This window comes from Lathyrus oleraceus, chromosome 2 (assembly GCF_024323335.1).
Source record: "Lathyrus oleraceus cultivar Zhongwan6 chromosome 2, CAAS_Psat_ZW6_1.0, whole genome shotgun sequence".
Classification (NCBI taxonomy): Eukaryota; Viridiplantae; Streptophyta; class Magnoliopsida; order Fabales; family Fabaceae; genus Lathyrus; species Lathyrus oleraceus.
Window position 1 is genome coordinate 396,966,322 of NC_066580.1, and position 72,089 is coordinate 397,038,410.

The 72,089-nt window shown below is 38.0% G+C and overlaps 2 protein-coding genes and 1 non-coding gene across 3 annotated transcripts; 2 read left to right on the plus strand and 1 right to left on the minus strand.

Moving 5' to 3' along the window:
* Positions 1 to 32,364: 32,364 nt before the first annotated feature.
* On the plus strand, positions 32,365 to 32,471 carry LOC127124241 (small nucleolar RNA R71). Its single transcript, XR_007803860.1, has one exon. It is a non-coding gene; the product is annotated as a small nucleolar RNA R71 (small nucleolar RNA).
* Positions 32,472 to 37,081: 4,610 nt separating this feature from the next.
* LOC127119708 (protein BRICK 1) lies at positions 37,082 to 37,819 on the plus strand. The gene is made up of 2 exons (NM_001427392.1): positions 37,082 to 37,336; positions 37,445 to 37,819. Exons 1-2 carry the CDS (start codon positions 37,204 to 37,206, stop codon positions 37,567 to 37,569), a joined length of 258 nt encoding a protein of 85 aa, NP_001414321.1. The 5' UTR covers positions 37,082 to 37,203; the 3' UTR covers positions 37,570 to 37,819.
* A 2,264-nt stretch (positions 37,820 to 40,083) lies between these two features.
* On the minus strand, positions 40,084 to 46,704 carry LOC127119709 (nodulation receptor kinase). Its single transcript, NM_001427394.1, has 15 exons — positions 46,043 to 46,704; positions 45,450 to 45,960; positions 44,759 to 45,228; positions 44,464 to 44,614; positions 44,010 to 44,081; positions 43,827 to 43,895; positions 43,047 to 43,118; positions 42,858 to 42,929; positions 42,603 to 42,778; positions 42,162 to 42,388; positions 41,898 to 42,024; positions 41,754 to 41,822; positions 41,241 to 41,430; positions 40,683 to 40,815; positions 40,084 to 40,589 (listed from the first exon to the last, which is right to left on the minus strand). The coding sequence occupies exons 1-15, from the start codon at positions 46,137 to 46,139 to the stop codon at positions 40,251 to 40,253; spliced, it is 2,775 nt and encodes a 924-aa protein (NP_001414323.1). The 5' UTR covers positions 46,140 to 46,704; the 3' UTR covers positions 40,084 to 40,250.
* Positions 46,705 to 72,089: the final 25,385 nt, after the last annotated feature.

Below are 72,089 nucleotides of genomic sequence, written 5' to 3' on the forward strand. Positions count from 1 at the left end.
CGACTTGCCCACTGGTTTGCGGGTGATAAGGTGTTGCCACACGGTGTCGGACTCCATACTTCAGAAGAAGTTTTCCAAAGATATTCGTTATGAAATGGGAGCCACCATCACTAACAACTAGTTTTGGCACACCGAATCTAGGAAAGATGATGTTCTTGAACAACTTAATCACTACTCGTGTGTCATTTGTTGGAGAAGCTACGACCTCGATCCATTTTGAAACATAATCGACAACAACGAGTATGTACTTATTACCAAAAGAAGATGAGAGTGGTCCCATGAAGTCAATCCTCCATACATCAAAGATTTCCACTTCTAAGATGCCAGTTTGTGTCATTTCGTCGCGTCTTGAAACGTTACCAGTGCGTTGGCACCGGTCGCAATTTATAACTGCATTATAGACATCTTTCCATAGAGTATGCCAAAAGAGGCCCAATTGCAAGATCTTAGCGCAAGTTTTTGATGTGCTTGCGTGCCCACCATAGGAAGCGGAATGGCAATGAGAGATTATGTCGTCTGTTTCATCCTCAGGAACACATCGACGGAAAATACCGTAAGTACCTCTTTTGAAAAGCAGAGGTTCATCCCAGTAGTATTGTTTTAGATCATGAAAGAATTTCTTCTTTTGTTGGTAAGATAGGTCCGGTGGAAGTACTCCAACAGCTAGGTAGTTGACAAAATCAACATACCATGGCAGAGTTGCATTCGCATGAATTTCTTCCACGGATTCTTCTATTTCGGTATCATTTATTGTTAGTTCAGACATGTCGCTTTCCATTTGGGCTATAAGTCGTTCGTAAGGGAAATCATCATTGATTGGAATTTGTTCAGGTTTATTCCCTTCGATTCGTGATAAGTGGTCTGCTACTATGTTTTCAGTACCCTTCTTATCTTTTATCTCTAAGTCAAATTCTTGTAAGAGTAGGATCCATCTTAAGAGTCTTGGTTTGGCATCCTTCTTACTTAGCAGATATCTAGTAGCGGCGTGGTCAGTATAGATAATGATTTTCGTCCCTACTAAGTAGGAACAAAATTTGTCTAAGGCGAACACAACGGCGAGAAGTTCCTTTTCAGTGGTGGTGTAGTTCATTTGGGCTGGATCTAGTGTTCTACTTGCGTAGTAGATAGCATGAAGTTTTTTATCCTTTCTTTGTCCTAGTACCGCGCCTACAGCATAATCACTCGCATCACACATGATTTCGAAAGGTAATCTCCAGTCAGGTGGTTGCATGATAGGTGCGGTGATTAAAAATGTTTTTAATTGCTTAAACGTTGTTAAACATATTTCATCAAAGATAAAGTCAGCGTCTTTCATTAATAAACCCGTAAGTGGCTTGGTAATTTTCGAGAAATCTTTGATAAAGCGTCGGTAGAAACCAGCGTGTCCTAAAAAGCTTCGTATTTCTCGTACGGTTTTCGGAGGTTGAAGATTCTCTATGATTTCGATCTTAGCTTTGTCTACTTCAATTCCCTTATCAGATACTACGTGTCCTAACACGATTCCTTGTTGGACCATGAAATGGCATTTCTCCCAGTTCAAAACGAGATTCACCTTTACGCATCTTTCAAGTACCATTTCAAGGTTTGATAGACACCCTTCGAAGCTCTGCCCACAAACAGAAAAGTCGTCCGTAAAGACTTCCATAATGTCGTCTATAAAATCAGCGAAGATTGACATCATGCATCTTTGGAATGTTGTGGGAGAGTTGCATAATCCAAATGGCATTCGTCGGTAAGCGAATGTACCATAAGGACACGTGAAGGTTGTCTTCTCTTGGTCGTCAGGATGGATTGGAATTTGAAAAATCTTGAATAACCATCTAGATAGCAGAAGTGGGAATACTTAGCCAATCGTTCAAGCATTTGGTCAATGAAAGGCAGAGGAAAATGATCCTTCCGAGTGGCTTTGTTTAGTTTTCTATAATCGATGCACATTCTATTTCAGGTCACAACTCTCTGCGTTATAGATTCGCCCTTCTCATTCTTAACAACTGTAACACCCTCTTTCTTGGGTACTACATGAACGGGGCTAACCCATTGACTATCGGAGATCGGGTATATGATTCTAGCATCTAGTAACTTGTTTACTTCATCCTTGACTATAGTACTTAAGATTGGGTTGATCCTTCTCTGGTGTTCTCTAGAGTTTTTATAATCTTCCTCCAGCATAATGCGATGCATACAGATAGAAGGACTTATTCCTTTTAGGTCGGCGATGTTGTAGCCTAACACAGTTGGATATTTTCTTAAGACATCTATTAACTTTTCAGTTTCCATCTGTCCAAAGTCAGCGTTGACTATTACTGGTCTTTTGAGTTTAGTGTCTAGGAATTCGTATCTTAGGTTCTTTGGTAGTGTTTTTAATTCTAAGTCTGGTTTCTTCGGGCATGGCATGTGGTTGGGTGTAAGTGTTAAGCATTCGCTTAGACTGTCATTTTGGTATGGTTCACGTCAATTATCATCTTCAAAGATTGGAGGGATTTGGATTTTCATTATATCGGAATATGTGGTTTCTTGCATCTCCATCTCTCTTACGCACTCGTCTATGACATCAAGTAGATAACAGGTATCGTCTATAGATGGCGCTTATAAGAATTGTGTCAAGATGAATTCAACCTTTTCTTCTCCAACTTCGAATGTTAGCTTACCTCTTTTCACGTCTATTATGGCACCAGCGGTGGCTAGGAATGGCCTTCCTAATATAATAGGTGTACTGGCATCTTCTTTGATGTTCATGATTATGAAGTCTGTAGGAATGTAGAATTGTCCTACACGTACTGGGACATTCTCTAGTATACCGACAAGATATTTGATTGAGCGGTCAACTAATTGAACAAACATCTTGGTTGGTCTTAGTTCTCCCATGTTGAGCCTTTTACAGATGGTTAAGGGCATTACACTAATGCTGGATCCTAGGTCGCATAGAGCTTTGTCTATGACGAATTTTCCAATGACACAGGGTATGGAGAAACTACCTGGGTCTGTCAGTTTGAGAGGCATGTTATTTTGGATTATTGCGCTACACTCAGCAGTAAGTGTAACTGTTTCATTATCCTCGATCTTTTTCTTATTGGATAGGATCTCCTTAAGAAATTTGGCATATGAGGGCATTTGTGTGATGGCTTCTGTAAAGGGAATTGTAATGTTTAGTTGCTTCAGAAGTTCAACAAATTTCCTAAATTGCCCTGAAGTTTTAGAATTTGCGAGTCTTTGAGGATACGGAATGGGTGGTTTATAAGGTGGTGGAGGCACATAAGGTTTTTCTTTTTCTTCGGCCTCTCGGGTATTATCTTCCTTCTCCTTCGGTTCACTTACCTCCTCAGTTGTGGTTTTGTCTGGTTTTTGGTACATGGCAGGATTTTGGAGTCTTGGATCTACGGGTCCGTCTATTTCTTTTCCACTCCTTAGTATAACGGAATTTGCATATCCACTTGGATTAGGTTGCGGCTGTCCAGGAAACGTGCCAGCGGGAGCGACAGTAGATGCTTGTTGTTGAGCCACTTGTGAAATCTGTGTTTCAAGCATTTTGTTGTAGGTGTGTAGCGGGGTATTCGTTACCTTTAGATTTATTGACTAAATCAAAAGTAAGCATACAATTCGAGTCGCCACCGCACTTTTATTTGTCCAAAGGAAAGGCTAAAAAGCGAACAAAAGCCAAGTAAGAAGTTTTATCAAATCAAAAACTAATAAAAATGTCAGAGATCTAGGTAAGGGGGTTGGTTATGAAATTGGAAGGTTTTAAGCACCCAAAACATCCTTAGTACTCTAAGGGAACCTCTTTTTGCAAATGTGTATTGTAGGTTGGTATTTGTGAAAATATGTGCAAAAGATTGGGGATATGGGAAAAGAATAGATTATATTTACAAATTTGTTGTTTGAATGGATGAACCCATTGCCTACGTACCATCACAAAGGTAGGATCAAAACCTCGTAGTTCGGGGTAAAAATCTCAAAGATTGGTGAATTGATTTGATCAAAAGCCTTAAGGTCTTTTGTTATCAAAGGGAGAAAACTCAACCTAAACCAACAATCCACCATGCGAGGAGGGCTTCAACATACTAGTGAGGGGTTAACCCTATAATAAGTATGGAAGACTTATAATCCAATCACTAAGGATAAAGTGAGGTTTACATCAACCACTATGATAACTCAAACCTATGGCTAATGTTTATGAAAAGTTTTAACAAAGGTGGCCATTGGAACCACAAAATCAACTTGAAGTGGGTTATATTTACAAGTTAGACTTATTTAATAAATGAAATCAAGGTTGAATTAATGTTTATTCACAATGAGTATTGATGAAAAGAGTTTGAAAAAATCAAAGGCATAAGGCCTAGGTTTCTAGTTTGAAAATAATGTCAAAGTTTGCACAAAATTAGTTTGGCTTGGGTTAGAGTGGAGAGAAGAAGAGAAGGGCTAGTCCTAAAGCAAACAAAGATGAGAGAAGAGCTAAAACCCTTGGAGTTCCTTTTTCTTGAAATCATAGAGATGATTCAAGATGCTCCTTTCCTTTGGACTTAGCAAGCATGAAGCAATCAAAACAAATATACATTCAAGCTCCTAGGATCTCCATTTGGCTTGTCTCTCATAACTTGGCTACTCATGACAATGGTCCTTCTTACTATCTCAAGATGGAATCCCTATCACACAAGAGCAAACATCAAAAAGTTCACAACACCATAAGAGGAATGGACAAAGAATAAGTTTTGCAAAGGAAGTCCTTTGAAGTCAACTCTTAGATTTTAGCATTCTAAAGGCATGAAGCCTAGTTGCTCTTCAACCAATTTAGCATTCTAAAGGCATGAGGCCTAGTTGCCCTTGAACTCCTTTAAGCATAGGTAAGGTCCTAATTCTAAGTCCTTTCTCCTTTTGCATTGGATTCACACAAATAAACACAAAGCAAACACAAGGCAACAATATATTTATATACAATAATGAGCTCAAATGAGCAAAAGAAAAATGGCATAAACATAAAGTATATGCTCAAGTGAGCAAAGTGAAAAGGCAATATGAATAAATGAGCAAGAAAATAAATTGCATTAAAGTAAATTGCAAGAAATTAAATACTCAAATTAAAGTTAGTAATTAGTAGTTAATGTTAGTGTGTCATAAGACAATTTAGCGCTATGTTAAGCAATCGTAAGTGGACTAATGTAGTAGTCACACTTATCTGAGACCGGTCAATAAAACTATAGGCAAATAAACACAAGTTAGAGATCATGACTAGTAAGCCAAACTCCTACAACTTGCCATGCCAAAAGAAAAGAGGAAGGCCTTGTATGGACTTTAGGTTTTTTACTTGACCAAGAAGCAACCTATCTTGGACACAAAGCAACTCACTTGATCATTGATCAAGTTGAGTTTGATTTGGATCAAAGAAGGTTAAGCCTCTCATATGTCAAGACTAACCATAAGACATTAACTCATTGGCCAAAATAAAAAGAAATAAGGTGAAGATGAAATGAAATGGAAAGAACATTCAAATGTCAAACACAATTGGTCAAAAGTGAATCAAATCAACACCAACCAATGTAAAACAGAAGAGAAATGAAGATTAGAAGTCAACAAGTCAAACATATTTTTTTGGTATTTTTGGAATTAAAATGGACAAAATATGGTCAAACCTCAAATTCAATTCAAATCAACTTAAACAAGTCCAATTAAATTCTCATAGGTCTAACATGGTCAAACAAAGTTTGACAAATTTTCTCAACAATTTTTGAAAACAGAAACTATTAAAAATCAATTAAAAACAATGAAAAAATAACACAAATGAATTAAAATCTCAAATAAATCTCAAATCAATTGAGAAATTGATGAGACCATTTTTCATAGACTTATCATGATCCATATGTGTTAAGAAAATATTTTTGGATTTTTCAGATATCAAAAAGTATTTAAAATGAATTAAAAAATATTAAATGAAGTCACAAAAATAATTAAAAATCAGAATATGAAACTAGATTTTTCAAGAAATTTTTTGGTGTTGGTCTCATATTTTTGTGACTTCAAATAAAATAGTTATGAATTTTTGAAATTAAAAGGAATTAAAAGAATTAAAAATAGAAAAACAGAAAATAGGAAAATCAGGAGCGCTTGGATCTGATTCATTAATTGATGTGGCGTTATCAAGCGGTCCAGAAGCGATGGTGCACGAAAGGCCTTGGTCAAGCGCGCTACATGAGGATTTAAAATAAGTAAACATAACACATGACCAGGATTAAAACGTTTCCACAAGATCTGATGGACATGATGCTCCCACGTGGGGATGGTGGTGGAAACCACCATCTTCTCTGGCGAGAGAACAAACTTCGGCCACCACGCGCAGGGTGTTCAACCTTAATGAAAATGCAAAACAATGGTACCAAAATGAAGTTGGGGTGATGTACATCACCCCTGTAACCTTGGATATTCCTCAAAGTCTCTATTGGATGAGAAATCTGAGTTTGAAAATCAAGGTGTACAAACTGAAATGTCTCAATTCGTGAAATTAAGACCATCACTGGCCTGCCTCTTGCTCGAGGACTTCAGAAAACAGTTCAAATGCAAGTAATTCACATTGTAGAACAAGATCTAGATCAAAACAGTTGAGTGATATACCTTTGAAGTGCAGCTTTAAAAACACGATCTCTTCAAGCTTTTGATTCCAATGTGATCTTGAGGTAATGAGGATGCAAGGCTAAGGAATTAAGAATTGAAGATCAACTAAGGATGTTGAAATTCAAGCTTGAAATTGAGAAATTGAAAACTGAAATTCCTTTGAGATAGGTTGGGTTTCTAATTCAGCAGGGTTTCAGATCACCTTGAGGTTAATTTTTGAATGAGCAAGCACATGTATTTATAGTTGAGCTTGAGGCAAGGTAATGAAATGCTCGTGTGCATGAACTTTGGGTCCTCCATGCATGGGCATGTACAGGCGCATGTGAGGCCCAAAAGTGAATGGAAATGCAAGCTGAGATCATTCTGAAGTGAAATGGACGTGCACAAGGCCTGGCATTTGCTTGCATTTCAAGTTTCAATGTGAATTGCATAATTGATCATAAACATTAAGCCCTTCAAAAATCACACATGGAAAATAGAAACATGGTCATGTGAGTAATGGTTGGAAAGCTCTTGACATAAGGAACAAAAGCTATGTTGGACAAAAATCCATTTGGAGTTTGGAAAATTATGAAAACTGGATTTGAAGTTTGAGGTACAAAACATGTCTAGGTTTCCTTTGAATTTTTTTGCCAATAGTGATCAACTTCAAGCCCTTTTGTTTCAATTATGCAAGTCTCAAATGGAAAAATCTCCAACATCAAAGTTGTAGATATTTTAAAGATGATCAATTTAGACTTAAATTTTGCATCATTTGGATTTTTAATGAGAAATCTATGGGCACTTGAAGTTGGACATTTTCAAAATTCAATGGTTTTGGTTCAAAGTGACCTATAATGTTTTGTATTATCACATGTGTTTCTTTTAGGATTATGAAATTTTGTCAAACATAACATTTGATCTATACATCTTAAGATTTCCAATGCAATTGGTCTCACATCAAAATCATAAAAAATAAGGAAGTTAGGTCCTTGGGAAGTTGACCCAAAATTAGGGTTTTGGTCAAAATGACCTATAATGTTTTGAAATGAATGATGAACTTCCAAGTTTCAAATGTATTTTTTATGAACATTAAAGTTGTTCATATGGTTCTTATAAATATTTTTTCTCTTGGGGTCATCTTCATTTGACAAACATATCAAAAGTTATGTCTTAGTGGATCTCAGTTTGGTCAGATGACTTGACTGGTCAACTTCTCAAGGCCAAACTTCAAATCTTGATGAATGAGTGAATGGGGACACTCACATAGGCTCATATATGCATAAAATAATGAATGAAATAACTTCCCTTGATTGAATTTGATCATAGGTTGAGGTTACTTCATGAGCAAGGCACAGCCAATGCATAGTTGAATTAGGGTTTCCTTGGGAAACAATCCTCAAGCCTTTTGGGTTATCTTGATCAAATTTGCAAATTGAAATACTTGGGAGACATATATGATGATTAGGAACTTTTTGGACCATTTTCATGCTTGTTCTCATCTTCATCTGGCCAATTCATTGAGCATAGGAGCCTCTTAGGAGCAGGGGATCACATGATCACTTGAGCTTCAAAAAAAAGAGGTTAGTGACATATTTTTGTGCTTTTGGTTAGTAAACAAAATAAGAAAATAAATAATATACAATGCAAGTATGCTTGGTGGTCTCAAACCAACTCACACAAGTCCCAACCCAAGGGTTAAGGAGCCACACATGCTATGATCCTTGAGGCAATGCAATGAGAAAATGATATGATGCCATGAGGGATCTTAGGGTCAAAATTAGGGTCTTACAGATGCCCCTATTTAAGGTCTCGAGGAGGTAGAATGGGCTTAAATAATAACAAAGAGATGAATTTTGGTCCCTAAGAGACCTCATGATGCAGATGTATGCATGCAAAAGTTAATACTCTGTGGGGAAATATAGCCACAAAGGAAAAAGAAATTAGAGAGAGACCGGAAGTCCATAGGAGTAGTACACTCACTAAGGAGACAGACACTCTGGAAAAAAATAGGGTAAAAATGCGTGAGCAGGTCACGACTTGAAAACTTGCTGGGAGACACGAAGGGATTCCACGAAAATAAATCGGTGGAAAGACTCGAGCTGACACAAATATGCATGTATTGGGGAATATGCCAATACAGCAAAACTATCCACAAAGGATACCTCGGATGAAAATCCGTACTTAGATGGGGATGTCCACAAAGGAACCAGCTGAGGAAGAAACAACTAGATATCACCGGTTATTGGGTGATAAACTCAAAGAGAGACATGTTATCGAAACACCGGTATAAGGGTGAGAGAACAACATGCTCAGGGAGAAAGAATATCTAAGACCGGTATAAGGGTGAGAGATATCAATCATCCGAAGCATCTGAGGAGGACCCAAAAGGCATATCTTAACTTAGGAAATCTGACTCCACAAGGGGACAAAAAGTCATAATAAGGAGCAGAAAGAAGGAACACCAGGGATACCGGTTACTGGGCATACAACAGGTGACCAACTAGGCGTGAATTGGGAACATATCCAAGACACTCATCATTCGAAAAGGAGGGCTTAAAAAGCAAACTCGTCCTACAGGATGGGCATTCGATTCCATAAGGAAATACGGATCTTACTCAATTGGGGAAGAACAAAACTTCGACTGAAGAGCGCATGAGATATATTATCTATTATCGTCAGAACGTAGATAACATACTCGCATGGAAGATTATCCATAACCGGTTACTGGATTAATAAAGGATAAATCGACCGAAAAGAAAGGACATCGGGATACCGGTTACTGGGTATAAAATGATGACCAATCAAAGGGAGAAACATTCATTATCAAACAAGGGTAAATGAAAGATGACTCGCGGGGGATAAGTTGCTTGACAAAAAGCAATTATCCAAGAGATATATCACCGATTACTGGGTGAAATACTCAAAACGAAGGAATATCAATACCGAATATTGGATAAAGATAACCAACAAAAAGGGGATTACATCTACCGGTTACTGGGTAGAAAACCATAGAAAAAGGACTTACAACTACCGGTTACTGGGTAGAAGGCCACAAAATCCACTGGGGAAAGATGGACAATTACTGGTTACTGAGCAATTGAGCAACTAAACCATAGGAAACTGCAGGGGAATAACAAGAAGGAGTCAATCTAGGAATAAGCCAGAAAGACACAATTAACAAGACTCAACCCAATGAGGATATAACTCAGGGGAGTAATTCCATCCCTATATATAATTGGGGAGGAAACTGAAACAATAATCATCCACGAGGACATAACTCAATGGGGAATGAAGAAAGAAAGATAGACACTTTCTGCCTATGGGGCTGACTCTATATGGAGAGATCAGACACAGACATCTGCTTGGGGAAAAATGTTTCACCAATAGCAGGAGATAACAGGCAAAGATAGATGGCAAAGAATGCAACATGAATATCTGAATGCTATGATTATGCATGTATATGCGTGGTTTATGTATGATTAATGCTGACAAACAGACATATCTAACACAAACATCCAGTATAACATCTCAAAAGAGAAAGGTCGGGCCCATAGGAGAAATCAATTCTGGTGGGGATGCATCAAATACCAAGAGATATGGACCACCGTTGGGGAACAGGCACAGTCTCAGCTGCCAACTGCCGGGGATCTTCCAACAAGATCTGCCAAAGAAGAACTCTACTGGGGATCTTATTAGGGGATGATGTGAAATTCTATGGGGAACAACCACCAAACAGACTCATTAATCAAGAATTCTCTTCTAACTGCTGGAGGGACATCTCTGCTAGGGGAGAGGGAGAACAATTGCTCCGCTGGGGAAGGAAATAACATATCTTCCTCATCACCGTCCAATACTGGAAGAAATCTTCAACCACGAAGGGGATACAACCGTCAAGCTAGGATCAGGCAACTCCACTGGGAAGGGACTATGGGCGACCAAACTGGGGATAGTCTGCTGACAAGCGACCCTACTGGGGATGAGCTGTAAGCCAACCTGCTGGGGAGAACTATAAGTACCTCCGGAGGAACTCTCTTGGCTAAGGGAATCGGAAATGAATCCTACATCGATGCGTGTCATGCTGGGGATGAAAAGGGGAACAAACCCTTCACCAACTGCTCTAGGAAACTACTGCTGAGGAGATATTTGAAAGATAGCTTTGCAGGGAACACGTGCTTACTCCGCCGAGGACTTCTACTCATGCTGGGAATTTCTGCTCACTGGGGAAAGACAAACTTCCTCATGAATAGATAGCATATTGTCGCATTACGCGAAAAACCGGCGGGAAAACAAGAAACAACAGAGCCGCCACCGTGCGTTATTTATCCCAAAAGAGGGAAAGGAAACGCTCAAAGTAAACCTGGAAAGAACATGGTCTCGCGACCAAAGAGAATGGGTTCGGGAGTCGGTTATGCGAAGGGAAGGTATTAGCACCCCTACGCATCCGTCGTACTCGACGGGATCCACGCACAAAAGGAAAGAATATTGGTTGCTAAACACTGCTCAAACTCACACACACTGGCTGAAAGAGACAAAAGAAACTGACTGAAACTGACTCGGCAGGATGTCGCATCCTGGGCCTACTTAGTCTATCAGGCATAGACATCAGAGTCGAAGTAGTTCGGACTGGGGAAACGACACATGCTCTCTAGGATATCGTATCCTATGCATACGTATCTTCTCGGACGAGAGAAGAATCAGAGCATTCGTAGCTCGGCTGACACGCACACAAACAAACACAGGCAAAGGCAAACGTGGAGCTTGAATGCCAATCACTGGACTTACATCAGCATCCGAACCAAAACACACACACACTGAAACCCGAATGCCACTCGATGGTCTTACATCAGCTTCCAAGCACACAACAACACAACAAGTTAATAGGGAGTCGGGGACTCGAGCCTATAACTGTCAAGCACACACTCAAACAAACAGACAACGAATTGCTAAGGAGTCAGGCACTCGAGCCTAGCAACTGTCAAACAACACATACAAAAAGGAAAAAAAAGGGCGCCCGGAGAGATCAGCTCAATCTCCTGCCTACATACTTCATCTGGTATGAAGATCAGGGCGATGTAGTTCCCCTACGCAGGGACAAAGGACTAGCCTAACCAGATAACAGAGGGAGACACAACTCTAGGGAGACTACGACTCGAGCCTAGATGTTGTCATGCAAAGTCGTCCATAAGTTAAGGTTTCTAGCTAACTTGCACAGGAAGCAAGCCTATCCTAAACATGACTTGCACAGGAGCAAGCCACACCTAACTTAACTTGCACAGGAAGCAAGGGTCTCGATTGCAACTAGGGCAAGAGAAAAGGGAGGTCTCAATCGCAACGAGGGCGAGAGAAAAGAATTAGTGTTAGTTGTTAGTCAAACTCGACAAGACATCGCATCTCGTGCCTACGTATCTCATCTGGACATGAGAATCAGAGTTGCCGTAGTTCGGCTAAACTATTCTTGTTGGTTTGTGTTTTTTAAGTGGACAACGTCACTGCGCAATATACCTGATGCTCGACCTTTGGAGACTTACTCACCTGTAGTAGAAGGAGTTGACGTATCCTTAAGAGGGGATAATGTTTGTTTGTGTTTTAGGAAAGCCAAGCAAGAAAGGAAGTCCTATACGAAGGAACCGTGCTACCTTAATTGACATGCAAACGAGACTACGCGGAGTCTAACAAACCTAGGGGATACAATCACACCACACAAACACATGCAGCATAAAATAAACACACCAACAAGGGGGCTCAAACATGGGTTAGGTTTTAGTCGAGGGGTCATATCAACCTCAACAAACAAACCTCTGGAATGGGGTAGATGTTGCTCTTAACCTTGCCATTGAGGGGCCAAGGTGAAGCAGATGAAAGGAGATGAGGGGTGTGCCTCATTGCTCTTATCCCTGGCCAGGGAGAGCATTTGACAAGAATGTGTGGGTTCAGAAAGCGGGAACCCTTCTACACATTTAAAACTGACTCAACTGTACAATTGTACAAGATCTTGGGTTTGTATCTGCAATGCATCAACACAGTGGTGTGAGCAAAACAGATGACACACAGAATAGCAGGGGATAGGTTGCATATCCCTTGGGTTCTGCCAATTGCCTCTTCACTTAGGAGGTCTTTGACTATGTACAAGGACAAATTAAACATACACAAGCATTGCCTCTTAAGGAGGACTTCAGACAGTTGCCTGGCCAAGTAACAGGCCAGGTCTTCCAGACTACATGAAGATTAAGGGATATACCTCAATGCAAATTGCTTATACAAGCAAAGCAAAGCAAAAAGTTCACAAGGAACTAAGCAACTAAAAGCACCTGAAATAGTCAAGCAGATGTTAGTATGCAACTCAAATCAAAGCAAAAGGAAACAGACATTAACAGTTAGTCAGAAGCAAATGAATGTGCAAGGCACAAGGCTTAAGGCTTGAGAGCCAAGCCACCTACAAAACAACAAGTTAAATAATGATATTCAAGCAAACTTAATCAAAAGAATTGGCCTCATTGGTCATTTGTTGGTCAACCTGAAAACACAAGCTCAAAAGTGAGTAACAAGACCACTAGGGCAAGCCTAGGGTCAAAAGAGAATGAAAAAGTCAAAACAGCAAAGGGCAAGCATTCAAAATCATGTTTAATCAATCAAGAAACAATTCCAATTGGGTTCACATTCATATCAATCACTATCATCATTTCATGAACAGTTTAAGTCAAAGCATTGCAAACAGAAGCTCATAGGAGTCAACAGAAAGACTTGCATCAAACGTCAACTCAAACATTTCCAAAAATCACCAAATAAATCATGAACAATCCTAACACATAGCATGGTAAGCATGTCAAATTTCATCACATTTGGACAAGTGGAAGGCAGTCAATGAAAATCAGAAAGTCAAAGCAATTTTGAACATGCTCAAAGAAGTCAACCAAACATGCATCAACTTAGAAAAATCATAAATCAGATAAGGTGTATGATAAATGAATGGGACTAAAGCCATGGCAAAGATGAGGATGTCTAGTTATCTCATGTAAAATTTCATGTCCATCTAGTAAAGTATGAGAATTTCACAAATGAAATGGCAACATGTATCACACAAAGTCAACATTTGAATAGGCCGGGGAGAAAAATCTCAAACAATTAGGAAAATGGCACAAACAATTCCATAAAAAATCACATACAAACTAGACATATAAGAGAAGGTTCATGCAAAAATTGAGGTCAATTGGAAGTCAAGAAGCATGGATACAAAAATCAGGGAATTGCACATCCATGGTGTGACACAAGTTGTCACACCCTACTTCAAAAATTCACAACTCTCAAACCACATAAGATAAAATCATGATCTTTACACCAAAATAAACATGGATGAGTGTAGATTAAGCATAAAAAATTTCAGATCAAATGGTCAATGCATCACAATTTCACAAAAGATTTGGCAAGATGTACAAAATTTGGTCACATTCTACAAACCCTAATGCCATTAAAAATTCAATGATCAAAAAATTCTGGAAAAATAATGATAAAAAACTAGGGATCATGATGAAGATGATGCAAAAAATTCCACTAGATTTGGATTTGAAATGAATGAAGTATGAATTTTCAAAGTTGAGTAACCAAAGTGAAATAAAATATGAAATTAAAATGAATTAATTGGATTTATTAATAAACCGGATGGCAATCTTGTAACTTTGGGAACCACTAAACAAAACGACGCCGTTTAGGCGCGGCCAGGGAAATAATTTGATTGGCCCATGCTGAACAGGGCCATGCAATACGTTCAAATCCTAAATTCTGGGCAAGGCATTCATGAGATTAGGGCTTCTGGGCAAACAGCAACAACCTTCATCTTCCCCAAATCGTGTTTCATAAAAATTTCCAGAAATCCAAATTGAGCATACATAAATGATCAGCACAGCATGGCAAACACAAATCCATCATCAATTTCCATTATAACACAGCATAGCTCATGAATCGAACAAAAGAAAATTCAACATCAAACTTGCTTAAGAACAAAAACTCCCAGAAATGAATAATGAGCACACCAATAGAATCAGCAAACCACATACATGACAAATCCCAACATCATTTTCATGGAAACAAGTTATTAAGAGAGAATCGAGCAAAAATTCATATGAACATCAATCTTCATTTCCAAATATCTCAAACATTACTTAACTATTTCATGTGATACAAAGTTCATTGGAATCAGCATACTAAGATTTACACTAAGCATGGCAAAGTTTGGTGAAACAAGGGATTCGAAAACTAACCAATGTTGAAGCTCAGTGGAGATTTAGATGCTATTTGGCCAGTATGAGCTCGAACAGATGAAGATTTAGCCTCCACAAGTTGAATGGTGAAGTAATTTTGGCTCAATGAAGCTTGGGAATACCTCAATCCAGATCTGCCATGGAAGTTGCTTTGCAAAACCAATTGAACCAAGGATGCTTACAGATGGAGAAAGATGGTTGTAATGAGCCTGAAATGATGCTTGGATGATGCAGCAACAATGGTATGGTCGTGGCCTTTGGAGTATTTTGTAGTTTTTGAAAAATGATCAAAATGAGGTTTGAGAGAATGAATGGATTTCTGAGTGTTTGATGGCTGCAGCTAGGGTTCACAATGACATAAAATATGTTATATATGGTCTGTTTAACATTGGCTAAGTGAATGCTAATCAAGTTTTGCTCAATTGAAACTATTTGCTAATTTGCCAAGTTTGGTCCAAATGGAGGTATGATGGTAGTATGAGCACGAAATGGGCCTTTGGCAAGTCAGAAAGAATGTCCTAAACCAATCCCAATTGGCCATTTGGATGGAAAATGTTTAATTCAAAAAGTCAAAATTGCACCTCACTTGAAATTAAACATGATAGTTCAAAAAGGGCCATTTTGATTGGCAATGTTTTGGCACATGAAATTTACATTTTTGGAAAGAGGAGGTAAAATGTGGTTTGTTGGAAAAAACCTCACCAATTTTGGCCAAATGGTTTGAGAGATATGGCCTTTTGAAGTTCAAGATTTTGTGAAAATGAATTGATCATATCTTGTCAACCATACATGGGAATTGAGAGTTCTTGGACTTTTTGGAAATGGGAGAACAAGATCTTCAACTTTCATGTTGGGAAAAAATTCATTTGAAGCTTGTATCATGATGTAGGTTTGGGATCAAGAAGTTTCCATTTTTGGCAGTTAAAATTACAGGTCCAGTTTCTATTTTTGGAAATTTTCTGATTGGTTTCAAATTCTTCAATGATGATGTTTGCCATGATATATGAGGCCTATTTGGACATGAATAAGCTCTCTCAAATCAAATCCATCCATCAAAACCATAAAATCAATCACAGTTGACCAAGTTTGACTTTTTAGGGTTTCTGACTGACTGTGCATTGAATGATGACCTCTGAACCTTCAATCTTTGACCTAATCACTTCAAATGGATCCCCAAGTCATGTGAACATGTTGGACCAAACCTAGGGCCTTGGCTCCTTGAGAAACACACTTGCTTGCTTGGTTGACTGATCTCCTGATCAGTTTGACCTAATTTCTTGATTGGCTTGCACTTGAGGCAAATGGGGCAATGCAATGCTATGCAGTGGACCATGATATGCTATGACCTAATATGAAAATGTATGTACAATGATAGGTGCAAATTTGAGGTGCTACACATATCAACTTTTATCAATCTATAAGGGATTTTAGGTCAGTCCATATAAAAGATGAAACCTATATAATTCATAAAACACAAATGCTAATGCCTGATATAGAAGTATACACATCTCTAAAAGATCAAGGCCAAAACTCCAGATTCTCTGGGGAGTTGAGAATGCATCACTCTTCTTTGCGCTCGCTAGGGAGACAACCTGAAAGATGATGAAGAGGATACCAATATGCCAGAGTATGAACAAATGTCTTACCTTTTGGAAATCGTACTATCCTTGGGAGAGCACTGAAGACATCCCAACTATCCTTTTTAGTCCTTTGTGAATGTTCACTTTGTTTAAAAACAGTTTATGAAAACTTCGTTTGCTTAAAACAATGATATTTATCAATTAAAACATGCAAACATTTGTTGAACAGACACAAATAAGAGTGTAAAGAATTGGATAAAGGCTCAAATTTATTTGATAGAATGGTAGTCTGCAAACGGCGAGACTCCATGGATCTTTACAAATTTGAAATTGGTGATATATATTGGAAAAAGGCTACATTGAACATAATGACCATTTCTTCACCAACTCTGAATCCAATGTATTTGAAGCTTCAGTTGACGATGACTGATCGAGAATCTTTGACAGAAGACAGTTATAGAACAAAGTCTTGTCAGGATGCAGTTACTTGCCAAATCCCTAATTTTTGCCTAGATTGCCCCAGGGTGAGGTACTCAATCTAGCGGGATATATATATATATATATATATATATATATATATATATATATATATATATATATATATTCATTTTTCATGTCTCTAACTTTTGCCTGGACCGCCCTTTCGGGGTTTCAATCCACCGAGACGCTCATTTTTGCCTAAGTCGCCCTTTCGGGGTTTCAACTTAGCGAGCTATTCTGTTTTTATTTTAGGCGAAGTATTTCTTGACTGCATCTGAATTCACAGGACGAGTGAAATCCTCTGCATCCATAGTTGTGAGCATCAAAGCACCGCCTGAAAAGGCTCTCTTAACAACATATGGACCTTCATAGTTTGGAGTCCACTTGCCCCTAGAATCGGGCGCGAAAGACAAGACTTTCTTGAGCACAAGGTCACCTTCTCGGAACACACGAGGCTTGGCCTTCTTATCAAAGGTTTTCTTCATCCTTTGCTGATATAACTGACCATGGCACATGGCAATTAATCTCTTCTCTTCAATCAAATTCAACTGGTCATAATGACTCTGGACCCATTCAGCCTCAGTCAACTTGGCTTCCATCAAGACTCTCATTGATGGGATCTCAACCTCCACGGGGAGCACAACCTCCATGCCATATACAAGAGAGAAAGGGGTTGCCCCTGTTAAAGTGCGGACAGATGTACGATAACCATGCAAGGCAAATGGCAGCATCTCATGCCAATCTTTGTACGTAACAACCATCTTCTTAATGTTCTTGTTAGCAACTTCAATAACCCCATTCATCTTGGATGTATAAGGAGAAGAATTATGATGTGCAATCTTGAACTCGCTACACAGCTCTTTCATCATCTTGTTGTTCAAGTTAGACCCATTATCAGTAATGATCTTGTCTGGCACACCATAACGACATATAAGCTGGTTCTTGATAAACTTCACAACCATCTGCCCGGTCACATTCGCATATGATGCCGCTTCAACCCACTTGGTGAAGTAATCAATGGCTACAAGAATAAAACGGTGACCGTTTGATGCCTTTGGCTCAATCATGCCAATCATCTCAATTCCCCACATGGAGAAAGGCCATGGTGAGGAGATAACATTCAGAAGTGTTGGGGGAATATGAATCTTATCCGCATAAATCTGACACTTGTGGCATTTCTTCACATATTTGCAGCAGTCAGACTCCATTGTCAGCCAGTAGTAGTCTGCTCTCAACATCTTCTTTGCCATAGCATGTCCATTGGAATGAGTACCAAATGAATCCTCATAGACTTTAGTCATCAACAGGTCTGCTTCGTGTCTATCCACGCAACTGAGCAGAACCATGTCAAAGTTCCTCTTATAAAGCACATCGCCATTAAGGTAGAAACTACCAGATAATCTCCTCAAAGTCTTCTTGTCTTTAACAGATGCCCCAGGCGGGTAAATCTGACTCTGGAGAAAGCACTTGATATCATAATACCATGGCTTATCATCTTTCACTTCTTCAACTGCAAACACGTGAGCTGGTCTATCCAAGCGCATTACAGTGATATTGGGAACTTCATTCCAATAGTTCACCACAATCATCGAAGCAAGCGTAGCAAAAGTATCTACCATCCGATTCTCATCTCGAGGAATATGATGGAAATCAACCTTAGTAAAGAAAGTTGAAATCCTCCTCGCATAATCTCTGTGTGGGATGAGGCAAGGCTGATTCGTCTCCCATTCACCCTTAATCTGATTAACAACAAGGGCTGAATCACCATAAACGTCAAGATGTTTGATCCTAAGATCAATACATTCTTCTAAACCCATAATACAGGCCTCATACTCCGCCATATTATTCGTGCATTTGAAAGTTAGCCTTGTTGTAAAAGGAAAATGTGTGCCCTGAGGAGTAATAATCACTGCCCCAATACCATTTCCATATTGATTAACAGCACCATCGAACACCATACCCCATCTGGAACTAGACTCTGGCCCTTCATCGAGCGTAGGCTCATCACAATCTTGCATCTTCAAATACAGAATCTCCTCATCAGGGAAGTCGTACTGAAGAGACTGGTAATCTTCAATTGGTTGATGTGCCAAGTGGTCAGCCAAGATACTACCTTTAATAGCTTTTTGAGCTCGATACTCAATATCATACTCAGATAACAACATTTGCCAACGGGCAATCCTCCCAGTTAAAGCAGGCTTCTCAAAGATATACTTGATTGGATCCATTTTGGATATCAACCAAGTTGTATGATTCAACATATATTGGGGTAAACGCTTAGCGGCCCAAGCCAAAGCACAACATGTCTTCTCAAGCATTGAGTACCGAGACTCACAATTAGTGAACTTCTTACTCAAGTAGTATATCATATACTCTTTCTTCCCTGACTCATCCTGCTGACCCAATACACAACCCATGGAATCATCAAGCACAGTTAAGTACATAATAAATGGTCTCCCTTCAACAGGCGGAGACAGAATCGGAGGCTCAGACAGATACTCTTTAGTACTGTCAAAGGCCTTCTGGAAATCCTCGGTCCAATCATGACGCTGATCTTTCCGGAGGAGCTTGAATATAGGCGCACATGTGGCAGTCATGTGGGATATAAATCTGGAAATGTAATTCAAGCGGCCAAGAAAACCTCGGACTTGCTTCTCAGTTTTAGGCGCAGGCATCTCTTGTATTGCTTTGACCTTGGCAGGATCAACCTCAATACCTCTTTCACTGACAATAAAGCCCAATAACTTGCCGGAACGGACTCCAAATGTACACTTGTTCGGATTCAAGCGGAGTTTGTACTTCCTAAAACGCTGAAAAAGCTTCAACAAGTGTTCTACATGTTCAACTTCCATTTTCGACTTCGCAATCATATCATCAACCTATACCTCGATCTCCTTGTGCATCATATCATGAAACAAGGTAGTCATAGCTCGTTGATATGTGGCTTCGGCGTTCTTCAAATCGAAGGGCATCACTCGATAACAGAATGTTCCCCAAGGTGTGATGAATGTTGTCTTCTCCATATCCTCGGGTGCCATTTTAATCTGGTTGTAACCGGAAAATCCATCCATAAATGAGAAGACATTGAATTTAGCTGTATTATCTACCAACATATCAATGTGTGACAGAGGAAATCATCTTTTGGACTAGCTTTATTCAAGTCGCGATAGTCTACACACATTCAGACTTTTCCATCTTTCTTAGGCACTGACACAATATTGGCCACCCATTGAGGATATGTAGAAGTCACCAGAAACCCCGTATCAATTTGCTTATGAACTTCTTCTTTAATCTTCACTGCCATATCAGGATGAGTTCTTCTGAGCTTTTGCTTCACAGGCACACACTCAGGCTTCAAAGGTAGGAAATGTTGCACAATATCAGTATCTAGACCAGGCATGTCTTCATACGACCAGGCAAATACTTCGACATATTCTCGTAGCAACTCAATCAACCCCTTCTTCACAAATTCTTCAAGGAGTGCCCCAATCTTTACTTCACGAATGCAGTTTTCAGACCCCAAGTTGATTGTTTCCAGATTCTCAAGATGCGGCTGAATGATCTTCTCCTCGTGCTCAAGCAGACGGGTAATCTTATCAGGAATCTCTTCAACATCATCTTCTTCTGCCTCAAATACAGGGAACTCGAAGTTGGGAGATGGTGTTGGATCATTATGTTCAATGGGTTTGATTAACCTGCATAATGATTTTGAGTATAAAAGAGATTTCAGAATTCAAACAAGGCAAATCATTACGCAGATGAAAAGATTGATTTTATTTCCTTTTTTAGGGTTTTATGGTGATCACCAATTTCATGCAAAAAGCAAAAAGGGAAAATGATTTGGAAAAACAGACATTTAACATGTAATTTTTGAATGAATATCATTGTATTAATCAAATATGCCAACAATGTAATCACTTCTCCTTTTGGCATGGGAGAAGGGTTTTCAAACAAAATGAACACATTACGTGGACTTGTGGATAACTGTTGGAACATCAACAGCGACCCAATTATTGTAGGTTCCTCCAAGGATGATAAAGTTGCCAAGATCTTCCTCTTCATCATCTTCCACTATGGCAGCAGCCTCTTGATCTTCAATAGTATGGATAAATCCTCCACTCTGGAACATCCCACGCTCATTCGAAACACCTGAGGAATACCCTATGCCAACTCAGGATTTGTTATCTTCCAACTTGATCATTTTCCCCAAACCAGTAGTTGCACCATGCTCAATGGCCAACTTAGCATCATTGTAGGAAGCAAATGAAGAAGGTCCTTTCCTTGAAGGCTCAACAATAGACAAGGCTTGGAACGGAGTTCTAACCTCATCCTCAACATCTATGTAGGAAAAGGAAGATAAGTGGCTAACCAAGAGAGCCTTCTCTCCCCCTATCACCACCAACTTTTTGTTTTTCATAAACTTTAACTTCTGGTGTGGGGTGGATGTCACGGCGCCTGCCTCGTGAATCCATGGTCTGCCAAGGAAACAGTTGTATGATGGATGGATATCCATGACCTGGAAAGTGATCTGGAAATCACCAGGTCCAATCTTGATCGGGAGCTCTACTTCACCGATCACAGTTTTTCTCGATCCATCAAAAGCTTTCACAACCACTCCACTCTGCCTCATGGGAGGCCCTTGATAAGAAAGTTTATCCAGAGTGGATTTTGGCAACACATTAAGCGATGATCCTGTGTCCACCAACACATTGGATAAGGCATCGTCCTTGCAGTTCATAGAAATGTGTAGAGCCAAATTATGGTCTTTTCCCTCCTCGGGAAGATCAACATCACAGAAGCTCAAATTGTTGCAAGCGGTTATGTTTGCAACGATGCTATCAAACTGTTCTATTGTGACATCGTGATCCACATATGCCACGTCCAACACCCTCTGCAGTGCTTCGCAGTGTGGCTCAGAATTCATCGGCAAAGATAAGACATATATCTTTGACGGTGTTTGTAGCAGCTGATCAACAACATTGTATTCGCTCCTCTTGATGAGCCTTAGCATCTCATTACAGTCGTCCTTCAAAATGCTATGCTGGCCAACCAGGACAGGAGCTTTTACAGATTTATCAACAACAGGGTCAACACCCTTCACAGCAGGATTAGAAAAAGAAGTCCCCACGGGACCGGGAGGATTAACCACAGCTCTTCTCACAACATCTTCGTGGGGTTTCGGCTGCGCCGAGAAAACACGACCACTATGGGTCACACCACTAACATCTTAGATACTCACAACAGAGGTGGAGGGCAACGACACCTCCTTCCCATCTTATAACATAACTGCGTTATATCTGTAGGGAACAACCTTGTCTGATGAGTACGGGACAAGACCCGTTAGCTTGATTACAAGAGCTGGAGAAACCTTCTTCTTGCTGCCATCATACTTGATGACAACAGGTTCAGGAATATTAAACACATGGGTTATAACATCAACTTCGTCCTCATTACGATTCTGAAGTATCTCAATCATACCCTGATCCAGCATCTCTTGGATGTCCTTTCTAACTTGTCGGCATCCTCTTTCATTGATAGTGCACACCTGGCACCTATCATGGTCATGCTCATAATGACTATATCATGTGCATCTCGACCAAAGATTGCCTGATATCATTAACATACATGACTTTATATTTTCCAGGGCAACCCTGAACCATATTCACAGCAGCTTTCCCATGCTCGGGCAATGGGTTCTTCTTCACATTAGGACCTACGTCCTCGAAAAACAAAATCCCACTTCTCACAAGGTCTTGCACCTTGGTCTTCAAGGGATAACAATTTTCCACGTCATGTCTGGGAGCACCGAAATGATATACACAGTGAAGTTCAGGCTTGTACCACCACTGAGGATTGGTCGGTACAGCGGGAGGGTCTCGTGGAGTAATTAATTTTCTATCGATCATAGAAGGATAGAGTTCAGCATATGACATCGTAATTGGATCAAAAGTGACCCTCTTCCTATCGTAGTTGGTGCTGGTGTTACTATTGTTTCGAGGTTGGTAGGCCTGTTGTTGTGGACGATGTTGTTGTTGATATTGTTGTTGTTGTTGCTGCTGATGAACTTCTGTAAAGGCAGGTGCTATATGAGCCACCTGGTGTTGGCTAACGGCAGGACGCATGTTCTTCCTCTTCACAGAGGGTCTTCTCTTGATATGGGAGGATACATCATGCGTCTCTCCCTCCTTCTTCTTCGTAAAACTCCCATATCTCTTTGCTGAAGAACTATCTCCCCTGGACAAACGTCCTTCACGGACTCCCTCTTCCAGTCTCATTCCCATATTCACCATTTCGGTGAAGTCCGTGGGAGCACTGGCGATCATCTTCTCATAGTAAAAAGAACTCAAAGTCTTCAAAAAGATCTTTGTCATTTCTTTCTCCTCCTGAGGTGGCACTATCTGAGCTGCCAACTCGCGCCATCTCTGGGCGTACTCTTTGAAAGTCTCCTTCTCTTTCTGGGACATTGCCCTCATCTGGTCCCTATCAGGAGCCATATCCATATTATATTTATATTGCTTGACGAAGGCCTCACAAAGATCATTGAAAGAGCGGACGAACTCTCCAGACCCATGTACCACCGGAGAGTAGCACCAGATAGGCTGTCTTGGAAGTAGTGGATAAGAAGTTGATCGTTGTCTATTTGTGTTGATATCTTGCGAGCATACATCACAAGATGGATGAGTGGGCATGTATTTCCCTTTTATTTCTCAAAGTCAGGCACTTTGAATTTGATAGGGATTTTCACGTTGGGCACGAGGCACAACTCAGCAGCACTCTTACCGAAGAGGTCCTTACCCCTCAGAGTCTTCAGTTCCTTGCACAACTCAAGGAATTAGTCTTTCATTTCGTCCTTCTTTTCATAAACATTTGGGCCCTCAGATGGCTCAGAATGATAGATGGTGTCTTCAACTCTTGGCAAGGTGTGCACAACGGGAGGTGGCACAGAAAGGACCGGGCTAGATGCCGACAGAGAAGCGAGAGTAGGAGCAAAACCCTCAGGCACAAAATTGGTGGGCATTCCCCAGGGGAATCCGGCTGGCATAGTAGGCACAAAATGGGCTATCGCAGCAGGCACAGTTGAAGAAGCTATCTCTGAAATAACCGTCCTCGCGGGAGGAGTTGCAGGAGTTGGCGACGATTAGCTCTGAGCAGCCAATACTGACTCCATCATGGCAGTCAGCCTAGCTATATCGTCCTTCAGTTCTCAGTTCTCTTGCTCTAAATGCTCCATTAGTCTTGGAAGATTGACTCTTGTGTTATACCGGTGCGTCAGCTTGTCTTCAAAATAAATGAAGAGCAAAAAGTTAGACCACTGTGCTGAACAAAACCTGCTTATGCATATGACGCATGCAATGTTTATGCATATGATTTGTTTTTATTTGAGGAACTTTATAGAGATCTATCTGCAAATATTTGAAAATATTAATCTTTTAAGACATATATGGAATACTCATAGCAATAATATTTGGAAAATTTTTTACACCAATGAAGTAGTACAATTTTGGTAACCAAATACAATTCAAAAGGAAAGGAGAATAAACATCCTATGGAGCCCTAGAAACAATCGTCCAAAGCTCTCGAGACTGGAAGATAAGCTGCATGAAGCCTCTTCACCTCTCTCTCATAAGCTGCTTCCATATCGGCCTTCTCCTTGGCGAGTCGATCATACTTCCTCTTCCAAAACCTGGATGACTGAGGAAGAAGAGAAGTAACCACGTCATCAGGCTCATCAATAACCTGATGCTCCAAAAATTCTATCACGGCATCCTTATCTCTAAGCTGCTGAAGAAGTTCCACTCGCTCACGAACCCATGCACGCGAACGGTCTTTATCTCTCAACTCCTCTACTCCTTGGTTAGGGAGGGTCGAAGGCCCAACCATAACCATAGGGGTAGGTCTCGGATAGTCATATGGCATGCGGTACTCAAGAGCTCTCTTCCTCACCCAAGAGGTGTAGGGTTCCAAAGCAATACAGTTCTTCGGACCAAGCTCTTTCCTTCCCTTCCTATGAACTTTGCGCCAGGCGCGAACCATTCCGCCCTTCAAGTTCTGGGGATCTTTACCCTCTTGAAAGAACACACCTTCCAACAGAATGTTGTTAGGTTTATCCTTCAAGGGGAACCCAAGCTGACGGCGATCCAAAATAGGGTTGTAGTTAATTCCACCATATGTACCAAGAAGAGGCACATTGGAGAAATCACCACAAGAGTCAATAATCTGGACACCATCATACACACGGTTATACCAAAAGATATCATCATTTGTGAGAGACATGAGTCTCGTAGACCACCGTAGACGTCCCTTGTCCTCCTTGAAGGCGAGCGTCTGAGACAAGTGCGACATAAACCACTTGTACAACAGAGGCAGGCAGCACACAATGGATCCACCACCGTTTGCATTCCTCATATGCAAAGAGAAATAAGTGTCACCCAACAGAGTCAGAACGGAATTAAGAGAAGAGAAATCCTAATAGCATTCACATCCACAAAGTTGTCGATGTTGGGGAATAACACTAGCCCATAGATGAGAAGTACAAATATGGCTTCAAAGGCGTCCTCACTCATGGCCTTCCCAAACAAGGTAGCTTGGGCAATGAGAAAATCAGATGGGAGACCTTGAATTCCACCTTTGGTAGTCATATGAGCATCAATCTCAGATACATCTATGTGAAGCAAGTCAGCAATCTCTTGGGAAGAAGGAAACCTCTCCAATCCACTGAACGACAACTGATCCAAGATAGGTATACCCACAAGATAGGCATACTCCTCAAGTGTAGGCAAAAGCTGGAAATCTGGAAAAGTGAAGCAACGGTACAGAGGATCATAGAACTGCACTAGCACACTCATCAGACCTTCATCCAACTGAGTAGAAAGAATAGACAAGAGCTTCCCATGGCGAGCTTTAAACTCCAGTGACTTTAATACATAAAATGCCAAACTCCTTAACTCTTTCAAGTCGGGTTGTCTGAAATTGTACTTCTTCGTATTCCTTCTTTGCTTGTCCATATCTGAAAATTTGCAAATAGACCTCTTAAGTTCCTTGAAAATTTTCTTGTTGATGATATGGATGCAAATGAATGCATGAATGCATGGATGAAACAATTACACTCAAGGATCAAGCAAGTCACACCACCCAAAGGTCACGGGATGGCTCAAGTCATCGTCAATATCAATCATCCATTTTGGTGGATTATGGTTTACACCTTATCAACACCCAAGTTCCATTGATATTGAGGATATACGAGAATGGATCAACCGCGAATTAAGGGTTTGTTGTAAGTCACGAGCATGGAGTCTCGGTTAAGAACCACCCAAAGGGAGTGTACTATGGTTAAACCTGACAATCATGTTCTAAAAAGGTCCCCATAGTCATCATCTCATCTTTCAGATATTATCGGATAAAACGGCCACTCGTTCTCCAAAAATATTCTCAAGAGGGACTCTTATGAGTGTAGTACCGCGTAACAATCGTATCAAATCTTACACTTGAATGATCTTCGCACTACATCCTAAAATAGGCCAAGATGGGCTAGGTAATCTAAGGTCCTTGGCTTCTAAGGTTTATATTGGAAAGAGTAATGCCTAACCATGACTACTCGTGTGACATTATTGATCCCAACAAGACCTCCACCAAGTGAATGGGCTTGCAAGTCAACTTGATAAGGAATAACTCCACACAAGTCAACAAGACTATGCCATTCTCCTATCATAAGTGCACTCGAGTTCGGGTATAGAACTCATCTCACAAGAGACCACCAAGCACACAAGCAATTAGTATATCAAACAATTCATACATTACAAACAATACAGCCATCCCAAATTTGCACAAAAATATGTCACAAATAAATATAAACATACAATACAACAAGCAAAAAATAGGCTAAACCCACTAGGAAACATAGCTCCCCAGCAGAGTCGCCACTTTTTTGTAGCGGGGTATTCGTTACCTTTAGATTTATTGACTAAATCAAAAGTAAGCATACAATTCGAGTCGCCACCGCACTTTTATTTGTCCAAAGGAAAGGCTAAAAAGCGAACAAAAGCCAAGTAAGAAGTTTTATCAAATTAAAAACTAATAAAAATGTCAGAGATCTAGGTAAGGGGGTTGGTTATGAAATGGGAAGGTTTTAAGCACCCAAAACATCCTTAGTACTCTAAGGGAACCACTTTTTGCAAATTTGTATTGTAGGTTGGTATTTGTGAAAATATGTGCAAAAGATTGGGGAGATGGGAAAAGAATAGATTATATTTACAAATTTGTTGTTTGAATGGATGAACCCATTGCCTACGTACCATCACAAAGGTAGGATCAAAACCTCGTAGTTCGGGGTAAAAGTCTCAAAGATTGGTGAATTGATTTGATCAAAAGCCTTAAGGTCTTTTGTTATCAAAGGGAGAAAACTCAACCTAAACCAACAATCCACCATGTGAGGAGGGCTTCAACATACTAGTGAGGGGTTAACCCTATAATAAGTATGGAAGACTTATAATCCAATCACTAAGGATAAGGTGAGGTTTACATCAACCACTATGATAACTCAAACCTATGGCTAATGTTTATGAAAAGTTTTAACAAAGGTGGCCATTGGAACCACAAAATCAACTTGAAGTGGGTTATATTTACAAGTTAGACTTATTTACAAAATGAAGTCAAGGTTGAATTAATGTTTATTCACAATGAGTATTGATGAAAAGAGTTTGAAAAAATCAAAGGCATAAGGCCTAGGTTTCTAGTTTGAAAATAATGTCAAAGTTTGCACAAAATGAGTTTGGCTTGGGTTAGAGTGGAGAGAAGAAGAGAAGGGTTAGTCCTAAAGCATACAAAGATGAGAGAAGAGATAAAACCCTTGGAGTTCCTTTTTCTTGAAATCATAGAGATGATTCAAGATGCTCCTTTCCTTTGGACTTAGCAAGCAACAAGTAATCAAAACAAATATACATTCAAGCTCCTAGGATCTCCATTTGGCTTGTCTCTCATAACTTGGCTACTCATGACAATGGTCCTTCTTACTATCTCAAGATGGAATCCCTATCACACAAGAGCAAACATCAAAAAGTTCACAACACCATAAGAGGAATGGACAAAGAATAAGTTTTGGAAAGGAAGTCCTTTGAAGTCAACTCTTAGATTTTAGCATTCTAAAGGCATGAAGCCTAGTTGCTCTTCAACCAATTTAGCATTCTAAAGGCATGAGACCTAGTTGCTCTTGAACTCCTTTAAGCATAGGTAAGGTCCTAATTCTAATTCCTTTCTCCTTTTGCATTGGATTCACACAAACAAATACAAAGCAAACACAAGGCAACAATATATTTATATACAATAATGAGCTCAAATGAGCAAAAGAAAAATGGCATAAACATAAAGTATGTGCTCAAGTGAGCAAAGTGAAAAGGCAATATGAATAAATGAGCAAGAAAATAAATTGCATTAAAGTAAATTGCAAGAAATTAAATACTCAAATTAAAGTTAGTAATTAGTAGTTAATGTTAGTGTGTCATAAGACAATTTAGCGCTATGTTAAGCAATCGTAAGTGGACTAATATAGTAGTCACACCTATCTGAGGCCGGTCAATAAAACTATAGGCAAATAAACACAAGTTAGAGATCATGACTAGTAAGCCAAGCTCCTACAACTTGCCATGTCAAAAGAAAAGAGGAATGCCTTGTATGGACTTTAGGTTTTTTACTTGACCAAGAAGCAACCTATCTTGGACACAAAGCAACTCACTTGATCATGGATCAAGTTGAGTTTGATTTGGATCAAAGCAGGTTAAGCCTCTCATATGTCAAGACTAACCATAAGACATTAACTCATTGGCCAAAATAAAAAGAAATAAGATGAAGATGAAATGAAATGGAAAGAACATTCAAATGTCAAACACAATTGGTCAAAAGTGAATCAAATCAACATTAACCAATATAAACCAGAAGAGAAATGAAGATTATAAGTCAACAAGTCAAACATATTTTTTTGGTATTAAAATAAATGCAAAATTAAAATGGACAAAATATGATCGAACCTCAAATTCAATTCAAATCAAGTTAAACAAGTCCAATTAAATTCTCATAGGTCTAACATGGTCAAACAAAGTTTGACAAATTTTCTCAACAATTTTTGAAAATAGAAACTATTAATAATCAATTAAAAATAATGAAAAAATAACACAAATGATTTAAAATCTCAAATAAATCTCAAATCAATTGAGAAATTGATGAGACCATTTTTCATAGACTTATCATGATCCATATGTGTTAAGAAAATATTTTTGGATTTTTCAGATATCAAAAAGTATTTAAAATGAATTAAAAACAAAATATTTCACAAAAAATATTATATGAAGTCACAAAAATAATTAAAAATCAGAATATGAAACTAGATTTTTCAAGAAATTTTTTGGTGTTGGTCTCATATTTTTGTAACTTCAAATAAAATAGTTATGAATTTTTGAAATTAAAAGAAATTAAAATTGAAAAATAGAAAATAGGAAAATCAGGAGCGCTTGGATCTGATTCATTTATTAACATGGCGTTATCAAGCGGTCCAGAAGCGATGGTGCACGAAAGGCCTTGGTCAAGCGCGCCACATGAGGATTTAAAATAAGTAAACATAACACATGGCCAGGATTAAAACGTTTCCACAAGATCTGATGGACATGATGCTCCCACGTGGGGATGGTGGTGGAAACCACCATCTTCTCCGGCCAGAGAACAAACTCCGGCCACCACGCGCATGGTTTTCAACCTTAATGAAAATGCAAAACAATGGTACCAAAATGAAGTTGGGGTGATGTACATCACCCCTGTAACCTTGGATTTTCCTCAAAGTCTCTATTGGATGAGAAATCTGAGCTTGAAAATCAAGGTGTACAAACTGAAATGTCTCAATTCATGAAATTAAGACCACCACTGGCCTGCCTCTTGCTCGAGGACTTCAGAAAATAGTTCAAATGCAAGTAATTCACATTGTAGAACAAGATCTAGATCAAAATAGTTGAGTGATATACCTTTGAAGTGCAGCTTTAAACAACACGATCTCTTTAAGCTTTTGATTCCAATGTGATCTTGAGGTAATGAGGATGCAAGGCTAAGGAATTAAGACTTGAAGATCAACTAAGAATGTTGAAATTCAAGCTTGAAATTGAGAAATTGAAAACTGAAATTGCTTTGAGTGAGGTTGGGTTTCCAATTCAGCAGGGTTTCAGATCACCTTGAGGTTGATTTTTGAATGAGCAAGCACATGTATTTATAGTTGAGCTTGAGGCAAGGTAATGAAATGCTCGTGTGCATGAACTTTGGGTCCTCCATGCATGGGCCTGTACAGGCGCATGTGAGGCCCAAAAGTGGATAGAAATGCAAGCTGAGACCATTATGAAATGAAATGGACATGCACAAGGTCTGGCATTTGCTTGAATTTCAAGTTTCAATGTGAATTGCATAATTGATCATAAACATTAAGCCCTTCGAAAATCACACATGGAAAACCCAAACATGGTCATGTGAGTAATGGTTGGAAATTTCTTGACATAAGGAACAAAAGCTATGTTGGACAAAAATCCATTTGGAGTTTGGAAAATTATGAAAATTGGCTTTGAAGTTTGAGGTACAAAACATGTCTAGGTTTCCTTTGAATTTTTTTTGCCAAAAGTGATCAACTTCAAGCCCTTCTGTTTCAATGATGAAATCCTCAAATGGAAAAACCTCCAACATCAAAATTGTATATCTTTTCGAGATGATCAATTTAGACTGAATTTTTGCATCATTTGGATTTTTAATGATAAAGTTATGGGCACTTGAAGTTGGACATTTTCAAAATTCAATGGTTTTGGTTCAAAGTGACCTATAATGTTTTGTTTTATCACACGTGTTTCTTTTAGGATTATGAAATTTTGTCCAACATAACATTTGAAGTAGACATCTTAAGCTTTCCAATTCAATTTGTATAACCTCAAAATCATAAAAAATAAGGAAGTTAGGTCCTTGGGAAGTTGACCTAAAATTAGGGTTTCAGTCAAAATGACCTATAATATTTTGAAATGAATGATGACCTTCCAAGTTTAAAATGTATTTTTTATGAACATGAAAGTTGTACATATGGTTCTTAATAACATTTTTTCTCTTGGGATAATCTTCATTTGACAAACATATCAAAAGTTATGTCTCAATGGATCTCAGTTTGGTCAGATGACTTGACTGGTCAACTTCTCAAGGCCAAACTTCAAATCTTGATGAATGAGTGAATGGGGACACTAACATAGGCTCATATATGCATAAAATAATGAATGAAATAACTTCCCTTGATTGAATTTGATCATAGGTTGAGGTTACTTCATGAGCAAGGCACAACCAATGCATAGTTGAATTAGGGTTTCCTTGGGAAACAATCCTCAAGCCTTTTGGGTTATCTTGATCAAATTTGCAAATTGAAATACTTGGGAGACATATATGATGATTAGGAACTTTTTGGACCATTTTCATGCTTGTTCTCATCTTCATCTGGCCAATTCATTGAGCATAGGAGCCTCTTAGGAGCAGGGGATCACATGATCACTTAAGCTTCAAAAAAAAGAGGTTAGTGACATATTTTTGTGCTTTTGGTTAGTAAACAAAATAAGAAAATAAATAATATACAATGCAAGTATGCTTGGTGGTCTCAAACCAACTCACACAAGTCCCAACCCAAGGGTTAAGGAGCCACACATGCTATGATCCTTGAGGCAATGCAATGAGCAAATGATATGATGCCATGAGGGATCTTAGGGTCAAAATTAGGGTCTTACAAGGTGGCTAAGGCGTCTACTTTGCTCGCTAATTGTTTAAGTTGCTCGCTAGTATGTATGTTTTGGTTCAAGAAGTCTTTGTTTGTCTGAGCTTGGGTAGCTATGAAGCTTTCCATCATTAGTTCAAGGTTGGACTTCTTAGGCATGTTAGGAGCATTATTAGTTGGATTTTGATATCCAGGCGGAACAACGGGTGCTTGGCCAAGTGCATACAGGGCGTTGTTATTCTTATATGAAAAGTTAGGATGATTTTTCCAACCTGGGTTGTAGGTATTCGAATAAGGATTTCCTTGTGCGTAATTCACTTGATCGGTTGGGACTCCTGCTAATATCTAACATTCTGGTGCAGTGTGTCCAGGAGTTCCACATAACTCACAGTTTGGAGTCATGACAGCCACGGTGGCTGCGGGTGGTATGGTCAAGTTGTCTAAGTTTTGAACAAGGGCATCTACTTTTGCATGGACGTGGTAAAGGCTACTGATTTCGTACATTCCACTTTTTGTTTGGGACTTTTCTACTGGAGTTCTTTCACCTCCCCATTGGCAATGGTTTTGGGCCATGTTTTCAATGAGTTGATAAGCTTCGTTGTATGGCTTGTCCATAAGTGCACCGCCCGCGGCAGCGTCTATTGTCAGTCTTGTGTTATACAAAAGCCCATTATAAAATGTGTGAATGATCACCCAGTCTTTGAGACTGTGATGTGGACATATCCTCATCATGTCTTTGTATCTCTCCCACGCGTCGTAGAGAGATTCTACATCTTTTTGCCGAAATCCGTTGATTTGAGCTCTCAGCATTACAGTTTTGCTTGGCGGAAAATATCGGGATAAGAAGACGTTCTTCAGTTCTTCCCATGTTGTAACTGAGTTGGATGGCAAGGATTGCAACCAAGCCCAAGCTCTGTCTCTTAGTGAGAAAGGAAAGAGGCGTAGTCTTATCGCATATTGAGATACACCATTCGCCTTCACAGTGTCTGCGTACTGCACAAACTTGGTCAAATGTTCATTAGGGTCGTCCGTAGGATTTCCAGCAAATTGATGTTGTTGGACGACTGATAATAATGAGGGTTTCAACTCGAAATCGTTTCGATTGATAGCAGGGGCAGCAATGTTGTTGTGGGGTTCTTGTTGGGACGGGGTAGCGTAGAACTTAAGAGGACGATTCTGTGGATCTACTGCAGCCATAGTTGGTTTTTCAACTGGTTCAACAGTAGGAAAGAAGATATCGGGAATATTGTACCTTTGTTGGTACTCTAGTATTCGACGTCTTAAATATAAGAAACGCTCTAATTCAACGATTGGTGATGCTAAGTTATCGCCTTGTGAGCGAGTACTTGGCATACAATCGGGGGAAATAAGGGAAATGAGATTAGTTTTTACCTTAGTCTATACCGTGCAACGAAAGAATCACACTATTTGACTAAATCAACTCCCCGACAACGGCGCCAAAAACATGATACGTCTCCTGACTGTATATAGAATATAGTCTATCGGGTACTTGACTGCAAGTGCACAGTCCAGTCGTTTTAGTTTTAAAAGATATCGAACCCACAGGGACCGATGGTCAAACTAATGCTACCGACGTTACTATGTTTAGCTAAGGGAATGGTTTTTAGAAGTTTGGTTGAAGAAAATTAAATCTAAGGGAAGTTAAGTTTTAAGAAAATTTTAGTAGAAGGATATCAGTATGCAACACATTAATCGCCAGGGATTCGATAAGTCACCGGTGTATAATTTAAGTACCAAATATCTTTCAGTAGAAAATACTTATTTAAAAGGCTTTATCTCACACTCTCGTGATTGTTGATTCAGACTATACCTTTAAGTCAGAATGTACGCTCTCGCTGTCCCATTTGAAGTTAAAAATACTTTTTGAAAATAAATAAGTTCTAATTGCTTTTAAAATTCTCTCGCTGTTTTTAAAATCAATGCCTAGTTTTTACTATCCAGTTCGACCCTCACGCTCTCGCAATTGTTGGTTCTCACCTTAGTTAATTTCTCACTCTCGTGGCAAAATCGTATTAAATATCTTTTCACTCTTGTGACAAAGTTAATTAAATTTAAATTAAAAACCACAGCCAAAAAGATTGTTTGAGGAAAGAAGTTTTACACCGATTATTATTAAATCCCGTCTAATTAAATTGTTACATACCGATACCGGTAGTTTAGCCGGACATGTTAAACAACGCAAACACAGACGAACATAAACAGATCAACGATAAAACAGACATGATTACAATAATAATAAAGCAATATCAATTGAATAAAAACCTGGAAATTGGATTAATAGAATACGCCGAATCTTGAAGTACTTGAGCAGTCCTCCACAGGTCGGTAGGATTCTGCCTCTTCGAAATAATGACTTAAACTAAATTAAATAAATTGTAGTAGTTCCCCAGTGTAGGAAACTACTACTTTGGCTAAATGAAAGGCGGAAAGGAAAAGGGGAAAATCAAACTTTGAACGGTAAAAGAAAATTAATGTTGCTGAAGAAAAGTAAAAGACAAAATAGAATTGCTGTGAAAAAATGCAGAGAGAAAAAGGTCTTTAAAGCTGGCTTCCAAGAGAAAAACTAAGCGTCCCCGTAGGTTTCCAACTTCCGTCTTTTTATATCCCCCATTAGGTCTTGGCAGTTGAGAGAAACAAGGATGACTTGGTTGAGTGAGAAAATCATGGGCAAGTGGCTGAACCACGAGAATTTAGGCCTGTTGGATCACTTCTGTTGACTATTTCAAGGCGTTGATTTTGGCCGCATGACGTTCGTGATGGGCCTGTGACGGTCGTCACAGGATGGGCGTGCCGGTCGTGACATGCTTTGTGACGGTCGTCACATCCACAAAGTTTGTGTTCTCTGTTTTTCTATTTTTCTGCTGCTTTCTCTTCTGTTTCTTCTTCTTTTCCTTCCTTTTCTATACTTTGCTCATTTAAGCATAGGGATTGAAATACCTGCAAAAATAACTCGAACACTTGCGGAATAATCAAAATATAAATGAAAGTGTTATGATTTTTGAGTGTAAATCAAGGCAAATATACGATGTATTATCGCATTATCAAGTTTATTTCCTATCAAGTATTTTATCTCAAAAACACAGGATCCTCTTAAGATTATCCCCTTTAAAGAGATCATACAAACTTGAAGAAATTCCATCTCTCTCAATCGATTGATACAAGAGGTCTCCAAAACATCATTCCTTATTGAGAGTGATATCTCTTAAGGATCTTTCACCAAAAATACTTTTCAAAGACTTCCTTAACCAACAAGATCCGAAAAAATCATTTTTTTCTGATGGAATCTTCAGACTTATGCTTTGCATAACTTCTCTTTAATTACATTTAAGCCCTTGAAGCTGCAAAACATTCTTGCAAAATAAATTTTATTTTTGTTTTTGGTATCCAAATCTTTTTAGGTCCTTTAACCTAAGTGAATTTAAGATGTCATGAGTCATCCCCTTTAAACCATCTTAATTCATGCATTTTAGAAAAATATAATGGTTCTAAATGACCAAACCTATGATAATAATTGCATTTATAATTAGGATGATTGGTCTTCTTCTTAGCGTGGAAAATACTGATAAACGATTTATTAAGTTAATAACCTAATCCAGTTTTATTATATAAGGCCTTTTGATTTGATAAGATCAAATCTAAATTTTCTTTGCCCTTAGTAAATTTACCCAGAGTTTCATGCAAACTACGAATTTCATTTAACGATTGGCTTCTAAAATCAGTTAATTCATTTCCAAGCATTTCATTACTATTTTCAAGAAATTTAATATGATCTTAAAGTCCACGATGTTTCTTTCTAATTTGTCACTTTTCTTACTAAGCTTAACACTTAATTTACATATTAGCAATAAGCCAGAGATGTTATCTTTTTGTCATCTTCTTCACAAGTAGCTTTAAAGCACACATGTTCGTCTGATTCCTTAGTTGATCTCCTAAGAGATACTTATGTGAATCATCTGATGAACTTTCGACCAAGCTTTGCATAAATCATTGCATGGATTTCTACATGAATCTTTGGTTAATGAATTTAAGGTTTCTCTAATAACTTCTTCATGAGATGCTACAATTTCCTATGTTTGTTTGAAGATGATGAAGGTTCATCGAATGCTCTTGAGATCTGGCAGTGCCCCGATGGGGTAACATAGATTCAAAGGTCTAAATAATAATGGCCTGACGGGTGGTGGTTGGATGATGGTTGATGATTGATCGTCGGACAGGGGTCTGAGCGGTTCTTGAGTATTAAGCCAGTTCAATTAGTTTCACAGATTTGTTTAGTGATATGTCATGTTTTAGTCCCATATTAAATCTTTAGGATTTTATCACTTATAAATATGATTGTCTCTCATTAATAAGTGCAAGTTGTATAAGGTGTAGAAATTCTAATAAGAAGAAAGGGTAGAAATTCTTAGGATTTTATTCTTGAAGTTTAGTGATCTTTAGAATTATCAAATGGGTTAGAGAAACACTTTAGATTTGTGTAATTCATACATTGAAAATTGGAGAGATTGCAAGCCACTTGGATAAAAAGATACGTGTTGTTATTCAGAATTTTAAAATCTATTTTCTTGCGACACATCTTGTAATTCTTTTAACAATTTAGAAATATAGTGAATTAGAGATTCACTCTCTAGATCAACTTAATCAAACAAAATAATCAATTTTTTTTCTCTTGCGCTGAATCATTATCCAAGATCTTAATGTGATTTCAATTTCTTAACAACACTAATAATATTTAATGTAATAGTTGTGCATTGACAAATTTTACCTTAAAAAAAGGAGTGTGTCTATTTTTTTAGTGATGAAAATTTATATAATGATCATGATATGTTTCTTATATACTCCCTCCGTTATTTTTTAAGTGTCATTTTTTGATTTTTTACACATACCAAGGAAGCTAATCATTATTGTTACTTTTCAAACAATAATTCTTCTTTTACCTATAATACCCTTAATTATTTATTACATTCACTTTACTTTTTCTCTTTCTGTAATCATTATCTAGGGGTAATTTTGACAAAACTGCAATTAATACTCCCTTGAACTTTGTAAGTGACAATTAAAAAGAAACAAATTTTTTTGCAAGAAAGTGACACTTATAAAGAAACGGAGGAAGTATTAATTAAAGGATTTCCGTTGTTCCGGATGCCTCATTTCCTTTATTTACTTTGATGTGATGGTGCAAGTAAATTTAGTATTTCACACCTAACTTTATAACTCCGACTATGCTTTTCTTTAGTGGGTTTTTTCACTATCCTTAATTGATTAAACTCTATCAAAATAGTAAGACATCTTAATTAATTAAACAACATCTTAATTAACTAAACACATGAACAATAATTAATTAAACTTTTAAAGGCATTTGACAAAAAAAAAGAAGCTCTAATTAAACATCAAAAGTTAAACAAAGTTCAAAAAAAGTCCTCAAAAGTAAAGTAGCATTGAAAGTTGAAAGTGGAAGAAAAAAAAGGAAAAAAAACCAGTTCAATCAAAATCTACATTGGATCTGAACTCAAACAACAAAGGGATGGCACGTGCAGGAGGAATAACAAACGCAGTAAACGTCGGAATCGCAGTTCAAGCCGATTGGGAAAATCGTGAATTCATCTCTCACATTTCCCTCAATGTTCGCCGTCTCTTCGATTTCCTTGTTCAATTCGGTAACACATCTAAATCATCTCAAGTTTGTGTTTTTCTTTGACCCATTTTGGTTGCTAATTGAAATTTTATCTCTGTTTTTGATGGGGTTGTTGTTGTTGTTGTTTCAGAGGCTACAACAAAGAGTAAGTTAGCATCGTTGAATGAGAAACTTGATGTATTGGAGCGGCGTTTGGAATTACTTGAAGTTCAAGTTGGAAATGCTTCAGCTAACCCTTCTCTTTTTGCAACTTGATGTGTATAGTGAATCATGTAATTCATCTTTCTAGTAAGATCTCTCTACCATACCTGTATAATGTATAATCTGAATGGAGTATTCTAAATCGAAAGTTTATCTGTTTAATTAGTGTAATCATGCTTTGTTTGTTTTGTCTTGATTTGCAATTTATTGGGTTATTCTTATGTGGGCTGTTTATCTTGTGTCTCATAAATGCAATTGTTGCACTTATTATATTTTTATCATGTAATATTGTTTTTCAACTTAGAGCTAATTCGAGTAAAAATCTCTTAAAGCACTTATGGAAAAATTATTGCAATAGTTATGAGTTTTGAAGTAGTCAAAATCACCTTCTAGATCTCTTCTTAAGTTCTCTTGTTTAACTTCCTCATGAATATCTATAAGCTTATAATTACTTTTCTATCAGTAAAGGAACTAAAAATTTATTTTAACTGGGAAGTTCTCCTAAGGTCTGAGGTTCATCCAAATTAGACTTCACTCCCTTTCAAATGCATCCTTGTGTTTTCATGGTACATGGATAAGCTGTACGTTTTAAGTGTACATACTCTCGATTCTTGTGCTACCTTCGTTTCATTTGGGACATACTAATATGCCTGAATCAATCACTTGAGGTCCACATGTGTCATCTTAGTTGTAGTAAAGGCAAGAACGCATCAATGGATGAAAGTTGTAGTACACCTTCGGTGCCTTCCTTTTTATACGGAATAAGGAATATCGTTGTGCAAATTCTGGATTTCTTTATTTGGATGAAATCGATCATAGTAGATTACACACTAATTTGATGATATATACCATATCCCCACTCATGAATTTGACATTTTTTCATATTAATGGTGAGTAATAGCATCTCCAATGATAGAATAAATTTGGAGTTCTTAACTTTGTGTGGTAGAAATTAAACAACTCATCACTCGAGCAATTCAACTTTTTAAGAACTTTACATTGGGTTTGGCTACTGCACTATACGACACGTAACCCGGCCTTTTTCTAGTCAGCCCCTTCATAGGTGGCCTGTTTTGAGATGCCAATCACTAATTTTGATACCGTGTGATCAGAATCCAAGCACTCTAGTCTCTATAATACTCGATTCCCTATCAACTATCTTCTGTTGCTTAGGTTCTCTGCTTAATCTCATTTGACTGGCATATAACAAACTACATGCAATGTTCCTATTGGTCTAACTTGTTTACCACATGCTACCATAATCTTCTTTCTCCCTCTTTTTAGCTTGTTCAAGTTCTCATTCTCCTTATTTCATTCTGTTTAAGGAACCAATTCAACAAGGAAGAAACACCGTAGTTTATAATGTAGAGTACTTTAACATCAAAAGTCAGATTGACTGCAATCCCCCCAAACACGGAATTGCAAAAAACTTAATTGAAAAAATAAATCAATCTCAATAATCAGTAGTTCAATATGGTTGTGTAGGTCAATTTTTTCTCAGGGGAAAACTATATTACCGCTTTACTGTACCTGCAGAGTTCAGGCTTACATTCTAATCAGTTATGATTTCTTATGTGACCTTCTAGTCTTTCTTTCTGTACTGTCTTTAACTCGTTGTTTTATCTCTCAAAATAAGCCGCATATTTAAGGGAGAAGAGGTTGAAGAAATGAGTACCAAGATTGTATGAATTGTTTGTCAAATTCAGATGTGGATAAATAAATATTTACTAAAATTTATTTTTACTTTATCTGAAATGATACGCAGAATTTAAAAGAGAAAAACCTTTGGCTGAATCAAGCATCACTCAAAATTTCTTGTCGCTCTGCATGGTCCCACTCCCATCCAATCCAATACTAGAACGTTTATTCAAATGTTGGTATACACTTCAAGCCAATTGAAAATTTTGCTCTATAATAAATAGTCAATCTTGCCCTATACAACGGAGAAATGGACATTTTGGGAACATATTTTAAGAGAAGAGGATTAATGGTTTCAAATTAATTTCTTTGCTAAATATTTTCTATGAAATTGTATCTAAAAGCATGGCAACTAATGTTTCCTTATTGCCATTTGAGAGTAGTGTAATCCCAAACTTCAATTAGTAAAGAGACGGAGTTTGATGAATGCCACCAAAGAAACAATCACTTGATCTAAATGTGCGCAATGGCAATTGCGACCACATTGTTTTGCAATATCAAGTTTTGTGGCTTGACTGCAACCGCAATTTAGAACCATGCTTAAACCAAAGTGAAAATAATAAGAATCCTTCATAGTAAACAAAAGGGAAATATTTATTTTTCTAAAACCAAAATAGGTCTAAAAGTATTTCCTATATATATATATATATATATATATATATATGTTTTCTTCTGCTTGACTGGATTTGTCGCTTGTCCAACCAAAGTGTATATGATTTTGTTCATTGGATTGTCTAACTGTCGTAGTTTAAATCATAATCCAACTTGTCTGGGAAACTTTTACTAGTTAAGTTTAAACTTAGCAAATGACATGGCTTTTTTCTAAATTATGCACCATATGGTTTCACTTGCACTTGACCTAGATTATTCTTTTCACCCATAAAAAACTGGGGCTGAGCCAGAGAGATTCATTTTCGAGAAGCATACAGTGGATAAAAGTACAATCAGAAGTAGTATCTGTCTCCTTTACCATTTAGAATGTAATATTACTAAAGCAATAATAAAAAACAAATCAAAAGAATTCCATTGACCCATTACTATCTCGGTTGAGGGTGTGACACATTTTGAGTTGTGATGGTCGATTCTGCCGTACTTGTAGTTGAAGGAAGCGCCCTTTTGTCCATGACAATTGAGTAGCGGTTGGATCCTCCGAGACTGTCAATTGATTTCATGTATTCAGATGCATTGTTTTCGATTATGAGAGCATCTTCCAACTCGCGGACAATATCAACCATGCATGGCCTATATGTTGAGTAGGGTTCAAGACATTGCAGTGCTACTTCCACCACTCTCCACAGTGCCTCTGCATGATATCCTCCCTTGATGCCAGGATCTACAATTTCATCCACCTTTGATGCTCTTATATATGGTTTAGCCTGCATGCAAATTTATGTTAGTGCCTACTATATATAACTACCATTTAGAATTGAAAATAATATTAATAACAAATCCGGGGACATGGATCATACCCATTCAACCAAGCTCCACTCGACTCGTGGTCTCTTTATGTTGAGAGGTTCCCGGCCACTTACAATTTCTAGTAGAACCACGCCAAAGCTGAAAACATCACTCTTTTCAGATAATTGCTGGGTTTTGTAGTACCTGCAGAGGGATAAATGCCAGCTATTGTGAAATTTCTTCATGTTATGAAAACAAATAGGACTAGAAATGTTTGATTCTTCTTCATCTCATTTGAGTTCACATGGATCATCCCTTATAATTTGTAGTCACTGATATTGGAAGTTTAGTTTCTGCATGTTTATAAATTAATGTACACTTCATATTAAGAATATAATCAGAAATGTTTCTTCAATCTCTCTATGATTGACAGTGCCTCCATGAAACAAGCACAGAACACAACACAGTAAATAATAGCAGAGTCCAGTCATTTTCAGATGTGATTTTCTTTTCTTTCTGATGGTTCCAACAAACCTTTGGATGGAAAATGTAATAAACTTTTGTCTCAAAGTGATTGATGAGAGCAATATGAAAAGTTCATGTTTAGAAAATTTTAAGAGTTAACTTACTCAGGATCCAGATATCCTGCGGTTCCTCTTACTTCAAGGGAAACATAACTGTCTCCTTCCTGAGGAGCGTATTTTGAGAAACCAAAATCTGCAACCTTAGCACACATGCTATGGTCCAGTAGTATATTGCTCGATTTTACGTCCCTGTGTATTACAGATCGTCCAGGAAACGTGTGAAGATATGCCAAACCTGTTCAATCAGAAAACTTGTCAACATTTTATTGTCCTCAATATGTTGTAGATAAAACTTGTAGTGAAGTCAGTTAGGTCAGCCTCTGAGTTTATTATGTGAAGAATAAATAATTTTAGGATGCATCATATGCCAAGAAAATTTTCTTTACGCCAAAGTAGATTCATGACAGTCAAAATAGATGCCTCTTATATTCTTATTTAAGTGACTATGCCTGGTGCAAGATCTAGTTTTTGTATATGCTTCATCTTGATACGATGTAAGCTTATTTCTTAGTACATAGTCACAACATAGTGAAACTAAAACATCATCATATTACTTACCTCGAGCTGCTCCTAGAGCAATTGAGAGTCTAGTTGGCCAGTCTAGTATTTTTCTCTTTGCCGGTTCCCCTGTTATCATCAAATTGAATTTCAGAAATACTGTGTATCAACACATATCAACCGAAAGACTTGTGAAATATTTACCATATAGTCTGTCTAGCAAAGAGCCATTAGACATGAAAGGATATACAAGAATTTGTTGATCATATTCATTACAGTAACCAAGAAGAGGCACCAGGTTCTCATGTTGTATAGCTGAAAGTAGGTTTAGCTGCATGATTCATCAGACTAATCAGATGGTGTGATAGGAACCAAAATATTTCCTTAACTACTACAAGACCAAACATTTAATTAAGAACATTTTGTGGGAATTTCGTTGCTCTAGTAAATTGATAATGCATATTATACCTCATTGTCAAATTCTCGGGTTCCCTGAGTTGATGTGGCTGACCGGACTTTCACTGCCACTTCTTGTCCATCGTCTAGAGTGCCCCGGTAAACAGAGCCAAATCCTCCTTCACCTATCAAAGTTTTGTACTTCTCTGTTGCCAACTCTATATACTCCAAAGTGAATGGCTTAACTGATACAGACTTTATGAAGAAATCGTCTTTGCTTGGCAAGGAAAAAATTATATCTGCATGTTTTTGAGGGAGAATGTCATAAATGTAATGTAGATTAGACCAAACCAAACATGCTAAAATCACCACTTCCATCACAGCAATTGTCTTCTACAGAAACTAGTATCATCTATCATGATCATAAGTTTACATTTTTCAATTGATATTCTTGTTACTTTAGAATGAAGATACACACAGAATACAAAGGATTATAGAAGATAAAATGCCTACTTGTTGCCATTGGGTAGGTCTTTCCACCAAATCCTTCCAAAGTAATTGACTTGTGTCTATAACGGCAAAAGAATAGAATTACAACAGCCAAAGTAATCAAAATTGATCCACTTGTAATAGCTCCAATCATGAATACTTGTCCAAATTTGGGTTTTTTTGCATTACATCTCCCATAACTGTGAAAACAGAAACAAATAAATTGAGTTGTTTTATTTAAAAAATTTCTAATGTTATGCGTCTGAGAATACTTCATACTCTGTATTGATTAGTGAACTGTTCAATTTGGCTTCATCATCGTCTCTCATGTGTTGATTGCAGCCAAAATATCTGGAAGTAAATCAAATACAAGCTGAATAAATCAAGTACAGTAAAAATATACAACAATTGAAAACAACTTTCTAACATAGATGAAGTAGAACTAGAATGACAACATATAAAACTTACAATGAGTTTAAATGTGGCAGTGAGATAATGGATTCTGGAAGCTGTCCCGTTAGGTCATTGTAGCTCAGATCTCTGTTTCATAAATGTAAATCAATTGTTTGAAAAAGATTCAGTCGCAGTTTTTTAATGGCAAAAATAACATAATGTCAAAACAGATTTCTCAAGGACTACTCATAAGGACATTCCCACAGAGGTGTTTCTGCATCTACTGAAGTTTTTTCGGGAACGGCCTTAATCATAGAATCTTTTACGGATTAAGATGCACACAGATATTTTAGATGATTCCCGTTGCATTGAGGCTGTCTAGTGTCTACCTTATGTTACCTGACACGATGTCGTAAAGAATAGGATACATGTTCAATGTTTAGGATTTTTTTAGTATAGTGCGAGCATTCATGTAAAATGTAAATAGGATACTCAATCCATGTAAGACACTACACTTTCATGCATCCTTGTCGGCTATCGCTTCAAGAATGAGAAAGAAGAGAAGCTAGGAACTTGAGTTGTTTATTTAGTCATGCAATTTGTTGATGTCGTTCTGCATAATATTTTAGGGAAGTGCTTGTTGAGCTATGTAACATTGAAGTTTTGTCGCAATTTTTTGTGTTCAGGACTTCTAGAAATTGTAGGAGTTGAACTATATACATTATATTTTTATCATATTTTAGTTCTGCAGCATGCATGTACTTGTTTATGTTAACATTTACAAGGATAATAGAAACTCTATAAGCTCGTACAGTATCATCCTAGGCCTGACTAAACATGAGAAGGGATACTTACACTGATATCAACAAGGAGGACGGTGGAAATGAGGGGATATAACCATCGAAATGGTTGTGGCTCAGGTTCCTGCACATAACAAAAATGTTGTTACACTACTAAATAATGTATAGAAAAGTTCTACTGTTTCCCACCAAAAATAGTGTGGAAGCTTTTAAAGGAGAAGAGATTTGAAAGCAGTACAGTATTTGTAATTTGGTCATCTCAGTGACACTGGAAGGAATTGTTCCTTTGAGATTACTGGAGGAAAGATCCCTGGAAAAATCAGGAAAGGAAAATGTATATAATTTATGCACAACTTGGAAAATAGAGCAATAACTCATAGGCACATATGGGTGCATTAAGCCCTGTTTGGATAAACAGTTACATTGAGTGCTTATAGCGTAAAATGCTCAACATATAAGTGCTTATGTATAAGTTATTTCTATACCAAAAGATAAAATAAAGTCAAATTATTTTCATATAAGCTATAAGTTGTTTTCATAAGCTATCCTGGAGAGCTTATGGAAATAAGCTAGAAACAGCTTATAAACATGTCATAAGCTGCTCTCTTAAACAGTCTCTAAAGTGCTTATATCAGTAGAGATAAACTCAAATAAACAAGTCCATAATGGCCCTAAAAAGCAGAAGGACTTACAGCTTAGTGATGACAGACGAACCATTTGAACCATCACATGCTACTCCTTTCCATGGAAAAAGCATACAAGGATCTCCACTCCAACTCTCCAATGCTTCATTGTCTTGGTTTTGCAGCAGCAGTTCTTTTCTCATCTTCTGAATAACTTCCACTGAAGAAAATAGAGTGTTTGTGTAAGTTGGAGAAGGATATAGAAGATTGGTTAAGGGCTAGTAAAGTTCATCAATAAGACAATTTTAGTGCATAGATGAACAAGGAAATGGAGTGTAAGACCGCTAAATGTGACAACACTTACGATCTGTTTGGTCGGTCTCATCGATCCATGGTCGCGCCTGCAGGATCTCATAGGCATTCAAAAGGGGTCCAAACTTAGATCCAGATGCCTTGACTAAGGTTATATTGAGTGATCCATTTGCTGAAATGTTCAAGACAGTGTAACTGTACTTGGATCCTCCTTCCAATACATCAAAACCCTCCTTTTTAATCTCACTGTTTAGATAGATGTCAAACACCCTTTGTCCTGCTTTGAGAGTGTCATTTAGTTCAAGAAAGTAGAGTAACACAGAGTATTCATAATCATCGGTCTCAAGGCCGACGTGGACGAACTCCAATCGCTCAGGGTGTGTAAGAGCTGTTTGTAGAACTTGTAGAGGAGGTGTCACTTTGCCGTTGAGTTCAACATTACTGACATTGAAAGACAGTGGAAGAGCATATGATGGAGTTGAAGTTGCTTTCCAGATTCTATCGTTTTGGTCAACAGGGAACCTAAAATTTATAGAAGATACTAATATTATGAGAAACAAAACAAAGTTGTGCACCAAACACTAAGCACAAATCATTTCAATAGAAAAAAAGACTACACTAGGTTGAGATTCCCTTGTTTGCAGTTTACACCTTGACTGCTTAAGGTATCCAATCCGAAGCGGATATCGTGATTCTTATGAGGCGCAAATATAATGGATTGAGAAATGAAGGGATTGACATACCTGATGTCGTCTTCTATGCCACAAAGATTATTTCTGCTTATCAGTTTTAAAACATTGGTAGAGAAATCATGTAGATATTCTTCAGGTAAGGGCCTCAATTCAAGCTGAGAAATGAAGGGATTGACATCCTCCTTCAATAAGCAGAAGTCTATGTTGTCTTTGGGGGCTCTAAAAACTCCCTCAATTTCCAAATCCTCGAGCCTAGACGATGTCACTTCGCCTAGTTCTGTTGCCCCAATCGAAACATAAAACGAAGTATTTACACTATCAAATGGAAATGTTCCCCTTATCAGATACACTTGATCCTTAATTGTTGGCAAATTGTAACACCTCTTTCCTTCATCTATATCAAACAGTCGAAAGTTTATATTGCTTCTGTGGCTTAATAAAATTTCCGGTATTTGTCTGCAATTACTTTTGTCAGAGTACCACCTGTAATCTGTCGTGTAATTTAGGTTGGTTTTTGGATCTGTGTAATTCGAATCAGCACAGCATGCTATGCTCTCAAACCCTGCAAGGAAACCGACAAAGGTTAGATTCATTTCAAGTAATCGATACTATGATATAAAATAACTGTTTATTTAGTTACTAACCTTCAGTTGCAGAAGAAGCTGATCTGATAAATATACACAGACAAAGAACACACGCCACAACCAATCTTATTATACAAATAACTCGTAGCTCCATCATAATCCGAAAGATAGGTTACCCCAAAGGGTTCTCAAACTCGAATCCATGCTAACTAACTCTCCATCTTCCCTATAGTACCATAAAAATTCTTCTGAATTCTATTTCACCCCCTAGAGATTTTTCAAAGGGAACTTGATCAATCCTCTAATATAGTAAACATGTACAAAAGTTATACCTTTGTGAAAGGATTTGAAACCATTTTACAAAAGTTCTCAATTTGATGGAGGGTTAGAAATTAGAAAAAGAAAAATTGTTAAAAAATGGGGTTTGACTTTAGGCCTGGAAACTGCAGGAGGTAGCTAGGAAAAAGATGGAAGACGAGTTATTAGAGATTGAATTAGTACAAGTGCATTGTTAAATATGTGTTTTTTTTTTCTTATAGTTTTATTGGTGATGTTAAACATTATTATTCTTATTATTGTTGATGTTGAACATTATTATTCTTATTGTTTTAGTGGTGGTTGATTCATTATCTGTGTATATAAAAATACTGATATGGTTTAAATAATTGGACACACCAGTCCTTCGTCTTCTTCTGCTTCCTTCCTTCTCATTTCATGGATGCAACTAGTGAATGGTATCTTTGGAATAAATTTAAAACTTTTGTAATTCTATCTGACTTCGCGATTAGTCTCTGACTTGAGTGATTAGTCTCTGCAGTTTTGTGTAGAGAAACTTGTGGCGGTTTACTACGGAAAAAGCTTAGACTTGTTTTTTTTTGGTATGTTATATGGTTAGCATAATTAAAGCATCTAGTGTTTCCTTTTCAAATTTGGTAATATAATATATAAAAATTTGATAGGAAAGGGATTAAGAAAGTAGGAAAATGGCTCAATGATACCCCAAAAGAGCAAGTAACCCCTTACATCCTTGTAACACTAGCATAACTGTTGAGCATGAGCTGACTGAAAACTACATCACAAATTAATCTTAAGCTAGCGCTTCCATTTATAAAGATTTGCCTGAATTTTTTGTCTACCTAATTGTTTACATATATTGTTACAGATTTACTATTCTTCTTTGTCGGTAGATGAAGTGATAATAACTTCTAGAAACTCACACACAACAGTGAATATTAGAGTTCCGTGAATATCAGAACTCGAATTCTGATGATGATATCTAGTCTAGTAATATCGGATTTTTGTCGGTTGAATTAGGATTTGCGATTTGCGGAATATATTGTTATAGATTTAGTATTCTAATATAATTAAATATATAAAAGAAAGTTGTTGGAGGCAATATCTCCAAAATATGTTTGGAGTGCTGTCACGTTGAGGAACCTTAACTGCTATATAGATTTTTTTAGAAGAGGCAAAAGAAACCTAACTACCATATTTAATATTGGAAATAATATTCTATAAATTTAAGAAATTAGCTTGTAATTGATAATTCTCAGTTTATTAACTGAATTTTTACTGATTCCAATTATCTCATTTTTTTGGTTCTATGTTATGGAATCAAGTTAGAGGCATGAAAATCCAAACTATTGGAAAGCATTGTAAATACAGAAAGGGTAGATGTTGATATGTTTTACTTAGTCCACCCCATACCATTATTCAAGTAATTTAATTGTTAATACACAGATAAATATTTATTTTGTTGTTACTTTCTGTATTAATTAGTCAGCGTAACAAGTTGCATAAAATCTGATATGTTGCCGTTAATTTCAAAGCTGGGTAATAGGACTTTTGAGGCCTAGACAGAAGGTTACAATTTTGGGATCATATAATTGATTCTAAGTTGTTTTTTCTGTATTTCTAATTTACTTCATTTTTTTCTTAAAGGCTCCTATAATTATTATTTATAAAATTAAATTAATGTTAAATTTTTTCCGAAAAGAATCATAGAGAGAATAATATATATATATATATATATATATATATATATATATATATATATATATATATATATATATATAGCGGTCAAACGGACAACAAGCTGCACCACGACTTCTTTTTGAATAGCAAAACCAATCTTCTTAAACACTATATTCATTGTCCTAGGTGACATAACATTGTTATGCATGAACCTTTGTATTCTCGGTAAAATATCCACTGTTTTTGGTGCTAGAAAATCAAAGGTGTCAAAGGTAAATTGTATGAAAGCACGTTGATTGTCGAAACACGCTTTCTCATGCTTTGCCATTTTAATTGAAGCGGCTTTGAGAGCTGCTTGTCCCACGGTAGAACATACAGTCCTCAATTCCACCAATGGGAAACTCCAGTCAAGTCGACACATGCATGTTTCCCTCCTACCCACCTATACACCAAAATATTGATTGGTCTAAGAGTCGATCACCCATCGCGTGCGTCAGTCAAGAAATTCACATGCGTCTCTTTCTTCATAAATACCCTTGCATGCCTAAATATATCAAATATGATATCCCTAACAAGGTCATGTTGGTATTTTAATCATGGAAGCTCCTTGCATTGAATAGTTGTTGTTGTAATATTAGTATTATTATTATTATTAGAATATGTTGAATATCATACAACTCATTATGAGTTATTGTCCTGTACAGCTCATTATGACTAGATTAGCCTTTATAGGTTATAAGGATAATAATTACCCTTCCCTTATTTAGATAGATTTATAGTCTATAAATACCTCTTATGTATTCTTTACAAAATATATAAAACTTTACATATTTCTACATGGTATCAGAGCACCCGATTCTAGGGGCTCTGCTTCCGCGCTCAAAACACTAACCATTCTTATTACGACCCTTTTTCTTGGTCAAAGTTCCCTTTCTCTTGGAACCCTAGTGATCTCGGTGACTTTGCAGTCGTCGTACACCGCTCAACCGCCGTTGCAGATCCGGACGGTTTCACCTTCATTGCTGTTTCTCAAGACAACATTCATTGTTGTTTCTTGATTGTTTGGTTGTCATCTTTGTTGGTGTTTCTCATTGGCAGCCCTTCGATCCTCTCCTAACAGTAGATCTCGATCCTCTCTTGGCTCGAGACGGTTTGTTTCTCTTTATAGAGTCCTTAAGTAAGTTCTCTAACACTAGTTCTCTGACCATGATTGGTAAGAACTCTAGCTTCTTAGCTTTAAATGCCTCTTGTTCTAAAGATATCTGGGTTATTGACACCGGTGCAACTGATCACATGACTCCATATATGTCATATCTATCTTCTTATTCACCTTTACCTAATAAACGTCATATTACCGTTGCAAATGGGTCCCAAACCCCGATTGTCGGATCTGGTAACATCCGTTAAAGCCCATCTATCCACCTAAATCATGTGCTTTATGTCCCTAAGCTTTCTAACAATCTTTTGTCCATCCATAAACTCACTAAAGACTTGAACTGTGATGTAACCTTTTTTCATTCTCATTGTGTTTTTCAGGACCTTGCCACAGGGAGGACGATTGGAGTTGCTGAGGAACAGAACGGGTTATATTGTCTGCTGTTAATACCTTAGGATTGGCATTAATTTTGTAAAACAAATAATGTAATCATCTATGTTGTTTTAATATGTTGGGTTGAAGAAGTTCAACATCTGGACCAACATGTCATGTACGATGTCACGACATCATGCCTGTGACATCGTACATGTGTAGAAAACTGAATGAATTAATTCAATATATATTATGGGATTGGTGAGGATATTTGGTGAATATCCTAACTCCCATGTGGAGGTCTTAAAGACTCAATCAGAAGATATATAGGCTCAAAATAAGGAGATATATATGGAGAGATTTTAGGATTGAAGACCTTGTTTGTAGCAGAAATTTTCTGCTGTATTTGTAACAGCAAAGAACAAGTTTGCTGCGATTTCTGAAGGCCCAAATCCAGTTGGGTGATTAGGTTATAAATAGCTTATTGTAACCTAGTTGTTGTAAGCCTCTTAGAATGAAAATTTAGGGGTGTGTGTGAGGTAAACCTCCCAATCTGTGGGAAGGTTACCATGTGTTTCTCAGTGTTCAAAGCTGAGAGTTTTTGTAACTCTAAGCCTGTAGGCAAGAGTAATTATGTGCTTGAACGAAGTTGTGAAGCAAGTTCAAGTTGTTTGAACATTACATTGTATTTGTAGTGATAGGAATGGAAACTGGAGGTTTCTATCTAGGAGTTCCTAGGTATAGATTGCATTGGGTAGCGATTAAGTGAAGAGTTGTAAACGGGGGAGTTTAACTCTGAATTAATACTGCTGATAGTGGATCTTCTTCTTGGCTTGGTATGCCCCCAGACGTAGGTGATGTTGCACCGAACTGGGTTAACAATTTCCTGTGTTTGTTTTCCTTCTGCATGTTTTAATACTTCTGCCATAACACAGCTGATATTCCAGTCTGCTTATCAAGATGATACAGACCTGGTATATTGCTTTCTGTTTGAATGTCAATCAGAATGTTGTGACGTTCATCAGTGACAACATATACTGAATAATAGGCAGGTTGGTTTCAGTTCAGTATTTAGTTAAGTCTAGTCTTCACAAGGATAACAGACATGGCCAAAGGTTCATTGTGAAACTGTCAAACTGGATGCCTTGACAGTTGTTCCTGTAGGTTGATACTGTAGTAGAGACTGGTTGGTCTTTTCCCAGTACAGAAAATTTAGCACAGTCAGTTCTCAGGAACATAACAGAATCAGCATATGTTCTGGCTGTTGAGCTGAATGTTGTGACATTCATTCCTAACAGCATGTGCTAAAGTGTAGGATGATTGGTTTTTCTGTTTCAGTATTTTTCTCAGGCTATTCTTTAGGAATCCAACAGCTGAGCTAAAATCCAGGAAACCAACAACTAATCTATAATTAATGAACCTAGCAAATAGTCTATTTGTTAGCTCCTTAATAAGTGGAAACTAGTTTAACTTGTTCAACCTTTATTTTAGGAAATACAAGTACATGGCCAACAAACTGGAACAATGTAACAGATGATGTCCAACTCACTATTGAGACATCGTGCTGATAACTGTGTAGGAAAACAACAGAAGTGAGTGCTATGATTGATCCCTACTGCACAGAACCAGGTGCTCCTCCATTCTAGGGTGACATAGAAGGAGAGGTCGTGACATCTGTAAACGTGTGCATATTAGTACAGGGGTTAATAACTGTCTTGCTGTATTAGTTACAATATTGGATCAGATGTCATGACTTAGAGTAGAACATCTGAATTCTGACTACACCAGAATTTCAATTGGTATCAGAGCAGGCATCCTATTCTGTTTCTGGATGAGATCCATGGGTGATACTTTCTGGTATCTTGCAAGGAGTTATATTAGTACTGATGTTGGAACCCGTGGAAGGTTCTGTGAGTTCCCTGAATGGTCCCTTGAAGTAGGTGGATGGACTATTCATGACAGGAACTATGTGTACCGATCTCTAGTGGTTGGCAATTGGCCTATGTGTGGGACAACTGTGCTAGTATTGAATCATACTCAAGCCTGGTATGTTCGTGGAGGCTGATCTGGTGAAGTGTGTGTACATAAGTTGAGTTGTATTATGATTTCCGCTGCAAAATACCTGGCAAAGCTCAAACTCTGATGTAGTTTCTCCCATTGTGGATGAAAGGCTGCTGTATTCAAGAATCCATCATAACCTACTGAAGATGTCAAAGATACTTGAGTCTCCTCAAGTCCACCCATCATGACGTTCTCTCTTCAGGATGGTAAGTGTAACACCCTTCTAAAATACCCCAAATATTTAATTAAAACAACATATAAAAATCAGAGTAAATATGCCATTTAAGGGTGTCACACAATATTCCACACCATTCACCAATATAACGGTCATGCTCTTTTATTAATTCAAAACATAAGCATTTGCATAAAACACAGCGGATAGAAATCTCATCAATCATGTAAAACATGTAACATATTACATGTGGAATTATTCAACAAAATAAAAACATCCCGTCCCGATGTTACATCTATCAGAGCACGACCCACTACGGAGACTACACTAGACTCCAAGCACTAGCTTCTACTCAGTCAATGCTCGTTACCTGAAAAATAGTGTAAGGGTGAGTTCCTCAATCGATATAACAAGCATTATAAAATATCATGTAATGCTAAGTAAATAACACATTTCATCACCCAAATCAGATTACATATTCAGTAACAGCAATATCAACTCAATCATACTCAACATCAACACAACACACAACACACAACACACGTATAACACTGGAATACATCCATTCATATTATACGCCATACATCAATTATGCAACGAGACTCCATGCATGCGGTACCGACTATTTGTGAACATATAGTTCACCTCACCGTCCAAATCCAGGCACGGCTACCAAGCCCACTAGTCCCACTCATTTGAGACCTAGTGACTCACTCACTAATTCCTCACCATGGGAATTAGCTACCACCCCAAATGGGCCATGCTATGCACGCTAATCACCTAGCATGCAAACATCAACAACAGTCCAAAATGACTAACTCACTAATTCCTCACCATGGGAATTAGCTACCACCCTAAAGGCCACAATATGCATGCTAATCATCTAGCAATGCAACATCAACAACAAAATCCACAATGGACATATGCTCACACTCTAAGCCATACAACAGTCCATTCACAATGCATACATAACATGTACATTCACAACATTATGCATACTATCAACATCATCAAAATATGTATCAAAACATCATATCATGTTAAATAATTAACCACAGTATTAGCACACTCTACTAATACCTATACTGCTCAAAATAGCGGGAAATAACCCCTACTATATCACACACCGATATAGGCAACCATCAATTAGGCATACAACATTTTAATTAACACTTTTTCCACTCTGCAACAGTGTTAACCGGTTAACGCCCTGGGTTAACCGGTTAGCGCAGCACAACACGCTTCCTGTCCCTAAACTTAACAGTGTTAACCGGTTAACGCCCTGGGTTAACCGGTTAACGCAGCACAAACAACAATATTTTCAGCAATCACAACAGTGTTAACCGGTTAACGCCCTGGGTTAACCGGTTAACGCAGACAAAACAACAAATTTTCACAATTCAAAACAGTGTTAACCGGTTAACACCCTGGGTTAACCGGTTAACGCAAGACAGAAGCTGTTCCTGCGCTAACACAAGGCAGAATGCAGAATTCTCCGCATTTTCCGCCATTGGAGAACTTCCGGACCTCCGATTTCAATTCCGTAAAAAGCTACACTTTCGGAAATTTACAACTAACCCAAACACAGATTCAATTACAGTCTAACCCAACTTATTCATCAAAATTTCTCAGCATTTCAAAATCCCAATTAGGGTCAAATCACGGTTTATCACTACCCATTACATGCTAACCCATAATACCCATTAAACGACGATAAACCCCCTTACCTGAGTTAATCCGGCAACTTTGAGCTTCAAGCTTTTCCGTTCTCCAACCCTTGCTCTCTAGTTCTTCCTCTTGCCCTTTCTCCACTTTCTCAATCGCTTCTCTGTTTCACGTGAAAAACCTTATTTTTCCAAAATGAAACTCTTTTTACTTATTCCAACTTATATATTTTCTAAATTATATTATTATTCCAATAATAATAATAATTCAATAATTCCAAAATGATAATAATAATAATCGAATTATCTAATTAAATTAATAAATATATTATTAACTTAATTTAAATAATTACCATATTATTATCGGGGTGTTACAACTCTCCCCCACTAAAAGAGTTTTCGTCCTCGAAAACATACCTCAAGCGAATAACTCTGGGTAAGACTCCTTCATCTTACTCTCAAGTTCCCAAGTCACATTGCCACCTGCTGGTCCTCCCCAAGCTACCTTCACCAAGGCAATCTCTTTACCCCGCAACTGCTTCAACTCTCGATCCTCGATCTTCATAGGTGATGTTTCAACAGTCAGGTTATCTCTCACCTGTACATCATCTACTTGGACTACATGCGACGGATCATGAATGTACCTCCTCAACTGAGACACATGAAAAACCTCATGCAAATTCGCAAGCGACGGCGGTAAAGCGATACGATAGGCTACCTCCCCTATCCTCTCCAAAATCTGATAAGGACCAATAAATCGAGGTGTCAACTTTTTCGACTTCAAAGCTCGCCCAACACCAGTTATCGGAGTAACACGAAGAAACACATGATCTCCCTCTTGGAACTCAAGTGACTTCCTCCTCTTATCATGATAACTCTTCTGACGACTCTGAGCAATTCTCATCTTCTCCTGAATCATCTTAATCTTTTCCGTAGTTTGTTGAACAATCTCCGGTCCAACTACAGCACTCTCACCGGACTCATACCAACACAAAGGTGTCCGACATCTCCTACCATACAAAGCTTCAAACGGTGCCATACCAATGCTCGAATGAAAACTATTGTTGTAGGTAAACTCAATCAAAGGTAAATAACAATCCCAAGCACCTCCCTTTTCCAAAACACAAGCTCTCAAAAGATCCTCTAATGACTGAATCGTCCTCTCAGTCTGACCATCAGTCTGCGGATGATATGCAGAACTCAATCTCAGCTTAGTTCCCAAAGCCCTCTGCAAACCTTCCCAGAACTTCGATGTAAATCTAGGATCTCTGTCTGAAACAATACTAGACGGAATATCATGCAAACTTACAACCTTCTCAATATACAACTCAGCTAATCTCTCTAGCGGATAATCCATTCTGATCGGAATGAAATGAGCCGACTTCGTCAATCTATCCACAATCACCCAAATAGCTTCGAAATTCTTACTTGTCCTCGGCAAACCAGAAACAAAATCCATACTGATACTATCCCACTTCCACTCTGGAATAGCCAACGGTTGCATTAGCCCAGACGGCTTCTGATGCTCAATCTTTGACTTCTGACAAGTCAAACAGGAATAAACAAAACTCGCAATTTCTCTTTTCATCCCCGGCCACCAAAATAACTTTTTCAAATCATGATACATCTTCGTAGCTCCAGGATGAATACTCAAGCCACTACGATGTCCTTCCTCCAGAATACTCTTCTTAAGTTCGGTAACATCCGGAATACACACCCGATTACCAAATTTCAAAACACCATTCTCATCAACTCTGAATTCACCACCTTGGCCTTGATTCACTAAAGTCAACTTATCAACCAAAAGCATATCGGATTTCTGACCCTCTCTGATCTCATCCAGAATACCACTTGTTAACTCCAACATTCCCAATTTAACACTATTGTGAGTACTCTCACACACCAAACTCAAGTCTCTAAACTGCTCAATTAAATCCAATTCCTTAACCATTAACATAGACATATGCAGTGATTTTCGACTCAACGCATCAGCCACTACATTTGCTTTACCCGGATGGTAATTCAAACCAAAGTCATAATCCTTTAGAAATTCTAACCATCTCCTCTGTCTCATATTCAGTTCTTTCTGATCAAACAAATACTTTAAACTTTTATGGTCACTGAAAACCTCAAATCTCGACCCGTACAAGTAATGCCTCCATAACTTCAGAACAAATACCACAGCTGCCAACTCTAAATCATGTGTCGGGTAGTTCCTCTCATGAACTCTCAGTTGTCTCGAAGCATAAGCTATAACCTGCTTATTCTGCATCAACACACCACCCAAACCCAACAATGAAGCATCACAGTAAACCTCAAATGGTTCCGACGGACTCGGTAATATCAGAATAGGAGCAGTAGTCAACCTTCTCTTTAACTCTTGGAAACCTTCTTCACATTTTGAGTCCCAAACAAACGCTTGCCCCTTTCTAGTCAACATCGTCAACGGTAACGCCAACTTAGAAAATCCCTCAATGAACTTCCTATAATAACCAGCCAAACCCAGGAAACTTCGAATCTCAGCAACAGACTTCGGAGCTTCCCACTTAGACACCGCTTCTATCTTAGAAGGATCAACAGCAACACCACCTCTTGAAATCACATGGCCAAGAAAACTAACCTCTTCTAACCAAAATTCACACTTGGATAATTTAGCAAATAACTTCTTTTCTCGTAAAACTTCTAAAACCACTCTCAAATGCTCAGCATGCTCTTCTTCAGATTTCGAATACACCAAAATGTCATCAATAAACACCACAACAAACTGGTCTAGGTACGGATGGAAAATCCTATTCATATACTCCATGAATACTCCAGGCGCATTAGTCACACCAAAAGGCATTACAGAATACTCATAATGTCCATACCTTGTTCTGAAAGCAGTCTTCTGAATATCCTCAGTTTTCACACGTATCTGATGATACCCAGATCTCAAATCTATCTTGCTGAACACACTCGCACCAACCAATTGATCCATCAAATCATCAATCCTCGGCAAAGGATACCGATTCTTGATCGTCACTTTATTCAGTTGCCTGTAGTCCACACACAACCTCATAGTACCTTCTTTCTTCTTAACCAACAACACTGGTGCACCCCACGGTGACACACTCGGGCGAATAAATTTCTTATCCAACAGATCTTCCAACTGACTCTTCAATTCAGCTAACTCAACAGCAGACATACGGTACGGAGCCATCGATATCGGCCTAGTACCAGGTACCAAATCAATCGAGAACTCAACTTCACGCTCTGGCGGTAATTCATTCACTTCTTCTGGAAACACATCAGGAAAATCACACACCACGGCTAGATCACAAATCGCCAGTTTATCTTTAGCCTCTAAAGTCGCTAACAGCATAAACAACTCTGCCCCGTCCGCTACTGCCTCATTCACCTGCCTCGCTGATAGAACCACACTCTCTCCTACCTCAACCTCAGGAAATATTACAGTCTTATCAAAACAGTTGATGGAAACCCGGTTAAACACCAACCAGTTCATTCCCAAGATAACATCAATCTGCACTAGTGGAAGACACACAAGGTCTATCCCAAAGTCTCTACCAAAAATACTCAAAGGACAACTCAAGCAAACTGAAGTAGTAGTCACTGAACCCTTTGCAGGAGTATCAATCACCATACTACCATACATCTCAGATATCTCTAACTTAAGTTTCACAGCACAATCCAAAGATATAAAGGAATGAGTAGCACCGGTGTCAATAATAGCTACAAGAGGAAAGCCATTAATATAACACGTACCTCGGATCAAACGATCATCTGCAGAAGTCTCAGAACCCGATAAAGCAAAGACCTTGCCTCCCGACTGATTCTCTCTCTTTGGCTTAGGACACTGTGGGCTAATATGACCCACCTCTCCACAGTTGAAACAAGTCACAGTCTTCAACCGACACTCTGCAGCCAAGTGACCACCTTTGCCACACTTGAAACATTTCTTCTCAGCACTGGTACACTCATGGATGCGATGTCCAGCCTGACCACATCTGTAACACTTAGCAGGAGCACTAGAGTCTCCCCCACTGGGCCTCTTCATCCCACTCTGACTCTGGAAACCTCTGCCAGCTGCATACGGTTTCCCACGATCATTCTGATTCTTGCTTTTCCTATCAACCCTTTGCTGATAGCTCTCTGCTCTGGCTTTGGAATCCTGTTCAAAAATCCTGCAACAGTCAACCAAGTCAGAAAACACTCTGATCCGTTGATATCCAATAGCCTGTTTGATCTCGGGACGCAACCCGTTCTCAAACTTCACACATTTCGAAAATTCTCCAGCAGCCTCATTATAGGGAGTGTAATACTTGGACAGCTCTGTGAACTTAGCAGCATACTCGGTAACAAACTTGTTACCCTGCTTCAATTCCAAGAACTCTATCTCTTTCTTTCCTCTAACATCCTCTGGAAAATACTTCCTCAGAAATCTCTCTCTGAACACAGCCCAAGTGATCTCAGCATTCCCAGCAGTTTCCAACTCAGTGCGGGTAGCAACCCACCAATCATCTGCTTCTTCTGACAGCATATGTGTACCGAACCTGACCTTCTGGTTATCGGCACACTCAGTCACTCGGAAGATTCTCTCTATCTCCTTCAACCACTTCTGAGCGCCATCTGGATCGTATGCTCCCTTGAACATTGGAGGATTGTTCTTCTGGAACTCACTCAGTTGACGAGCAGCTCCCATTCCCACCACATTCGGATTTCCCCCAAGTACTCCAGCCAGCATACCCAGAGCCTCAGCAATCGCAGCATCGTCTCTACCTCTTCCAGCCATCTCTATTCTGAAAACCCAACCAAACTAAAACAATAAGTACTGATAGGGTTACACAACACCTATCCCGTACAGGGAAAACAAAATAATTACGACTCGACTCGACCGACTATGCTCTGATACCACTAATGTAACACCCTTCTAAAATACCCCAAATATTTAATTAAAACAACATATAAAAATCAGAGTAAATATGCCATTTAAGGGTGTCACACAATATTCCACACCATTCACCAATATAACGGTCATGCTCTTTTATTAATTCAAAACATAAGCATTTGCATAAAACACAGCGGATAGAAATCTCATCAATCATGTAAAACATGTAACATATTACATGTGGAATTATTCAACAAAATAAAAATATCCCGTCCCGATGTTACATCTATCAGAGCACGACCCACTACGGAGACTACACTAGACTCCAAGCACTAGCTTCTACTCAGTCAATGCTCGTTACCTGAAAAATAGTGTAAGGGTGAGTTCCTCAATCGATATAACAAGCATTATAAAATATCATGTAATGCTAAGTAAATAACACATTTCATCACCCAAATCAGATTACATATTCAGTAACAGCAATATCAACTCAATCATACTCAACATCAACACAACACACAACACACAACACACGTATAACACTGGAATACATCCATTCATATTATACGCCATACATCAATTATGCAACGAGACTCCATGCATGCGGTACCGACTATTTGTGAACATATAGTTCACCTCACCGTCCAAATCCAGGCACGGCTACCAAGCCCACTAGTCCCACTCATTTGAGACCTAGTGACTCACTCACTAATTCCTCACCATGGGAATTAGCTACCACCCCAAATGGGCCATGCTATGCACGCTAATCACCTAGCATGCAAACATCAACAACGGTCCAAAATGACTAACTCACTAATTCCTCACCATGGGAATTAGCTACCACCCTAAAGGCCACAATATGCATGCTAATCATCTAGCAATGCAACATCAACAACAAAATCCACAATGGACATATGCTCACACTCTAAGCCATACAACAGTCCATTCACAATGCATACATAACATGTACATTCACAACATTATGCATACTATCAACATCATCAAAATATGTATCAAAACATCATATCATGTTAAATAATTAACCACAGTATTAGCACACTCTACTAATACCTATACTGCTCAAAATAGCGGGAAATAACCCCTACTATATCACACACCGATATAGGCAACCATCAATTAGGCATACAACATTTTAATTAACACTTTTTCCACTCTGCAACAGTGTTAACCGGTTAACGCCCTGGGTTAACCGGTTAGCGCAGCACAACACGCTTCCTGTCCCTAAACTTAACAGTGTTAACCGGTTAACGCCCTGGGTTAACCGGTTAACGCAGCACAAACAACAATATTTTCAGCAATCACAACAGTGTTAACCGGTTAACGCCCTGGGTTAACCGGTTAACGCAGACAAAACAACAAATTTTCACAATTCAAAACAGTGTTAACCGGTTAACACCCTGGGTTAACCGGTTAACGCAAGACAGAAGCTGTTCCTGCGCTAACACAAGGCAGAATGCAGAATTCTCCGCATTTTCCGCCATTGGAGGACTTCCGGACCTCCGATTTCAATTCCGTAAAAAGCTACACTTTCGGAAATTTACAACTAACCCAAACACAGATTCAATTACAGTCTAACCCAACTTATTCATCAAAATTTCTCAGCATTTCAAAATCCCAATTAGGGTCAAATCACGGTTTATCACTACCCATTACATGCTAACCCATAATACCCATTAAACGACGATAAACCCCCCTTACCTGAGTTAATCCGGCAACTTTGAGCTTCAAGCTTTTCCGTTCTCCAACCCTTGCTCTCTAGTTCTTCCTCTTGCCCTTTCTCCACTTTCTCAATCGCTTCTCTGTTTCACGTGAAAAACCTTATTTTTCCAAAATGAAACTCTTTTTACTTATTCCAACTTATATATTTTCTAAATTATATTATTATTCCAATAATAATAATAATTCAATAATTCCAAAATGATAATAATAATAATCCAATTATCTAATTAAATTAATAAATATATTATTAACTTAATTTAAATAATTACCATATTATTATCGGGGTGTTACAGTAAGAATCACCTGATCACTGATTCTTTTACACTCTTGGGTAGTGTATATGAAGACCTTGAAGACTTTCAAGGAGGTTTTGTTCCAAGGAGGTGGAACCAATGCTCTAGGTGATGTTAGAACATGTTGTCCAACAAGTATGCAGCTGCTGGTTGAAGAACAGATGTTTTTAGGTGTCAAACAAAGGGATACTTTTGTTTGGAACCTACTCCTGACCTGGAAGAGGAGACATCTGTGTGTGCTAAGTTGACAAGGATAGGGTCAACTGTGTGTGTGCTCAAGAAGGTCACTTTTAGAAATTTGTTCTCTAGAAGTGGAGCTGGTTGAGATGTGACATTGTGCAATTGCCTGCTATTTGCCTTATTCCTATAACTTGATCAGGGTTGGATAGTTGTTCCCTGAAGTACTATGTTGTGCTGGAAGACAAGTCCCTGGATGATAGAAGTCAATAATGGGGTAACCTGACTGCTATTCCATTTAAGAGGATTGGGACCATGAATCTTGTTATTCAAACACCTCGCTCAGAAGTGGCAGTTCCTTCAAGGAGTGAGAATATGAAGATTCAGAGGTTGGTTGAGGTAGTATGCTCTGGCAATGCATATCTACTATTGACTGGTGTTGTCTCTCACTAGTACTTATGGTCAGCTGAAGTCTGATTGGTGTGATTGGAGTATGTATAGGTATAACTCATAGAGTTAGGTGCCACTGGTAAGGATGGTGTATGTCATGTTGAGACATGTCTGTACAATGCATGGATATTGGTGTGAAGTTTCCATGATTGTTAATTTGAGGGGGAGTTTTGGTTAACCTCCTCACATTTGGTCAACCTAGGGTTTGGTTGGCTGTTGACCTGTGTCACATGGGTTCTGGTGGTTGTGTGACACATTTGCAAGGAAGAATTCATCTCTCTCATTCCTAAGGGTGAATTTAATCTGAGAAGATTTTCAAAACTGTTGAAGTGCTTGCAAGCAGAAGATGTGACACTAGAAGAGTATTTTCAAAGTAGTCTTATGGTGGAAGTATCTGAAAGGAATATTGGGAAAGGATTTAAGATCAATGTCAACTTGTGCCAAGTACAAGTATTTAATTGATTATCCTTGGAGCTCAAGATAACTGATGTTCTTAAAGATGTTGGAACTTCTCTTCTTCAAGATCCTGTGCAGAATCACAGGAAGGATAGTACATTGGTTTATGATCTATCTCTTTGGTGGCAGCAAAAGCATATGATCTCTGAAAAGGTTTCCTGGCAAGAAACATGTTCAGCCTTGGTGTGTACAAGAAGAAGAAGACATCATAGTCTTGATGGTGGTTACTTGGATCAGTTTATCTCTGATCTAAGTAAGGAAGTGCATTGGCTAATGCACACTGTGAAGTTAAGAACAACTGGCAGCATTCTTAACATCATGGAAACAACCTTGCTTTAGGAAGTGGAATCCTTGGTATAGCTGCAGGGTTAGTTTCTAACTGGTCCTTCTAAAGACTCATACATCAGAGTGTCTGATGTCTTTGGAGAAGAAGTAGGGATTCATCAAGGTGTGATCTTGGATGACTTAACTGCGAACCTGCAGGATGGAGGTTGTTTACTCAAACTTGGTTCCACAATCAAGTCTATGAGAACATTGAACTCCTGTTCTGTGAAGGGAGAAAGTTCTTTCAAGTGGCAGAAGAAGGAGCTGAATTCAACAGCTAGATGTCAAAACACAATGCTGTGACATTTGGTTCAACATCAGAGTCTTAGTTGGTGAAGTGGCACATCAACTTGAGATAGAAGGGTCTACAGAGTTGTAGATTGGATACTCCAAAAAGATCGTCCTCGTTGCAGCTCTTGGGAGTTGCTGGATGGAGAGGGTGCTACTTGTTCATGTCTTAGAAAATCTAAGCTTTGTTCAACATGTAGCTTGAAGTTCAAGTCTCATTTGGAAGGTCAAAATATCTTTGTGAGAAGTCTGATAAACGTGGAGAGGTCAATAAGTGGCATTTGACTTTTTCATACGAGGATTCATGAAGGAGGTAATCAACCAGTTGCAATTGGTCCATCTCAGAAGTGAGTTCGAAGAATCAAGATAATCAACAGATGGCAGCTGATTATTCTTGAGGAAAGTCTGAGACAAATTACTTTTGAGCAGAAAAGTAGTAAGTGGAAGACAAAAGGAGGTGTTTTCTATTCATCTCTTGGAACTTGTGTTAGGAGTTCTGAGCTATCTATGGAAGACTATCTCTGGTAATGGGATGAGGGTGTATATGTCCCAATTTATGTCTGGGTTCTTCTGGATCAAGCTGGTGACTCAGTGATATCTGAAGATTATCAAATGGTGGTCTTTGGTATGTTGTGAAGGATGTCCCAGCTGATGTTAGAACATCTTGTGAAGTGGTCTTCTGTTCTGGTTAGAAGAGAGATTGACACAGAGTGTGGATGTGGTCAGCCAAGAGGGTTGAACAGAGGGGGTGCTCTTGAAGACATGAAGATGCGTCTTATGTTTTCCATTCATCAAGTGGTCTGGAATCTCTTTGAATCAGGAAGTATGTGAAGGTCCAACTTTGGGGTGTTGGATATGATCATGTGTGACCTCCAAGAGAGTAGGTTGTCCATGACAGGGGGAGTTTGTCCTTGTGCTGCAAGTAATCATCAAGCTTGTGGTCTATGTGCTCTTAGATAACTGGGTATGGCACCTTGTTAGTTATCAGGATGCTGTGATGTATGTCAAGGCTGAGTGAGCAGAAGAATGTCTGACCGGATGTCATGACATTGCCTTGGACAATGCTGTTATTTCCTTCTGAATCTTAAAGTCATTAGGAATTATGGATGTGATGTGTCTAATTCTGATAAATTAGAATAAGCCTGATGGTCACAGTTGTGTGGTACAAGGGGAGTAACCATCTACTGATGTTTGTGATTTTGGCTTTAGCAGTGCCAGATGTCAAGTCTCTACTGGAGTTATGAAAGTGGTCTTGGGAAATGTTGAATACTGGCAGAATGCAGGGAAAAGCCGCGTGGAATGTTAAGACATCGCGGGCAACGTGTCTGACTGCATATTGGAATAGTCTCCATGCACTGGAACTGCTGTTTCGAAAAAGAAACAGTCAAGAGCTATAAAAGGTATTCAAAGATAGTCTGAGATTTTGTTGGTGATTCTCTGACTATTTCTCAGCAAATATTAATGAATCTTGACCAAGCATTTATTCCTACCGTTAATTCCTAAGCACGGGCTGGACTATTTAAAGGATGTAATAGCCCTCTTCTTCTCACAAGAGAAACACTCCATTCCCTCTGAATCATGAGGTATGTTAAGGTTTGGGCAAACTGCGCCTGGATCTGGTTTTGTGAGGGGTTCCTTTACAAATGTTTAGCTAAAAAGGGGGAGAGAAATATAGTCCTGAGGTTTAGAATGTACCAGAAGCAAGTAAAATGTGGTATCAAGCAGAAGTAGGCTTCAGGCACAGAAGTCACTAACTGGGCATATCACTTTTGTCTTGTGATCTGAGTTAAGAGGACAGTTGGGTCTTGTGATCTGAGTTACATTATCTATGTACTCAGCATTACATTTTCTTCTGGAAGCTCTCCTGTTGAGGGGAAGGGTTCTGGTACAACTGATTCCTGTACCTCTACTTCCTCATGTACACCAACTTTGGTGTTTGTGGTGGTGGAGTCAATGACAGAGATGAAGAGCATACCCATATTGGGATGTTTTGTCCAGTGTAATGTTTATTTGTTTTAGCTAAAATTTGCCAAAGGGGGAGATTGTTAATACTTTAGGATTGACATTAATTTTGTAAAACAAATAATGTAATCATCTCTGTTGTTTTAATATGTTGGGTTGAAGAAGTTCAACATCTGGACCAACATGTCATGTACGATGTCACGACATCATGCCTGTGACATCGTACATGTGTAGAAAACTAAATGAATTAATTCAGTATATATTCTGGGATTGGTGAGGATATTTGGTGAATATCCTAACTCCCATGTGGAGGTCTTAAAGACTCAATCAGAAGATATATAGGCTCAAAATAAGGAGATATATATGGAGAGATTTTAGGATTGAAGACCTTGTTTGTAGCAGAAATTTTCTGCTGTATTTGTAACAACAAAGAACAAGTTTGCTGCGATTTCTGAAGGCCCAAATCCAGTTGGGTGATTAGGTTATAAATAGCTTATTGTAACCTAGTTGTTATAAGCCTCTTAGAATGAAAATTTAGGGGTGTGTGTGAGGTAAACCTCCCAATCTGTGGGAAGGTTACCATGTGTTTCTCAGTGTTCAAAGCTGAGAGTTTTTGTAACTCTAAGCCTGTAGGCAAGAGTGATTATGTGCTTGAACGAAGCTGTGAAGCAAGTTCAAGTTGTTTGAACATTACATTGTATTTGTAGTGATAAGACTGGAAACTGGAGGTTTCTATCTAGGAGTTCCTAGGTATAGATTGCATTGGGTAGCGATTAAGTGAAGAGTTGTAAACGGGGGAGTTTAACTCTGAATTAATACTGTTGATAGTGGATCTTCTTCCTGGCTTGGTATGCCCCCAGACGTAGGTGATGTTGCACCGAACTGGGTTAACAATTTCCTGTGTTTGTTTTCCTTCTGCATGTTTTAATACTTCTGCCATAACACAGCTGATATTCTAGTCTGCTTATCAAGATGATAACAGACCTGGTATATTGCTTTCTGTTTGAATGTCAATCAGAATGTTGTGACGTTCATCAGTGACAGCATATACTGAATAATAGGCAGGTTGGTTTCAGTTCAGTATTTAGTTAAGTCTGGTCTTCACAAGGATAACAAACATGGCCAAAGGTTCATTGTGAAACTGTCAAACTGGATGCCTTGACAGTTGTTCCTGTAGGTTGATACTGTAGTAGAGACTGGTTGGTCTTTTCCCAGTACAACAAATTTAGCACAGTCAGTTCTCAGGAACATAACAGAATCAACATATGTTCTGGCTGTTGAGCTGAATGTTGTGACATTCATTCCTAACAGCATGTGCTAAAGTGTAGGATGATTGGTTTTTCTGTTTCAGTATTTTTCTCAGGCTATTCTTTAGGAATCCAACAGCTGAGCTAAAATCCAGGAAACCAACAACTAATATATAATTAATGAACCTAGCAAATAGTCTATTTGTTAGCTCCTTAATAAGTGGAAACTAGTTTAACTTGTTCAACCTTTATTTTAGGAAATACAAGTACATGGCCAACAAACTGGAACAATGTAACAGATGATGTCCAACTCACTATTGAGACATCGTGCTGATAACTGTGTAGGAAAACAACAGAAGTGAGTGCTATGATTGATCCCTACTGCACAGAACCAGGTGCTCCTCCATTCTAGGGTGACATAGAAGGAGAGGTCGTGACATCTGTAAACGTGTGCATATTAGTACAGGGGTTAATAACTGTCTTGCTGTATTAGTTACAATGTTGGATCAGATGTCATGACTTAGAGTAGAACATCTGAATTCTGACTACACCAGAATTTCATCTGCCTCATAAGGAAAGCAAATGTCATCAGGATGGTTCAGAGTCATGGTCAAATACTTAAATATGGCTCCAACACAGGCGTCTTGGACACCCTCCTTTCCGCATGCTCATGTCTCTATTCCCTCACTTATTTACCAAAGTGTCTGTTGATTCCTTTCATTGTGATGTGTGCCACTTTGCCAAATCCCATCGAGCAACTTATTCCCCTAGTGATACTAGGAGTGTCGAACCCTTTGATCTTGTTCATTCTGATGTATGAGGGCCTTCATCCATTTTCAATATTTTTGGTGCAAAATGGTATGTTACTTTTATTGATGACTATACTCGGGTTACATGGGTTTTTCTTATGAAAGATAAGTCTGAAGTGTATCAATTATTTGTTAACTTTTTTCAAATGGTTAAAACACAATTTGGGGAACCTATTAAAAGGTTACGGTCAGACAATGGTAAGGAGTATGTAAACCAAAATTTTCACAATTTTCTCAAAATTAATGGTGTTGTTCATGAGTTGACTTGTGTTGACACTCCACAACAAAATGGGGTTGCTGAAAGAAAATATCGTCATCTTCTTGAAATCACCCGAGCATTACGCTTTCAAATGAATGTTCCTAAATTTTATTGGGGGAAAGTTGTCTTGACCTCTGCTTATTTAATCAATAGGTTACCTTCTTGGGTGTTATCTGGTGTTAGTCCTGTGCAGGTCCTAACTCGATTCTTTCCGTCCGTGCCCATGATGTCAAGTCTTCATAATCGTGTCTTTGGTTGTTCTGCCTTTGTCCATGCTCATGGTCCTCATTAGGGTAAGTTAGATCCTCGGACTATTAAATGTATCTTCATAGGATATACTTTAGATAAGAAGGGGTACAAGTGTTATCATCCTCCTAGTCGTCGTGTCTATATATCCATGGATATTACTTTTCAGGAATATGAGTCTTTTTATCCTAGTCCCCAGCTTCAGGGGGAGAATAATTAAGAAGCTAAGTCTTCAGAGTTGTATGTCCTTCCAGTTATTCCTCTAAAACAGGACACAAAGTCGTCTCCTGAGTTGTCTTTTCTTCATGTTATTCCTATAATACAGGAGCCCTTGATGCCTAATGAGGATGGTGGTGATGTACCAATACCAGTGCATAATAATGTTGACAGATACAAGTTACAGGACCCAGAGCCGTCTCCTGAGTTGTTTGTTCTTCCTGTTATTCCTGTAATACAGGAGCCCTTGATGCCTAATTAGGACGGCGATGATGTACCAATACCGGTGCATAATAATGTTGACAGATACAAGTTACAGTTCCAGCGAAAAAGGTGGAAAGGTAAACCCGTTCTGCCCCAACAAGTCCAATCGTATGAACCTGAGGTAAGTGTTCCTAACCCTGAGCCTAGTAATTCTTGTGAGCCAAACCTTGATGACCTACCTATTGCTTTGAGAAAAGAAAAAAGGTCTTGTACCAAATACCCTATATCCCAGTTTGTGTCTAATGAAAAGCTTTTTGTGCAGCATCAGAGCTTTATTTCAGCTATTAACTCTATTAGAGTCCCTGCATCAGCACAAAAAGCATTAAAGGATAAGAATTTGATTCAAGCCATGAATGTAGATATGCATGCATGCATTAGAGAAAAATGGGACTTGTGATATTATTGAGAAGCCAAATGACAAAAGGCCAGTAGGTTGCAGGTGGATATATACGGTAAATAACTGATCCGACGGCACACTCGACAGATATAAGGCGAGGCTAGTTGCAAAGAGATACACCCAGACCTATGGAATTGACTATGAAGAAACATTTGCTCCAGTAGAAAAAATGAACATCGTAAGAATCATTCTTTCCTTGGCAGCTCACTTTGATTGGGAGTTGCAACAATTTGATGTGAAAAATGCTTTCTTGCATGGAGATTTGGAGGAAGAGGTGTATATGGAGATCCCATCCGGATATGACCTTACTTCAGGAAGTAATAAGGTTTGTAAGTTAAAGAAGGCCATATATGGGCTTAAGTAATCACCCCAGACTTGGTTTGGGAGGCTCACTCATGTTATGGTGTCCTTGGGTTATAAACAAAGCCAAGGTGATCATACTCTCTTTATAGAGCATGCTCAAAATGGTAAACTCACTCTTTTGTTAGTCTACGTAGACGATATGATCATAGCAGGTAATGATGAATTTGAGAAGAAGAACTTGAGGAAGGATTTGGCATCTCAGTTTGAAATGAAGGACCTTGAAAAGTTGAAATATTCCCTAGGTATGGAGGTAGCATACTCAAAACAAGGCATTTTCATTTCTTAGAGAAAATATGTCCTTGGCCTTCTCAAAGAGACTGGCAAGTTGGGTTGTAAACCCACCAGAGTTCCTATAGAGCAAAACCTCAGGATTGGGAGTGATGAGGAAAGCCCAAGGGTTGATAAAGCTCAATACCAGAGACTTGTGGGAAATCTCATTTATCTATCTCACACCAGGCCTGACATAACTTATCAGGTTAGTGTTGTCAGTCAATTCATGCATGACCCTCAGGAGAGGCACTTACATGCAGTGGATATAATCTTGCAGTATCTAAAGATGAGCCCAGGAAGAGGACTACTGTTCAAGAAAAGTGAGTAGTTGTCTATGGAGGTTTATACTGATGCAGATTATGCAAGGTCGATTGTTGACAGGAGATCCACCACTGGATATTATATGTTCCTAGGTGGAAATTTAGTGACATGGAGGAGCAAGAAACAAAACGTAGTTGCCAGATCAAGTGTAGAGGCAGAATTTAGAGCCATGGCTCAAGGAGTTTGTGAAATATTGTGGATGAAGATCATTCTAGATGACTTGAAAATAAAGTATGAAGCTCCTATGAGACTTTCCTGCGATAATAAGTCTTCCATTATTATTGCTCACAATCCGGTCCAACACGACATAACAAAGCATATAGAGATAGACCGACACTTCATCAAAGAGAAATTGGATAATGGTCTTAGTTCTACACAATATGTTCCATCAGGACTTTAGTTAGATGATGTGCTTACTAAAGGACTTCCCTTGGAGCGGTTTCGAGATCTTACGTGCAAGTTGGGGATGATAGATATCCATTCGCCAACTTGAGGGGGAGTGTTGTAATATTAGTATTATTATTATTATTAGAATATATTGAATATCATACAACTCATTATGAGCTGTTGTCCTGTACAACTCATTATGACTAGATTAGCATTTATATGTTATAAGGAGAATAATTATCCTTCCCTTATTTAGATACATTTATAGTCTATAAATATCTCTTATGTATTCTTTACAAAATATATAAAACTTTACATATTTCTACAGTTGTTTACGTTGAAAAATGGTAAACAACTGTTGGTCTCCAAATTAAGGGTTACTTGCAGGATCAACCAATGAATCCTAGAACATAGTGCCAAATAACCACTTTATTTTTTATTATCTTATGTTAAAATGACTGTTTTCGACTTGGTCGAAAAAATAGGGTCTTAGACGACCGTAAGAACGAAAGACATCGACTTCGACAACTCCAAAGTGTATAAAAGAAAAGAAAAATACTGGAAATGCTGAATGAAGTTACTTGGATAATACTGAAAATAACTGAAATAAGGCAAAGTGGAACAGTAAGACTAGAAACTTTGCATTATAAGTAAAAGGATGGTCATTCATCAGTTCTTATATTCTCTCACCAATTCGTTCGTTTCTCTATACGTTGATATTTTGAATTTTCAGTGAGATTTTTGTAATACAATGAACACCCCGAATTCAACGTAATGAACTCCTATATATAAAAGTATGAAATAACTACCCCTAACGTTTCTATCTTCAGAATTCTCCACGTAAAGCTCTGCATGCAACCTGTCTTTGTGCTTTCTCCACATGTCTCTTTAGAAGGAAACCCATAGGCAGTTATTGATATTCAAACGTAACATTGTGTGCCCAAATAACTGCCTTGTCGATCGATTTTCCATTGTCGTAAGACATACGCGATCGATGTTATCGATAGTCAAAATGTCTCTTGCAACATCCAAAATTTTCACTAAGTCCAGATTCTAGTCGGACAAAGATTTTCCATCTTTGCCCTTGTTTGCTGAGGCGTTTCCTTCTGTCGAAAATCTCAGCTAACAATAGCGTGTTCCCCAAATGTATCCAAGCATGCCTTGCAGCAAACAGCGCAAACCTTATCAATATGAAATAAGAGAATCATAAGTCGGTATTTAAGGATGGTAAGATACTCTAACGAAGACATATGTTGGCATAGACCATTAATAGGGACAACAAGGAGAAAATCTTGAGCATGTGTTGATAGCAAACAACCAAAGACTGCTTTTTGTCTTGTGATCATTTCAAATTTTACATCCACGTCCTTTAACATTTTTACTAAAAGTGGCACTCGGCAAAACATGTTGTGCTTTGGGAGGGACAATGTCACTTCTACTAAAACCCCTAAGGTCAAAATCTAGAATCACAACACTAAGACCATCAAAAGCTCTGTCGAAATCAAGGTTCATACCATATATCCTACTGTCTCTCAATATATGATCATGTAACATCCAAGATTGGGCCCTAGAAGTCACACACGCGTATGAGGCAACCTATATTGTCTCTCAATATATGTTAAATTATTTTTATGGAGGTAATGAAGAAGCAAGAAAATTTCATTGAATTAAATAGAAATGATTGTGTTTAGCTAGAGATAAATAAGGGTTAGGTGCAAGGGTGTTCGTGGTGTGGTTTGAGCGGTTTTGATTCTAAAAATTATCCGAACTGCAAGAGAAGAAACAATGTCGTTTGATTTGGTTTAGTTGTCTTTTAGAAATAAAACTGAATCAAATCAAACGGAACAAATGCGGTTTGAATTGGTTTGATTGGCTCGGTTTTTTTACAAAATAATTCTTGAGCGACACATACACATAGAGCACAACATACTTTTGTGTTCAGTCATTCATACATTACCATAAAATAAGTTTATAATTGTAAAACTAATTTATAATTTGATATATAAATATGAATTGCGTCTTACAATTTTATCTTATATCTAAAGGATAACATACATGAAATAGTATTCTTAAATAAATTTTAAAAACTACATTGTATAATTATAAGCATGTGCATACATGTGATTATGTTAATCTGATATGATAACCCTATAATTTATTTTTTTATTATCAATATATTATACATAAAGGGATACAAAAGTAATATAAATTAATTTTTCTTTTTAATCTTTTCCTTATCAACATCAACAAGTTAAAAATAAAAAAGTATAGCAATTTTATTTCAAATAAAAATAATAGTACTTATAAATAATTAATCTTTTGTTCTTTTTGTTGATATGTAAATTAAAATAAATATCATATAAAGAATATGATAAAATATACACATAATACTTGTTGATTTATCTAAAAAATTAAAATATATAAAATTGTCTGTAAAATTTTGTGACATAACATGGTTTGGTTTAGGTTTGGTTTAGTTTGTAAAATACAAACCACAAACAAAATTGAAATGCGTGGCTCTGTTTAAAAATGGTCCAACACATTCAAACTATAAACAGGTTTTTTTTTACGGTTTTCAATTTTGTTCAATTTTATTAGTGGTTTTTTATTAGACAAATTTGATTTTGAACACTTCTAGATAGATGTGCGTAATGTTGAGACTTTTTATTATCATTGTTAAGAAAATAATGTTGGAAGTGGAGAGTAGAGATGAGAGATTTGTGGTTTAAAACTTTAGAAAAGAAAATATGGATGTTAAAAAAAGTGTAGCTATGGGTTATGGTAGAGATTCAATTTGGTAGAAAGATATTCAACATGTGAGAGATGGGTCTTAGAATGATCATGCTAATTGGTTTTCAAAAAACATGGGCAAAGTGATTGGAAATGATATTGATTTGTTGTGTTGACATGATTCTTGAGCTATTCGACTCAACATCCTTAAAAAAGTTACCCATATGTTTCGCTAATCACACAACATACATCTCATGACATGATGTACTAGTACCACCCCTAGTGAGACTAGTTGTTGGTTACGTTAATGAGCAACCTTAGATTTCAATCCATTGTACAAATGTAATTCACCAATGATATTTAGAATTCTTACCATAACAAAATATGAAATAAAAACTTAAGCTACAGTATCCGAAAAAATCAATTTACAAAATACTATTAAGACGAAGCTTATTTCCAATTTTAGTGTCAAAATGTATTCTACTTAGGAACATTGTTCATCATCTTTACATACTACCAAATGCAAATATAGTTAAACAAAATACAACTCAAGCATTTAAAATTTAACATGAATGACAGCAAAAACAGACTTAGCATTAAGAAAATGATAAACAACATCATCAC

Excerpts from the sequence above, each read along its gene's own strand:
- LOC127119708 (NM_001427392.1), top strand. The coding sequence starts at position 37,204 with ATGGCACGTGCAGGAGGAATAACAAACGCAGTAAACGTCGGAATCGCA. Across the intron at positions 37,337-37,444 it reads CGATTTCCTTGTTCAATTCG|AGGCTACAACAAAGAGTAAG; the intron begins GTAACACATCTA and ends TTGTTGTTTCAG.
- LOC127119709 (NM_001427394.1), bottom strand. The coding sequence starts at position 46,139 with ATGATGGAGCTACGAGTTATTTGTATAATAAGATTGGTTGTGGCGTGT. Across the intron at positions 45,229-45,449 it reads GGCATAGAAGACGACATCAG|GTTCCCTGTTGACCAAAACG; the intron begins GTATGTCAATCC and ends TATAAATTTTAG. Across the intron at positions 42,389-42,602 it reads GACCTACCCAATGGCAACAA|ATATAATTTTTTCCTTGCCA; the intron begins GTAGGCATTTTA and ends AAAAACATGCAG.